This window comes from Lolium rigidum, chromosome 2 (genome assembly GCF_022539505.1).
Source record: "Lolium rigidum isolate FL_2022 chromosome 2, APGP_CSIRO_Lrig_0.1, whole genome shotgun sequence".
In the NCBI taxonomy this organism is placed as follows: Eukaryota; Viridiplantae; Streptophyta; class Magnoliopsida; order Poales; family Poaceae; genus Lolium; species Lolium rigidum.
The window spans coordinates 50,290,594-50,361,383 of record NC_061509.1 but is presented as its reverse complement, the minus strand read 5'-3'; the positions used below and the strand labels follow the sequence as shown (position 1 = coordinate 50,361,383).

Below are 70,790 nucleotides of genomic sequence, written 5' to 3'. Positions count from 1 at the left end.
CTTGTAATCTAGATGTCATTATGCTAGTCAAGTGGATTTTACTTATGTGATCTCCGGAGACTCCTTGTCCCACGTGTGTAAAGGTGACAGTGTGTGCACCGTGTGGGTCTCTTAGGCTATATTTCACAGAATACTTATTCACTGTTATGAATGGCATAGTGAAGTGCTTATTTATATCTCTTTATGATTGCAATGTGTTCTGTATCACAATTTATCTGTGTGCTACTCTAGTGATGTTATTAAAGTAGTTTATTCCTCCTGCACGGTGTAATGGTGACAGTGTGTGCATCATGTAGTACTTGGCGTAGGCTATGATTGTGATCTCTTGTAGATTATGAAGTTAACTATTGCTATGATAGTATTGATGTGATCTATTCCTCCTTTCGTAGTGTGAAGGTGACAGTGTGCATGCTATGTTAGTACTTGGTTTGGTTATGTTGATCTGTTATGCACTCTAAGGTTATTTAAATATGAACATTGAATATTGTGGAACTTGTTAACTCCGGCATTGAGGGTTCGTGTAATCCTACACAGTTAGTGGTGTTCATCATCCAACAAGAGGGTGTAGAGTCTAGCATCTATCTATTTATTCTGTTACGTGATCAATGTTGAGAGTGTCCACTAGTGAAAGTATGATCCCTAGGCCTTGTTCCTAAATACTGCTATCGCTGCTTGTTTACTGTTTTACTGCATCTTTACTTCCTGCAATATTACTACCATCAAGCGCACGCCTGACAAGCACTTTTACGGCGCCGTTACTACTTGCTCATATTCATTCATACCACTTGTATTTCACTATCTCTTCGCCGAACTAGTGCACCTATTAGGTGTGTTGGGGACACAAGAGACTTCTTACTTTGTGGTTGCAGGGTTGCATAAGAGGGATATCTTTGACCTCTTCCTCCCTGAGTTCGATAAACCTTGGGTGATCCACTTAAGGGAAACTTACTTGCTTGTTCTACAAACCTCTCGCTCTTGGAGGCCCAACACTGTCTACAAGAATAGAAGCACCCGTAGACATCAAGCACTTTTCTGGCGCCATTGCCGGGGAGGAAAGGTAAAAGGCACTCATACTCCGGTCCCAGGTAAAGTACTTTTCTGGCGCCATTGTGTGTGTGTGCTCGAAGCTATTTCCTTTAGATCCTGCAATTGCATCTTTTTGTTTCTTGTTTACACTAGTTTGACATAATGGACAACAATGAGCTTCTTATTCTATTTCCTGATTTAAGACATGGATGGTTTGATGCGAAAATTAAAAAACCCATGGAACATATTAGTATGAACACTTTGAATACCATTGTTGCTAATGATATAGAAAGTTCTAAGCTTGGGGAAGCTGGTTCGATGAGCATGATCTTTTTAGTCCCCCAAGCATTGAGGAGAAAATTTACTTTGATGATACTTTGCCTCCTATTTATGATGATTATAATGATAGTAGTCTTTTAGTACCGCCTATTATGGAGGATAAATTTGATTATGATTACAATATGCCTCCTATATTTGATGATGAGAATAATAATGATAGCTACTTTGTTGAATTTGCTCCCACTACAACTAATAAAATTGATTATGCTTATGTGGAGAGTAATGATACTTTTATGCATGTGAATAAGAATGCTTTATGTGATACTTATATTGTTGAGTTTGTTCATGATGCCTCTGAAAATTATTATGAGAGAGGAAAATATGGTTGTAGAAATTTTCATGTTACTAAAACACCTCTCTATATGCTGAAATTTTTGAAGTTCGCTGGTTTTATCTTCCTATGCTTGTTACTTTGCTCTTCATGAACTTGTTTATTTACAAGATTCCTTTTCATAGGAAGTGGGTCAGACTTAAATTTGTTTTGAATTTGTCTCTTGATGCTCTCTTTTGCTTCAACTACTATTTCTTGCGAGTGCATCATTAAAATTGCTGAGCCCATCTTAATGGCTATAAAGAAAGAACTTCTTGGGAGATAACCCATGTGTTTATTTTACTACAGCAATTTTTGTTTTGTTGAGTCTTGGAAGTTGTTTACTACTGTAGCAACCTCTCCTTATCATGTTTTTGTGCTAAGTAAAGTCTCTATGGTAAAGTTGATGCTAGATTTGGATTGCTGCGCAGAAACAACATTGTTGTCTGTCACGAATTCGCGCAGAAGTCTCTGTAAAAAATCAAAAAAATCTGCAAATTTACGTGTGTGGTCCTCAGATATGTACGCAACTTTCATTAGTTTTGAGTTTTTCCGTTTGAGCAAGTTAAGTGCCCCTTCCAGGTTCGTCTTTACGGACTGTTCTGTTTTTGATAGATTCTGCCTTTTATTTCGCATTGCCGCTTTTGTTAAGTTGAATGAGTTTATTTGTTCCATTAACTTTCAGAAGTTTTGTGCAACGTCCAGAAGTGTTAAGAATGATTGTGTCACCTCTGAACATGTGAATTTTTGATTGTGCACTAACCCTCTAATGAGTTTGCTTAAAGTTTGGTGTGGAGGAAGTTTTCAAGGGTCAAGAGAGGAGGATGATATACTATGATCAAGAAGAGTGAAGAGTCTAAGCTTGGGGATGCCCCCGTGGTTCATCCTGCATATTTCAAGAAGACTCAAGCATCTAAGCTTGGGGATGCCCAAGGCATCCCCTTCTTCATCGACAACTTATCAGGTTTCTTCTCTTGAAACTATATTTTTATTCAGTCACATCTTATGTACTTTACTTGGAGCGTCTGTTTGTTTTTGTTTATGTTTGAATAAGTTCATGCTTGTGTGGGAGAGAGACACGCTCCGCTGGTTCATATGAACACATGTGTTCTTAGCTTTTAATGTTCATGGCGAAGGTTGAAACTGCTTCGTTCATTGTTATATGGTTGGAAACAGAAAATGCTGCATGTGGTAATTGGTATAATGTCTTGAATAATTTGACACTTGGCAATTGTTGTGCTCATATAGATCATGTTTAAGTTCTTGCATCATGTACACCCATTAATGAAGAACTACATAGAGCTTGTTAAAATTTGGTTTGCATGATTGTTCTCTAGAGTCTAGATATTTTCTGGTTAAGGTGTTTGAACAACAAGGAAGACGATGTAAAGTCTTATAATGCTTACAATATGTTCATGTGTGAGTCTTGCTGCACCATTTTATACTTGAGTTTGCTTCAAACAACCTTGCTAGCCTAGCCTTGTACTGAGAGGGAATACTTCTCGTGCATCCAAATCCTTGAGCCAAAAACTATGCCATTTGTGTCCATCATACCTACCTACTACATGGTATTTCTCTGCCATTCCAAGCAAATACTTCATGTGCTACCTTTAAACAATTCAAAAGCTATTATCTTTTATTTGTGTCAATGTTTTATAGCTCATGAGGAAGTATGTGGTGTTTATCTTTCGATCTTGTCATTTACTTTTGACGAGACTTTCACAATGGACTAGTGGCTTCATCCGCTTATCCAATAATTTTGCAAAAAGAGTCGGCAATGGGGTTCCCAGCCCCAATTAATTAACTTTCATTAATAATTCTCTTCACATGTTTTGCTCTGATTCATCAGTAAGCAACTTAATTTTGCAAATAGACACTCCTTCATGGTATGAGATTGTTGGAAGGCACCCGAGGATTCGGTTAGCCATGGCTTGAGAAAGCAAAGGTTGGGAGGAGTGTCATCTAAAAAAAATATAAACTAAACTAAAGTACATGTGTAAACAAAGAGATGAGGGATGATCTACCTTGCTGGTAGAGATAACGTCCTTCATGGGAGCCGCTCTTGAAAGTCTGGTTGATAAGGTAGTTAGAGTACCCATTACCATTCGTTGACAACAACAAACACCTCTCAAAACTTTACTTTTATGCTCTCTATATGATTTCAAAACTTAAAAAGCTCTAGCACATGATTTAATCCCTGCTTCCCTCTGCGAAGGGCCTTTCTTTTACTTTATGTTGAGTCGGTTTACCCACTTCTTTCTATCTTAGAAGCAAACACTTGTGTCAAGCTGTGTGCATTGATTCTTACATGTTTACCTATTGCACTTGTTATATTGCTTTATGTTGACAATTATCCATGAGATATACATGTTACAAGTTGAAAGCAATTGCTGAAACTTAATCATCCTTTGTGTTGCTTCAATGCCTTTTACTAAGAATCTATTGCTTTATGAGTAACTCTTATGCAAGACTTATTGATGCTTGTCTTAAAAGTACTATTCATGAAAAGTCTTTGCTTTATGATTCATTTGTTTACTCATGTCATTACCATTGTTTTGATCGCTGCATTCATTATATATGCTTACAATAATGTTGATCAAGATTATGTTGGTAGCATGTCACTTAAGAAATTATCTTTGTTATCGTTTACCTACTCGAGGGCGAGTAGGAACTAAGCTTGGGGATGCTTGATACGTCTCAAACGTATCTATAATTTCTTATGTTCCATGCTTGTTTTATGACAATACCTACACGTTTTGTTCACACTTTATATCGTTTTTATGTGTTTTCCGGAACTAACCTATTGACGAGATGCCGAAGGGCCAGTTGTTGTTTTCTCGTTGTTTTTGGTTTCGAAATCCTAGTAAGGAAATATTCTCGGAATTGGACGAAATCAACGCCCGAGCATCTTAGAATCCCCGGGAGCTTCCGGAACACCCGAGAGCCGCCGGAGAGGGGCCACGGGGGCCCACACATGGTGGCGGCGCGGCCCGAGGAGGGCGCGCCGCCCTAGTGTCCGGTGGCCCCGGACCCTTCCCGACGCTGCCCTTCCGCCTATTTAAGGTCTCCGTCGCGAAAACGCTATCACGTTCGACGAAACCGGAGAAAACCTTCCAGAGCCGCCGCCATCGCGAAGCCAAGATGCGGGGGACAGGAGTCTCTGTTCCGGCACGCCGCCGGGACGGGGAAGTGCCCCCGGAAGGCTTCTCCATGAACACCACCGCCATCTTCATCAACGCTGCTGTCTCCCATGAGGAGGGAGTAGTTCTCCATCGAGGCTCGGGGATGTACCGGTAGCTATGTGGTTAATCTCTCTCCTATGTACTTCAATACAATAATCTCATGAGCTTCCTTACATGATTGAGATTCATATGATGATGCTTGTAATCTAGATGTCATTATGCTAGTCAAGTGGATTTTACTTATGTGATCTCCGGAGACTCCTTGTCCCACGTGTGTAAAGGTGACAGTGTGTGCACCGTGTGGGTCTCTTAGGCTATATTTCACGAGAATACTTATTCGCTATTATGAATGGCATAGTGAAGTGCTTATTTATATCTCTTTATGATTGCAATGTGTTTTGTATCACAATTTATCCGTGTGCTACTCTAGTGATGTTATTAAAGTAGTTTATTCCTCCTGCACGGTGTAATGGTGACGAGTGTGTGCATCATGTAGTACTTGGCGTAGGCTATGATTGTGATCTCTTGTAGATTATGAAGTTAACTATTGCTATGATAGTATTGATGTGATCTATTCCTCCTTTCGTAGTGTGAAGGTGACGAGTGTGCATGCTATGTTAGTACTTGGTTTGGTTATGTTGATCTGTTATGCACTCTAAGGTTATTTAAATATGAACATTGAATATTGTGGAGCTTGTTAACTCCGGCATTGAGGGTTCGTGTAATCCTACACAGTTAGTGGTGTTCATCATCCAACAAGAGGGTGTAGAGTCTAGCATCTATCTATTTATTCTGTTATGTGATCAATGTTGAGAGTGTCCACTAGTGAAAGTATGATCCAATAGGCCTTGTCCCTAAATACTGCTGTCGCTGCTTGTTTACTGTTTTACTGCATCTTTACTTTCTGCAATATTACTACCATCAACTGCACGCCAGCAAGCACTTTTCTGGGCCGTTACTACTGCTCATATTCATTCATACCACTTGTTTTTCAGTATCTCTTCGCCGAACTAGTGCACCTATTAGGTGTGTTGGGGACACAAGAGACTTCTTGCTTTGCGGTTGCAGGGTTGCATGAGAGGGATATCTTTGACCTCTTCCTCCCTGAGTTCGATAAACCTTGGGTGATCCACTTAAGGGAAACTTGCTGCTGTTCTACAAACCTCTGCTCTTGGAGGCCCAACACTGTCTACAAGAATAGAAGCACCCGTAGACATCAGTGACCCAAGTGGTCACGTCCCCGGCGTCGCCGCAATTGAGCATGGCTGGATGCTGTTCGAGCTTCGTGGAGATGGAGCTGGACTAGATCGCGTTCTTCCTCCTAGATCTAGGGTCCTTTGTGCAAAAGCTAGGGACTGTTGTATAATTTCCCATCTTGTCAGGGTCCTTGCTGTATTTTGTACCTCCACCGCTCTGAATTAATGAAGTATCTCGGTCCTTCGGGACCTTACCCGTTCCAAAAAAAAGAGGATCACTCCATTAGTAGAAAACAAGTCTTTTGTTTGGAGCTGTCTAGAGTTTTAGTCCCGGTTCGAATGGGTAGGATACCGAAAAGCTTTAGTCCCGGTTCTTAACGGGATCTCCAGTTTCGATTGGAGACACCAACCAGAATTAAAGGGGCTGCGGCACGCCCCGCCGGTGCGAAAACATTTAGTCACGATTTGTAACACCAACCTGGATTAAAGTTAGATCACATAGAGCGAGGTGAGGGTGTGACATCTAAATAGGATGAGGGAGTACCGTATGGAGGATACTAGCTACTCACTAGCAACAGTGGAGAGGCGCATACTCTTGCTAAAGTGCATGTGGCATATGGTGTTCTAGCCTAATGTTACTTCCATGTGTGGAAAATGGTGAATTATAATTTTATTCTAAATTACTCCTATATCTTTTTATCGCACCACACAACCGCTTAGATTCTTGCTTTTTATTGACAATGAATACCACATATAATTATAACGGTTTTGCTAGAAATTAGGCGCCTGATTTTTGTTAAGTCTAGCCATCTAATTTGTCTCGTGATCCGTGTTGATACGAGAAGTGCAAGTGAGTTTCAATTGGTATTTTTTAGTTGCGCACCAGTTGCAACTCATATTTTCTCGATTCGCACCGGTTGCAACTAATATTTTTTCAGTTGCATATAGGTTGCAACTGAATATTTTGTTGTGCATGGGTTGCAACTAATATTTTCGCAGTTGCGCATATATTGCAACTTGTATTTTCTTTCCGGTTGCGCAATGGCTGCAACTGGTATTTTCTCACTTGCGTACTAGCTGCAACTGATACTTTTTCTCAGTTGCGCATAAGTTGTAACTAATATTTTCTCAGATACATATGTGTTCATATTTTATCAGTTGCATATGGGTTGCAACTTATATTTTCTTAGTTACATATCCAAATTAAATAGCTAAGAAATCAACTTAGACTTAATAAAAATTAGTCGCCTGATATCTAGGTGCTCCCTAATTATAATTGTACTCCCTTCTTTCCAATGAATAAGACGTCTTTGTTTTTCGTGTATGCCAATAAGTACTTCAAATTCATAAAGATTGCTGGTATAAAATTAGAATCATTAGAAAGTGTTTTTTAATACTATTACGTATAATATAAGCAAGATTTTGACGCTCAATTTTTCAGTCAAAGCACGTCTTAAATACGCGTGCGCCTTATTCATTAAAACAGAGGTAGTAGCAAATAATACATGGTAGCGATACGTGAGCTCTAGTCAGCGGTTAAGTCTAAAAGAAAGAAGCAAATATTCAAGGTCTTCTTTCATGGCACAATCTTCTAATTTTCTGAAGGCAGTCAACCGTAGATACATTAATCTTCCGACACCACTATTGACATCGTACGTGAAGAAGATATCATCGACGAACGAACGACCAAAGATGACACATCTTCATTGACACGGAGGCAAAAGAAACTACCAAAACCCTAATTAAGTAGTTTGTTGAAAACACTAATAGTATTATTAAAAATTCTACATTTAGATTAGGTTATCCACTTCGATCCTTATCTAGTGCTACACTTGTCGAATTACGTAGTGGTTTTCTCAAACACTGTGGACCATGATGCTAAACTAAATGCCACCGTACGCGACGGCTTAATGGGCCGTTCAATCTTGATCATCGGCCGGTCGCTTTCTCCTTGCAGTTTACGCTCGATCACGTGCTTGAAACCCCATCGGCATTCAGCTCACGCTCCAGTAGCATGCTCAAATACGACATTGCTCTTCCGATTCACAGTTTGTTCTCTTCTCCCCTGCGACGACGCATGCTCAGCCATAGCTTAATTAGCGTGAGTCCCGAGCTAGAACAGGCCAGGCATGGTCCGCAGGGCTCATGGCGCACCTCGGAAGCCGAGCTCCACGCGTGATGACGCAGGTCGCACTGCTGCCTCGCGCGGATGAGAGAGACGGTGAAAACTGAAAAGAGGTGGCGGTGAAAAGCCTAAAAGGAAGGCCGCGTGTCCCCTGTGAGCCCGGCATACATGTCTGCTACCCATGTCCCCTACGAATCATTTTTCTAGCATTCTCACCGTCTCGAGCTCACAATATTTTGGACCTTCTGAATTAATGAATGGCCGTGTGAATATCGTGCCGAATCAGTCCGCGAAAAATGGATCCTTCCCACTATTAAAATGTGTAAAGTTTTTATTGTGTATTTGAGAAAATCAAAAGAAAGAAATTCATCCAATTGTTGTTCATGTACATCACTTCGTAGTTGAATGATAATCAATTTTATTTTATCTCCAAGATATGACACAAAGTTTTATGAATACTCGTTGTTTGCCTCGACAGGGTGGAGGTCGTCCCCGGTCATCCACCTTCCTCGTGTTCGATCTCTCGTAAATGTGACATATTTTGAAATGAAACACTACAACATAGCCCTCACTGGCACAAAACTTTTGTTTCTACGTTTACAGCATACTCAAAACAACCCTCAAATGCGTAAATAAGAAAAAAAAAAGAACAATAAAGTATTTAAAAACAAGCATGCAACAGAAAAAGTGTTTATGCAACAAATCCCCATCTTTGTCGTAGCCGAACACCTGCACGCGTACGCAACATGGAAGAAAAACATATGCAATGATGCAACAAAGGTTGCAACAAGAATGTACCGTTTGCATCACATACCCAGAGTCATCGCAACATATGATTTGTGTGTTTCCGGCAAATAGAAAACGAGATTCTAGCATGTCGAAAGAATGTATGCAACATTTGGAAATGCTTAAACCACTTCCATTTGTTTGGTGCTACGTCTTTGCTTCGTCTGTTGGCTTGCCAAAATTTGCCTCAACTTGTTCATTTTAGTCTTACCTCAAATCTCAGCAAGTAAAATGTATTTATCATCCTTTTGCGGCTATGATTCAAGCACGAATTTAATATCCAACGGGGTGTTGGGGGGGGGGGGGGAGGGCATTGGCTCTACGGTCAACAAACAATTTAGAAAGAAAAATCACTGCTTCATGTAAATGTTTTATTCATATATAGTTCATAATCGAAGCCGAGACGCTAGCGATTTGCTTACACACCATGGAGTGCCTGAGATTATGTCGAATGCGTGCACTTTCAGCCAAAGAGGCATTTCGTTTCTAAACGGTCTAGGGTGATGAGGCATGTAGCCACGATGTTGTGTGCTTTGTTTGTCAAGTCATCGTGTCACGGTTGAAAGTGAGAGAACCCGAGGGATAGGCAACCTGAAGGCTATGTAGAAGATGAGCATCCATGCGACTGAGGACGAGAGAGAAATGTGGAATGTTTGGTCGTGACTCTATCCCAATACCTCACCCCGGTGTCGACGTTGACAAAACTTGCTTCACAAGCTCTATGCACATAGGTGATGCCGACTCGACCAACCATGCACACCACCAATGTGCCCATAACCTTACTATGTAAGTGTACACACTTGAGATGCTACCACAGGTGACCAGATTGGGCGACCTCGGATTCACTACGTCGCTATCCCATTCTCAGGTGGGGGAGAGGGGCATGAAATCAAGCTTCATTATTAGGTCATTTGTCCACGACATGAGCACCAACCGGAGGTAGAGGATGGTGCCAAGGAAGACAAATGATGACCTAACGAGGGCGCTTGTGATGAGATGATCTAGTGAGGCTTGTTTTGTGGGAGGAGGAGGGCATAAAAGATGCATACAAAGGAGACTAGAGAGAGAGAGCGGGGAGGCGGGATGTCGTGCGAGGGAGGCATGTGGGAGCGAGAGGACCAAGCTGACCAATCACCAAATATATGTTTTAGAAGACACTTATAGTTAGCTACTCCCTCTACCTTTTAAGTACCCATGTTCCTGGTTTAGTCGAAGTCAAACAGTGAAAGGTTTGACCAAATATGTAGTAAAATATGTAGTGTAATACTTTTTCGATAAAGGAGCGTAGCCCCAGCCTCTGCATCAATAGATGCACACGGCTTCTTTTATTAAAATCCAAGTGTCAAGTCTCAGAGTGAGAATACTATAAGTCAATATATTTAGAATCATCATAAAATATATTTCATATGACATACATTTGATGTATAAAAACAGAGTGAGAAGTGCTAGATCAACTCCTAAAAGCTTTCCGAATGGATACATTTGATGGCTATTTTGGACCTAACCTCCAACCATGCATACCATTTCCCATGCATGAATGCACGCATATACCGATGGCCCGGTTCGTTTAACCAACTGGCAATACGTACGAACCCCATAATACACGTGTTTAGTCAATCCAACACTGTTATCGCCGTCGTAGGCACAGAGGAAAATGGCGGTTGCTGATGGTGTACGGACACGCGCAAACTAGCAGCTGGTAGTGTACGTGCCAGTTGGATAAGTTAGTTGCCGTGTGATTCCCTAACTTGGACATCCCAACTAATTTTGGATGGTTAGCTAACTGCAAGATCGTGTCCAGCTAGCATATCGTATAGCAGTGTTGCACATTGTCTCTCTCCCTCCAAGACTGATGAACACAGTTCTGCTCCCACAGATAAATAAATTAATTATATACGTACGTGCTCGGTCGGTTATTCTTGTATTAGTATGATTTTCGCCAAACTTGTACATGTGATCTGTTAGGTTTGCATATGTCTCCAAGTAACCGATCTTCGGTTGAAATCAGAATTTTTTTTTAAAAAAAATCCTTTTCATGTATTCATCGATGTGTGGTAAGAGTAGTGTTATTTTCATGAAAATTCACATGTGAAACCAAGCTCATAGTGCTCGAATAAAAATTAAAAAATAGCAAAAAAATTTAAAACAATCTTGTTTTTTTTAATTGATGCTTTAACTGCAGTCAATATTTTGCAAGGAAATGACATGTCTGTGTGGTCGCGCAAAAATAATCGGTGGGTTTAAAGCATTTAAATTTGTTGTTTACAACACTGAGATATTTTGCATAGAGCATTACATATGTCTTCTGTTGGAGAATTTTCGTGTGCAGTGTTTATTGTACGAAAACTTTAGATGTTTATAATTTTATTTACCATTTTCCTATTTTATTTTTCCATTAGGAGCAAATGACCTGAGGAGCTGAAACACTATGTCCACTTTTCCGTCCATTTTTAGATGTCAAAAGTCTGTCTAAATTCGAATGTATCTAGACATTTTTTTTAAAATAGATACATCCAAATTTATATGAATCACTGGACATCTATTAATGGACGGAGGGAGTACTAAAATTCTACATCGACTTAGGAAGTAATATCGTGCAATTACCAAACTATACTGGCTTCATTTCAAAAGGTGGTGGTACTAGTTCAATCATAAGTGAAACTACAACTTTTCACTAAATTTATGAAAACGATCTCAACATTTGCAATACTAAATCAGCATCGTTAGTTCAATCATGAAATATAATATTGTACGGAGTACTTATTTTGGTATAGCATATATGAATATTTTTTTCTTTAAACTTGATCAAACTGTCCTGAGTAATTTGACTTCATGATACAAAACTAATAATGTGCACTATGTTTCGAGTGAGCACTAATCTATCAACCATGCCTCCCCTTTCAGAAAGAGGAAGAATAAGGTGTGTTATGTATGTTTTTGGTGCAGGGTTAGTATAATTATTAGGTTACTTACAGTAGAGGCCTACCGGCTGCATGGATAATTTAGTCGTAGTGCCATCGACCAGTGTGTATAAAAACCTTGAGTCGAAGACTTCGGTGCTCCTCCCCCCTCCTTTCTTGGGTTATGCACGGGGAGTGAATATCCCTGAAAATTCCATGTGGGGGCGTTAGTATATCCTGCTAGCTTGTTCTTTCTAGCTTAGACAGGAGTAAACAGATAATTAGTCGTAGCTGTCAGTAGCTCCAGTATTATTTTAAGGAGCCGTCTATGCATGGGATGACGTCCAAGGTGGCTTGTTTAGCAGGACTAGCCAGATGTTTGGCCGGTTGACTGGGACAGAGTTTCTTAGCAAAAGAGCAAGTTCAGTGAACATGTAAGTTTTACTGAAACCCCTTCAAAAATCATATTCTAACTGTAATTTACACTTGAATGCTTCAAAAAAAAGTTTCACCGAAGGTTAGTGGAGGTGATGTGCCTCTTGAACTAGATTTCACAAAAGATGTACCAAAAACTTACAACAATGTTTCCAAAACTGACAAGAATATAACAAAACCTTCATTCGCCTTATACTAGCTATAGCTTGTATCTCAAAGCACATGTCCTGCAACAATTGGAAGTGGTTTTCTTCCTGAAATTCGAGGAAGTATTATTTTATTTTTAAAAAGAGGAATAATTTATTTTTCGACAGAAAAAAGAAACAATTTGTTAAACGCTAGAAAAGGACGAAATGGCTCCCGGAAAGACGCAAGCTGAGCGAGGTCGGAGGTCCACTGCGCTTTCTCTCACCTCCGAATCCAGGAGCAGGAGAGAGAGGGAGGTCGCGCAGAAGCGTCTGGTTTTTAACTCCCGACAGGCAGCAGCACACACGACGCACCAACCAGCGACAGCAAACCAAGAAAGCCCAGAGAGCTCAGCTCACAACTCCCACCCCTCTCTCCCTCTCTTTCTCTAGCTCCTCTTTCTCTCTCTAGGGTCCTTGGACTTCGTGCTGCTGCTGCTTCTCGTCAAGCTTGTCGGGACAGAGGCGCCGCCGCCCGCCAAGCCGCAGAGACCGCAGCTCGTTCATAGCTAGCGCCGCCGCCACTGGAGACGGGACGGCAGCGTTGTGCAAGAACCCGGCACGGCCAGCCGGCGACCAGGTCCCATCCGTCATGCGCGGAGGCGACTGAAGCCATATATAGCTTCCGCGTGAAGAAGCAACCATGGCGCAGTCGCCGGCGAGCTCCGCGGCCGCCATCCCGTGCGAAGGTATTTCTTTCATGCTTGCGCGCATTTCCGGTCCCCGTCCGTCGCCGGCGGAACGACAGCTAGAACCCTTTTCCGGCGTTCGGTCGCTCACGCGGCGGTGGGTGGGCGCAGGGGAGCGGAAGGCGCCGGCGATCAACGGGGAGCTCTGGCACGCCTGCGCGGGCCCGCTGGTGTCGCTGCCGCCGGTGGGCAGCCTCGTCGTCTACTTCCCCCAGGGCCACAGCGAGCAGGTGAGTGTTCATAGAGTGCCATTTCTACAGTGCTGTATGCTCCTCATGGTTCTCTTCTTCAGTGACAGTCTTCTCCCGTTTTTTGTGATACTAAAGATTGATTCCTTGCTATATCAAAAAAAAAAAATAGAGTAAAAGTTTGGTTTTTTAATTAATCTTTGGTTTGATCTACCATGGGAGGATTTCTTAAGCTCAAGAGGGTTCTTAGCATGCTCTTCCAAACACTAAAAGTTGCTATCATGGATATATTGCATTTTATATAGTTCTGTACTTGTGATTAGATTGTACTTGCTTGCTAGTTGTTTTCTCAAAGCCAGTAATCCTGGGTTATTGCCAAGGTGGTTGGGAGCTTTGGGCCTACTTCCTTCCTCTCTTTCTGTTGGTTTTCGGTTTGTTGTGTGTTGTACTGTTTTCTTGTTATCAAGTTTGGTATGCGACAAACATCTATAGCTTTGTATTTTTTGCATTTATGGTCCTGATTTCTGTTACACCTTCCACGGATTTTGCACTGAAACAGCTCTCCTCTGAGAAAGATTATCAAATAATGTGCTGTGGTGCTCTCAGTTAATTCTGAAAGGATCATTTCTTAATCTAAAAATCGCCAGAAATAAAAGTATTACTGTAGTAGTTTTTTTGTGTGCATGCGGGGCAGGTTGTGTTGCCCATGATGATGTGTGGAGGAACACTTTGTCACTGTACTTATGCAGAGTTTATCTAAAAGGAGTTCACTCATGAACTTAGCACTTTCTGGATTGCAGAATACTTTTCACTTCATATTTTAAGGAAAACTACAGAAAGTTGGCATATAAAGGGGAGCATGTTTGAATGCTTGTACTTCCTTAATCAGTCCATGAAATAATTCTTATTTTTCAATGCAAAATTAGCAATGTATGATGACTACCCTGACAGCGTACGTGTACAGAAAGCAGCTCGGTCTATTTTGGAAAACACCAACCGCCTGAATTTTTCTATCTATTGCTTCATAAATTTAAAAGCTATTGTTTTATATGGATGAAAATGGTGTATTGCATCTTTCTTTAATAATAACATTTCCTTATCTCTTCAAAAAGAGAAACTTTTCTTTGACTTAATATCTGTTCTGATTCAGGTTGCAGCTTCTATGCAAAAGGATGTGGAAGCACACGTACCAAGCTACCCCAATCTTCCATCAAAGTTGATATGTCTTCTACACAGTGTTACTTTGCAAGTAATCTAAAGCTCGTCCTCCATATTTCATGACATAGTGCGCTTGTGATCACAATTTCTGAAAGATTGCCTCTCTTAATTCTTCAGGCAGACCCAGATACTGATGAGGTATATGCACAGATGACTCTTCAGCCTGTAAATACAGTAAGCATCCAAAAATTGGCAGCTTTCGCAAAATTTCTCTGTATGGTCCAATACCCTAATCCCTGTCTTACTTTGTGTTTATTAGTATGCAAAAGAGGCATTGCAGCTGTCGGAGCTTGCACTAAGGCAAGCCAGGCCACAGATGGAGTTCTTCTGTAAGACGCTCACCGCAAGTGACACAAGCACACATGGAGGCTTCTCTGTGCCTCGCCGTGCCGCAGAGAAGATATTCCCTGCCCTGGTAAGCAGGCATCAGGTTTCCAAGTTTTTCTCCGCAATAAAAATCGTTCACCATTTTTTAACGCACCATTTTGATTTTGGTACTTTGTGCTCTAGGACTTCTCTTTGCAACCTCCGTGTCAAGAAATCCAAGCCAGAGATATACATGACAATGTGTGGACATTCCGTCATATATTTCGAGGTACGGAAGATGTTGTACATTGAGTAGAGCTCTCTTCTGCTGAAAGTATATTGAGTAAAATAAGATTTTTGCTAATACTATCGTGCTTTGTAATAATCAGGCCAGCCCAAAAGACATTTACTTACAACTGGTTGGAGCCTCTTTGTGAGTGGCAAGAAGCTATTTGCTGGTGATTCTGTCATATTTGTTAGGTAAATTCTCATGCTTCCTCCATCTTGTAAAAGTTATCCCGTTGTTCCTAGAATCTCAAACTTCAACTGCAGATAGAGTTGGAAAAGTAAATGCCACAGTTCCTTTTGTTTGACCTTCCAGGGATGAAAAACATCAACTTCTACTGGGAATCAGGCGTGCTAACCGACAACCCACAAACATATCGTCTTCGGTACTTTCAAGCGACAGTATGCACATTGGGGTCCTTGCTGCAGCTGCACATGCCTCTGCCAACACCAGCCCATTTACCATATTTTACAATCCTAGGTGAGTCTCTAAATCTATGGTTTGGTTTCAACATCTACCTAGTAGATTCTATGTCAATTTAGTACTAGCAGCTAAAATTATGTTTTCAACTATGGACTTTCAGGGCCAGTCCTACTGAATTTGTTATCCCATTCGCCAAATACCAGAAGGCAATGTATAGTAATCAGATCTCTTTAGGGATGCGCTTTCGCATGATGTGCGAGACCGAAGAGTTGGGAACAAGACGGTATGCCAAATTGCCCGTACAAACTCTTTATCTTTCAAGTTCCAAGTTTGCTGACAATTCATGCATTTTATTTTCCAATTTCAAGCATAAACGTTTCTATTCATTGGTATGTCACCAGTAGCAAATTAGCTAACTAAATTATCTAATATTTTCAGGTACATGGGTACGATAACAGGAATAAGTGATCTAGACCCAGTGAGATGGAAAAATTCCCAGTGGCGCAGCTTACAGGTTGGATTCACGAACACCGTCCAAATTGATGCCCTTGCACCGTGTTACTCTTTGTCCATTTTGGTTTCCGATTCACTGATTTGATTCTCTATGATAGGTTGGGTGGGACGAGTCGGCAGCAGGTGAAAGGAGGAACAGAGTTTCAATCTGGGAGATTGAACCGCTTGCTGCTCCTTTTTTCATATGCCCCCAGCCATTTTTTGGTGTGAAGCGCCCTAGGCAATTAGGTACGTCGTGTTTAGTATGGTAAATATACAGTGAATTTCTTCAAGTTACTATGATAACTACATGTGTGGGAATGAAGATCTTTACTGCAATGTGATGTGTATAGCCTACTTTGGTTGAATGGAGATTGACTGCTTCTGATACTTTTTTTTATTGAGCATTGTTAGTCTATGCATATGAACTTCACCATAGTTGTATGTGCCATACACTAACTTGACTGCATACTTTAACATGCCATTGGACACAGAGATCAGAACTGCACCAAAGATGCAAGAGCTAAGCTAATCTAGTCGTTGTCTTGCTAACAATGGATTGAACTAAAATGTGTCAGTCACAATCGATGTTACAGTTCTTAAAATTCGAAAATGATATAGGCTTAATTTACATCACATACCGTAGGATTTCTGATGATTTTCATGCTTCATACTCTTTTAAACTGGAATCAACAGATGACGAGTCATTTGAGATGGAAAATCTTTTGAAGAGAGCAATGCCTTGGCTTGGTGAAGACGTGTGCATAAAGGATGCTCAAACCCAGACTGCTACAATACCTGGCCTGAGCTTGGTTCAGTGGATGAACATGAACCGGCAGCAGAGCTCCTCATTGGCTAGCACGGCCATGCAGTCCGAGTACCTGCGATCTGCAAGTAACCCTGCGCTGCAAAATATTGGCGCTGCCGATATTGCAAGGCAGTTATATATGCAGAACCATCTCCTTCAACAGAACAGCATACAGTTTAATCCTCCCAAGCTTCATCAGCAAATGAAACCTATCAATGATTTGTGCAACACATCACTTCCGTTGAATCAACTTGGTGCCATCAGGAATCACCAAGAGCAGAAGCAAGACCAGCAGAGACAACAGCAGTCCAGTAACCAAGTGACCCCCCTGAGCCAGGCTCAAACTAATATTGTCCAGGCTCAAGTAATTCTCCAGAATCAGATGCAGCAGCAGCCACAACAACAACAAAAACAACAATCACCGTCTCCAGCTCAAAACCAGCAAGCGGCCAGTGGCCAACAGCTGTCTCAGTCTCATCAACTACAAGACCATAGTTTGCAACTGCAGCAGCAAAAGCTTTTCCTTCAGCAACAGTTACAGCAGCAGCAGCTAAATAAGTTGCCTGGGCAGCTAGTTAATCTGGGAAGTCAGCAAACACAATTAACTGATCAGGAACTCCACTTGCAGCTGTTACAGAAACTACAACAACAGTCATTGATGTCACAACCCACAGTTACACTCTCACGATTACCACTAATGCAAGAGCAGCAGAATTTTCTTGTAGACATGCAACAGCAGTTGCCGAATTTGCATTCACTTGCCCAGCAACAAGTGATGCCTCAACAGGACTGCAGAACTTCTTCATTGCAGACAACAGAACTGCCCCCTCCCATGCAGCAAGAGAACCAGGAGAAGCCTTTACAGAAACAAGTTGCATCTACATATGTACCAGAAGCTGCCTTTCCGCAAATCTCATCGACCAGTCTGATATCAAAAACTGGAAATACTATGATAGTTCCAGGTGCTGCACGATCTGCACTTACAGATGAAATACCTTCTTGCTCGACATCCCCTTCCACAGCTAATGGCAACCATCTTGTGCAGCCAACCATTGGCAGGAACGAGCATTGCAAGATGAACTCAGATAAGGTGTCACAGTCAACTGCTCAGATGTCGATTCTGACCTCCATTGAAGCTGCAACAGCAACTCCAGTAACGACCAAGGAATTGCCAAAGTTGAATAATAGTGTTAAGCCAAGTGTGATCACCTCAAAATTACCAAATGTTGTGTCTGGTCTTCAAAATTTTATGAGCAATGCGCTGCCAACTGACAACCTGGAAACAGCTTCATCAGCAACTTCTTTATGGCCTTCACAAACAGATGGACTTCTGCATCAAGGTTTCGCCACGTCTAACTTCAATCAGCACCAGATGTTCAAACATGAACTTCCTGATGTAGAAATTCAAGGTGTGGATCCAAGTAGCAGTGGCATGTTTGGGATGAACAATGATAGCCCATTAGGCTTCCCGATGGAAACAGAAGGCTTGTTGGAAAATGCACTAGATTCTGTGAAGTATCGGAATCATTTCTCAACTGATGATGAAAACAACTACCGAATGCCAAAGGAAGCCCGTCAAGAGATGTCGACCTCCATGGTTTCACAGTCATTTGGTCAGTCAGATATGGCATTCAATTCCATTGACTCTGCAATCAATGATGGTGCCTTATTAAACAGAAGTTCTTGGCCCCCTGCCCCACCACCCCAGAGGATGCGTACATTCACTAAGGTTTATACTTTTCTGTTACATATTTATCTTATGGAGTGTCAACAGTACGATTTTCAAGAAGTATCTGTTTTGTGGTTCCTGTACTACCAAATATTAAAGTGCAAGGCGTTACTGGAAAATAAGGGGCACTTCTGACCGAAGGTGCACCGTAGTCCATAAGTTAGGACAAAAATTTGGAATATGCACCACACAGTATTGATCTATCAGTTGTATGTATTGTGAATGAGATGGTCACATATATGCACATATAGTATTAAAAGCTATTGAAGGCAAGACATTTGGAAATTGGAGCCTTGTATGGCCATGCTTAATATGGCGCCAGTCTCTTGAGAATATGCTTTATCTGTTATATGAGTCCCCCCTTTTGTATCTTAGCTTAATCTATGTCTTGCAGGTGTACAAACGTGGAGCTGTAGGCCGGTCTATTGACATCGGTAGGTTCTCCGGATATGGAGAACTGAATCAAGCTTTGGCCCGGATGTTTGGTATAGAGGGGCAACTTGAAGACCGCCAGAGAATAGGTTGGAAGCTAGTCTACACAGATCATGAGGACGATGTTCTACTTCTTGGCGATGACCCATGGGAGTAAGTAGATCTGTCTTTCTACCCGTGCTTACATGAATTTCTGAACTTCCAGGTCTCAAATAGTATCCAAGCAAGTACAGTTTCTCAAAAGGGCAAATATAGAGATGTTTAGATAGGAAACTCAAATAGGGTTAATCCAGGATGCTGATATAATGGAAACATACACATGTGAAAAGAAAAACTGGAAAACAATGTGTTTGCATCAGTGTCATCTTTCCACATGTACAAGTTTGTGTTAGTGGCTTAGTGTATATAGGATATTAACATGAATATTCACATAAATGAAAGATTCTATTGATTGTTTCCCTGATTCCTTTTTATGTGGATGATGCAGAGAGTTTGTGAATTGTGTGAAGTGCATTAGGATCCTGTCCCCTCAAGAAGTGCAAAAGATGAGCTTGGATGGTGATTTGGGGAGCAATGTCCTTCCCAACCAGGCTTGCAGCAGCTCAGAAGGTGGGAACGCTTGGAAGCCTCGTTATGACCAGAACTCTGGAAACCCTTCCATCGGCCCCTTTGACCAATTCGAATGACCTGATTTTGAGGTTCATTCACGTAGAGTTGCCACTAGAAACTGTAGATGTGCCAGCTTATAGCTGTGAGGGGAAATGCTCCTCAGATTAGGTTTTCTTTTGGATATATATGTAGTTTTTAGCAGTTGAAACTAGTAGGGATGACCGGAAGAGAATTGATACTTGCCTAGAGTTAATGAGAGACAGAGGATTAGGCAAATCTGAAGACAGTGTGTTCATTTGACCGACTACTGTTGGGATTGTAGCCCTTGCTGATAAGATCGCCAGTCTCCAAATAGAAACTGCTCGTACCAAAAAGAATACACTGTTTCTTCTTGTCAAACTACTAAAACTGTTTTCTGCATATTACTATGTTCTTTTTCTGAGAAAAGTTGGTTCACATTCCAACAAATGGACATGGACATGTTGCCCTTCCATATCATACTGGAAATGTGATGAGTTTGTTGATGATTGTCAGGATACCCCTTAAGCATGTTGTAGAAATGTAAGACTTTCCCTAAGTCTTATTTGGTTGAAGTCAATGACTGAAGGTCAAGTAACTGATCATTGATCAAGAGAAGGGTTGAAGCTGCCACTGGTAGGTATACACTAGGGGCATAAACAGGCAAAAAAGACTCACACAACTTACCCAAATCAAATTCAAGTTTAATTTGTTTCACATGCAAGGGGCTGAGGCAGCATTGACTGCTGGTCCAGAAAACAGAGGGGTAAAATTACACTCAAAACAGTTCGATTATTTGTTGGGTTAGTGGCGCCATAAAGATCTTATTTACAATTGAGATGAGACCTGGTTGGACAAACAACATACAATCCAGTTGAATTAACCCTTCTGGAACAATGATTTGCGCTTCAATCATCAGTCTTCGATTCGAGCTGTTCCAATTCCTCCTTGAAATCTTGTGTCATTGTGAGATAATCCTTCAAATGCACTTTCTTCCATTCCTAAGGTAAAGCACAAAGTATGGGGGAGTTGTAAGTTAGTTCTAAAATTAAAAGTCAGTGCTTGAATGGATACTAGGAAACATAACCCAGAAAATCAAAGAAACCAGGAAATTTGGCCTATGACATTCCCGGAAAGCATACCACTGGACTACATTGCAGTTCATTGGAGCAACGGTATCAGGACTTGAGTTTTCCCTATGATAACTAACACAAAAAGGCAATGATGCCAGAGTGTGGGCGTTTGGATCCCGTTTTTTGAACAGTTCAAAAAACTGCATTATGAAGATTCAAAAAATTCAGGGAAAAATCTAGATGTAGAAAATAATGTACTCTACCAATCTGAAAACATCTTAACTCGAAATACCAAGTATTCTGGGCTCCACAAAAAAAACAATTTGACATCTAAAGTAGTGAATAGTGCATACTTTCAAACATCCAAATTCTGTCAGACATTGTCATTTTTGTTAATCCTAGAATATAAGGTACTTCAGGGTCCAGATTTCGTATGTATGTACAGTACATAAGTATCTACATCTAGAAGTTTTGTTTAGAATTTTTTGAAACTTTGAAATATTGTATTTAACTTTGAAAAATAAAGGGCTGCATGTAGCCCGAGTTCCGAAGTGATTTTTGAATGATGCCAACACTTCCTATCACACAGGAATTTATGTGTTATGTGCCACTTTGCAACTGTAACTATAGAATGCCATGTTTTTGCATATTCAGAACTTAATGAACACAAGCATGTGCTTTTGTTAGAACTAGTTAATCGGTCATGTTATTTATTCTTCAATAACAAAAAATCCAATTAGAAAAAGTCTTAGGTAGATTAACCGAATGGAGAATGTTCAATAAGTCAATAAACCCATCTACGCAAGATCTTGCTTCCCATGCAATGACCAGATTGTTCTGTGATGAGTTCCATAGTGGCAGTGCGTGCTTGGCTTTCATTCAATACCATAATGCTTAAGATGAGCATGAAGGAAAATACTCACATCAAAATCCCATTCACCATAGAGGTCAGGATCATCCACCTTCCCCCATATGTATGCAAAGGCAAGCATTGTTTCCGATGAATCCTGCAGATCCAAGACAATCTATTAAACACAGGGAACTAAAGCTACCCAAGATACCAGAAAGTAGTCTCTCACGATAAACCAAAAATACTATATGACAGTAGTATCTATGTTCTAGAAGGCAAAAGAAAAAAGTGTATTTCCTTCAGACAAGGGGCTCAGTGATGAAAAGAAACATCAGGATAAGGATAACAAACATTCCATCGGATTTTGCACTTCAATGTCAACCCAGGCACCCCGGCTACGACAGACTGGAGCAGGGAACTTCAGTGATGCAATCATTCTTTAGGGGAATCTGAGCTGAATGGACTTACAGTTAACGAGACGCCAACAGTTTCTCTCACGTACTCCTCATCTTCGAATATATCCAGCACATCGAGCTCGCCATCAGTGATTTCCTTGAACACCTGCAGCACACGCAGAGGAACATATTGGCATTTGCTCTGCACTCGTACTGTTCCATGCTGATTGAAAGTAACAATAGCTCGCGGATTCCAGTAACGCAAACAGAGCATGTCAGGGATTCGTTCTGCATACCCTTCCTGAAACCTGGTTGCCGTCGACGGGCAGAATCGCCGGGTAGACGCGGCCCCTGATGCTGAGCCTCTGGCTGCGAGAAAGGGCGACGCAGGACTCGAATCAGCGTCGGCAAAGTAGAACAACGATGTGGGACGCGGAGGGGGGAGGAAGACCGGGAGGAGCGGAGGCGGCACGCACGTACTGGTTGGGGAGGAGCGCGGGGGAGGACGGCGGGACGCGGCCGAGAAGAACGCGCACGACCTCCTCCGACATCAGGGTGCCGTATACGAACACGCTGTGGGCCGCTGCGGCGGCGGCGGATGCCGGCGGCGGTGGCGACGCCATGGGGGAGAGAGGGAGTGAGGAGTAACCGCCGGAACAAGGATATGACTGGTGGGTCCAAAGGACCGGGTAAACAATTTTTTTCGACATGGTAAACAAATTTTTTTTTGGACATGGTAAACAATTATGGGCCAGTTTTTTTGGCGGCTTCTCCGAGAAGCTGTTCTCCCCCAGCTTCCTGGGGAAGCCGATGATAAAATTTAAGAACTGGACCTATGTTACTACCACAAAAGAAAAAAAAATACACCGGACGCTCTATTGGCTGGTTTCATCGTTCTTGCGCGTTTAATTACTCCGTATTTGTTTTTTTATAAAATAATATATATTAATATTAAAAAATCAATTACATTTAGCCAACAATGAAATGCTAAGATCTAGTCGAGACATTAAGAATGCAAACATTACAAAAAAAAGAGACAAGACTCCGTCGAAGCGACTGGTGATTCCATCAACAACTGGAACAACCGCCACCAAAATAACACCATAACTTCAAAAAAAAAAAGGGTCCTCCAACATCGACACCTCTAAGAAAAAGGAATAATGCACAATCGCGTCGTCGCCCGATCTAACCATAAAGTAAAATCGTGGATTTTCATCTTAGAGAAGTCCGATCAATCTTCAAACAATGCAAGTGTACAACCAATAAATGTCAGATTCGGGGTTCTCACCCTAGAGACCAAAGCTCGATACTCGAAGAGCACCACCAAAATCGAAGGCATCCTATGTTGCTGCAATGCTATAAAATGGCATGCGTGTGGTTTTGATGTGGACTTTGCCATACAAACTGAACCGCGCCATTGCACACCCGAAATACCCGGGCGGGAGCACAATGGCCATGCAAGGCGAGTTTCCCAGACGTCATGGTCAAGATCTACCTCTTGTTACACTTGTCATTATCAAACTCTATATGAGCCATTAAGATGTGATTATTACCTCTAAAGAGTTGTCAAATTCTTTGAACACGCACATCCTTGACATTCACCTCCTCACCGACACCCTTAGAAATTGCAGCAATGAATTTGCCGTGGCGACGTGCCACATGGTGCCGAAGAAAACATGCTGACATGCGGGTGGTGGTCGTCATTAACCTTCCCTAGGCGTGTAGCTATCGGCAATGGCAGTGCCACGCCCTAGGACGCATTCGGCAAAGTTTAGAGGTCGACATCGTGAAGGGTTGGGAGGGCCAAAGTCGGTGTAACCCATCCTAGAGAAACCGTTGTGGCAGCCATTGGGCGGCTGCATAGGCTTTTGAAATTATTCATCGCCAGAATGCATCCCCACGAGGTCGAAGAAGATGGTCATATCACAGACGCAATGGCCCCATAGGCCCTGCCTTGCGCTTCCCCCCCCCCGTTTTTTGCCACGCGTGCTAGCGGTAGGCGGTGCAGCGGGGGCAAGTGGTGGCATGGATCGCGCCTAAAGATGACGTGAGATCGCGACTAGCTGGAGGAGGAAGAGGGACATGCTGGGGAAGGAAGAGGCCGAACGGAGAAGTCCCGCCGCCACCGTTCACCATGGGACAGCCTATGTGGTTTTTTCGAGCCACCAAGCTCGCAATACCGAGTTGCACTCACGAATTATTTTATAAAAGTAAGTCGAGGGCTTCGTCCCTCGGGTCTCTTTTTCTACACAATTATTTTTTTATGATGGTAGAACATTTCATAACATGGAAGCTCCCGAATATCAATCATGACAATTAATATCAAGATATTTGACAATCAATCATGCTTAAAATGGTAATTTATTTTATGTTGACAGGACTAGGCTCTACTACACCTAGTAGTGGGATGTCAAAATACAAAAGCTCATGTAGATCAATACACCACTACCGGCAAGTACACAGAATATGTAAAGCTTGTGGACATACTCCAGGTAACGGAGGCGCGAGATGAGTACTTGCGAAAGAATTCTCTCACGCGGCAACTTTGGGCGTGTTTCTCACAAAACCCATGCCAACGGCTACAATGGAAGGTCAAGCAAGCACCTTGCCCCGCTCATCAAGATCGGCAACATCACTCGGGCAAGGAGGAGCAGAGGCCCGAAGTCTACTATCGGTGTAGCTCGACTAAATACTTCTATCGCTAGTGACGTACACCAAAGGAGATTGTAGCGGCGTACAATTTAACAAAATGTGCTTGAAACAAACTTTCCTTAGATCAGTGTGAGGTGACACCGGTGCCTATGGCAGCGCCCGTGCTCGTTTCCCCGCCTCCACCACTACCTATGGCAGGATCCCATACCCAAGCTCTGCATGAAGTAGATGATCGTCCAAGAGTCATAGCATCGATGTATTTAAGGTATTCATACATACAGAATATAGCAACCACATTCTTAAGTTCTACATTCGAACAAACGACTGGTGACAATTTGTTCTCCAGATTGGCGTGCCAACTAATTCTCTACGTTTGAGCATGAGTCTAAGTTCGAGAACCTCGTATGGTTCAACCGGTCGTCTTGACCTTCTCTTCTACTGCGATGAATATAACACTGCTATCATTAAAAGAAACTCATGGTTCAGTATAAATTCAGATCCCTGTCTGATATTATTTGGTTCCTACCCATTGGTGGTGCAAGTTCCATATGCTCATGTGCATCTGGACAAAAAAAATCAAGCCGGCCAAACATATGCACTCGATCGTTCACAAAGCAAGTACACACCATTGTATATTTGATACATTTGATCTCTCTTTCTCCATCACATGTGTCAGAAAGGAATCTTATTTGGATACCTCGACCACTCTTTCTCGATGACATGTATCAGAATGCTCGCTTGGTAACCAATGATACTTCCTCCTTCCACAAATAAGTGGACATCTAGCTCTAAACTTTGTCCACAAAAGAGTGTACTCACATCTTCTCAATGCACTTTAATTGTTTCTCTCTCATCGCACGGAAATCAAACCCAATAATATTGAGCATGTGTTCTCCTTGTTTTCTACAAGCACTTAGCTCATTGGAGGTGAACTAATTAAAGAGGGGAGATGCATCTTCCAATACATTTTTTACTTCACTTCATAATTTATCTTGAAAACCCCGCACGTGTACTTATTTGTGGACGGAGGGAGTTGAAGCGAAACAGGAAAAACGAGTTTGAGGCCTATCCCGATGTGCCTCATCGGGTAGGGATCTTCACATATATATAGGTATATGATACGGTTACAATAGGTATACTATACGTATACGAGTCTAATTCTAACACCCTCCCTCAATCTCAACTAGGGAAAGATTGAGATTGCGCTTACAATGTTCATACAAAGGTAACGGGAGAGGCTTAGTAAAAATATCAGCAACTTGATCCTTCGATGAGATGAACCGAATCTGCAGTTGCTTCCAAGACACGCGCTCACGGACAAAATGAAAGTCAACTTCAATGTGCTTTGTCCTTGCATGAAAGACTGGATTAGATGACAAATAAGTAGCACCAATGTTGTCACACCAGAGTATCGGAGGCTGAATTTGAGCAACACCAAGCTCCTTTAGTAATGACTGTACCCAAATTAGCTCAGGCGTAGCATTACCAAGAGCCTTGTATTCGGACTACGTACTAGACCGAGAGACAAGTAGGCGCTTGCGAGCACTCCAGGCGATCAAATTACCGCCATAGAAGATAGCATACCCTCCCGTGGATCGCCTGTCATCCATATTGCCAGCCCAGTCTGCATCTGAAAAGGCTGAAAGCAGTGTAGAGGAGGATGACCGAAACAACATGCCAGTATCAACTGTGTAACGAACATAGCGAAGAATACGCTTAACAGCCGACCAATGTGATGTACGAGGCTCATGAAGATACTGACACACCTTGTTCACCACAAAGGATAAATCAGGTCGTTTCATAGTCAGGTACTGAAGACCACCAACAAGACTGCGATACTGAGTAGCCTCCTCAGAAGAGAGCAAATCACCATCAGTACTGCAAAGACGATCAGAAGATGCCATGGGTGTAGGCACAGGAGCGCACTTCAACATGCCAGCACGAGCAAGAAGCTCAAGCGCGTACTTACGCTGTCGAAGGAGAAGGCTGCCAGAGGAAGGTGAGGACGCCTCAATCCCCAAAAAATAATGGAGAACTCCCAGATCCTTGACAGAGAACTCAGAGCGAAGCTGACTGATCAACTTAGGAATAGCAGCAGCTGTAGAACTGAGAACGATGATATCATCAACATAAATTAACATATAGAGTGTAATACCAGAACGCTGAAGAACAAACAACGACGTATCAGTCACAGAAGGAGAGAATCCCAATGACCCAAGCACAGAGCTGAGACGTGCATGCCATGCACGAGGAGCTTGCTTCAGTCCATATAGTGACCTAATGAGCTTGCAGTAGTGATCAGGCTTATCAGGGTCAACAAAACCAGGTGGCTGATGCATATATACCACTTCATCCAAATAACCATTGAGAAAGGCATTCGAATATCAAGGCGACGAAGGTGCCATCTCGTGAGAGAGAGCCATGGCTAGCAATAGGCGAATAGTAGGCGGCTTGACCACAGGACTGAAAGTCTCATCATAGTCTAGACCATAACGCTGCTTGTACCCCTTTGCAACAAGACGCGCCTTGTATCTCTCAATAGAACCATCTGCATGAAGCTTCACCTTGAACACCCATCGAGAGTCAATTAAATTCACACCAGAAACAGGAGGAACCAAGCGCCAAGTCTGATTTGCCTGAAGAGCAGAAAATTCAGTCTCCATAGCATCACGCCAGTGTGAGGTGTGAAGCGCCTCTTTGTAATCACGAGGTTCAAGAGTGTGCTTCAGTGCCGCATGAGCTGTAAGTACACAAGTCCAGGCAACTGTACCATCAGTGCGCTTTTTAGGCTGATGTATACCGTGTCGCCGACGTGTCATAGATCCAGCGGGCGGAGCAGGAGGCGGTGATGTGACCACTGGCGTTGCTGTATCTGTGGAGCAAGTAGAATCTGCATTGGAGCAAAGTGGAGCTGACACGGAAATAACTGAAGAAGAATCGGCCGGCCGACCGGGCGCCGCGGACGAAGGATCTATGTCGAGTGCAGGTTCCGTGACCACTCCTGCGGGTGTTGTATTTGTAGAGCCATGCAGTGGGCTCGTGGACGGAGCGGACACATGCATGTGCTGCTCGTCATGCAACAACAGCTGCTGCTGGGCATGCAGCGAGCCAGCCGGCAGCAAGCCACGCTGCTCAGGAGGAGCTGGGCGGGAGACCGAGCTGGAGACAGGGTTGGCGGGCGCGAAGCTGAGACTGGGCGTGGGCGCGGAGCCCGAGGCGCGAAGCTGAGGGTTGGCGGGTTGACAGCCAGACATGATGCCTCCCGGCTCGGCTTGCACATAGCCCAAGGCAGAGCCTAGCTCAGTTGAAGGAGATGTGCATGGCTGCACGCAGCCCGGGGCACTCCCATGCAGACCATGATCGATGTAAGCGTCCGATGGAGTAAAAACGTCGAGCCGAGTCCCGCGTCCGATACCTGCACCATGGTTAGCAAGCAAAGGCAAGGCATGTGCAACATCCATAAAGCGGTCAGCTGAAAATAAAGAAGACTCCGACACAGGGGGTAGTTCCTGAGAGTTGGGCATGTTGGCAAAGGGAAAAACGTTCTCGTCAAAAATAACGTCCCTAGATATGTAGACACGATTAGACGGAACATGAAAACATTTGTATCCCTTATGAAGAGAGCTATAGCCCGAAACACACACTTCTTCGAACGAAAATCAAGTTTATGATTGTTATAGGGTCGAAGGTGTGGCCAACAAGCACACCCAAACACCTTAAAAAAGGTATAGTCGAGTGTTTCATTAAGAAGTCTCCGAAGAGGTGTTTTCATCGCAATGGTGCGACTAGGAAGCCTGTTAATGAGGAAACAAGCTGTAGAGAAAGCATCATTCCAATAACACAAGGGAACCGATGCATGTGTGATACGTCTCCGACGTATCGATAATTTCTTATGTTCCATGCCACATTATTGATGATATCTACATGTTTTATGCACACTTTATGTCATATTCGTGCATTTTCTGGAACTAACCTATTAACAAGATGCCGAAGAGCCGATTGCTGTTTTCTCGCTGTTTTTGGTTTCGAAATCCTAGTAGCGAAATATCCTCGGAATTGGACGAAATCAACGCCCAGGGTCCTATTTTGCCACGAAGCTTCCAGAAGACCGAAGGAGAGTCGAAGTGGGGCCACGAGGTGGCGACACACCAGGGCGGCGCGGCCCAGGCCCTGGCCGCGCCGACCTATGGTGTGGGCCCCTCGTGCCGCCTCTTTACCTGCCCTTCCGCCTACTTAAAGCCTCCGTCGCGAAACCCCCAGTACCGAGAGCCACGATACGGAAAACCTTATTGAGACGCCGCCGCCGCCAATCCCATCTCGGGGGATTCTGGAGATCTCCTCCGGCACCCTGCCGAAGAGGGGATTCATCTCCCGGAGGACTCTTCACCGCCATGGTCGCCTCCGGAGTGATGAGTGAGTAGTTCACCCCTGGACTATGGGTCCATAGCAGTAGCTAGATGGTTGTCTTCTCCTCATTGTGCTTCATTGTTGGATCTTGTGAGCTGCCTAACATGATCAAGATCATCTATCCGTAATACTATATGTTGTGTTTGTCGGGATCCGATGGATAGAGAATACTATGTTATGTTAATTATCAAGTTATTACCTATGTGTTGTTTAAGATCTTGCATGCTCTCCGTTATTAGTAGAGGCTCGGCCAAGTTTTCGCTATTAACTCCAAGAGGGAGTATTTATGCTCGATAGTGGGTTCATGTCTCCGTGAATCTGGGGAGTGACAGAAACCCCTAAGGTTATGGATGTGTTGTTGCCACTAGGGATAAAACATTGATGCTATGTCCGAGGATGTAGTTATTGATTACATTACGCGCAATACTTAATGCAATTGTCTCGTTGTTTTGCAACTTAATACTCGGAAGGGGTTCGGACGATAACCCGAAGGTGGACTTTTTAGGCATAGATGCATGCTCGGATAGCGGTCTATGTATTTTGTCGTAATGCCCAATTAAATCTCACTATATTTATCATGACATGTATGTGCATTGTTATGCCCTCTCTATTTGTCAATTGCCCGACTGTAATTTGTTCACCCAACATGCTTTTATCTTATGGGAGAGACACCTCTAGTGAACTGTGGACCCCGGTCCTATACTTTACATCGCATACAATCTATCGCAATACTTGTTTTACTGTTTTCTCGCAAACAATCATCTTCCACACAATACGGTTAACCCTTTGTTACAGCAAGCCGGTGAGATTGACAACCTCACTGTTTCGTTGGGGCAAAGTACTTTGGTTGTGTTGTGCAGGTTCCACGTTGGCGCCGGAATCTCTGGTGTTGCGCCGCACTACATCCCGCTGCCATCAACCTTCAACGTGCTTCTTGACTCCTACCGGTTCGATTAAACCTTGGTTTCTTACTGAGGGAAACTTGCCGCTGTGCGCATCACACCTTCCTCTTGGGGTTCCCAACGGACGTGTCAACTACACGCATCAAGCGAATTTCTGGCGCCGTTGCCGGGGAACGAAGAAAAGTTACACCACAAAGATTTCTAACTCCCACGTCAACTACACGCCAGCAGCAAAATTTCTGGCGCCGTTGCCGGGAGATCAAGACACGCTGCAAGGGGAGTCTCCACAATCCAATCTCTTTACTTTGTTTTTGTCTTGCTTTATTTTATTTACTACTTTGTTTGCTGCATTATATCAAAACACAAAAAAAATTAGTTGCTAGTTTTACTTTATTTACTATCTTGTTTGCTATATCAAAAATACAAAAAAATTAGTTACTTGCATTTACTTTATCTATTTTGCTTTATTTACTACTGCTAAAATGGCCACCCCTGAAAATACTAAGTTGTGTGACTTCACAACCACAAATAATAATGATTTCCTATGCACACCTATTGCTCCACCTGCTACTACAGCAGAATTCTTTGAAATTAAACCCGCTTTACTCGAATCTTGTTATGCGAGAGCAATTTTCTCAGTGTTAGTTCCGATGATGCTGCTGCCCATCTTAATAATTTTGTTGAACTATGTGAAATGTAAAAGTATAAGGATGTAGATGGTGATATTATTAAATTGAAATTGTTTCCTTTCTCATTAAGAGGAAGAGCTAAAGATTGGTTGCTATCTCTGCCTAAGAATAGTATTGATTCCTGGACTAAGTGCAAGGATGCTTTTATTGGTAGATATTATCCCCCTGCTAAAATTATATCTTTGAGAAGTAGGATAATGAATTTTAAACAATTGGATAATGAACATGTTGCTCAAGCTTGGGAAAGAATGAAATCTTTGGTAAAAAATTGCCCAACCCATGGACTCACTACTTGGATGATCATCCAAACCTTCTATGCAGGACTAAATTTTTCTTCGCGGAATTTATTGGATTCAGCTGCTGGAGGTACCTTTATGTCCATCACCTTGGGGGCGGCTACAAAGCTCCTTCATAATATGATGATTAATTACTCTGAATGGCACACGGAAAGAGCTCCACAAGGTAAGAAGGTAAATTATGTTGAAGAATCCTCTTCCTTGAATGATAAGATTGATGCTATTATGTCTATGCTTGTTAATGATAGGACTAATGTTGTTCCGTTAGCTTCATTGGTTGCCCAAGAAGAACATGTTGATGTAAACTTCATTAAAAATAATAATTTCAACAATGCTTATCGAAACAATTCTAGTAATAACTATAGGCCATATCCTTATAATAATGGTAACGGTTATGCTAATTCTTATGGGAATTCTTACAACAATAATTGGAACACACCCCCTGGACTTGAAGCTATGCTTAAAGAATTTATTAGTACACAAACTGCCTTTAACAAATCTGTTGAGGAAAAGCTCAATAAAATTGATATTCTCGCTTCTAAGGTTGATAGTCTTGCCTCTAATGTTGATCTTTTGAAATCGAAAGTTATGCCTAATAGGGATATTGAAAATAAAATTGTTACTACAGCAAATGCCATCCAAGTTAGAATTAATGAGAATATAAGATTAATGGCTGAACTGCGTGCTAGGTGGGATAGAGAAGAAAATGAAAAACTAGCTAAAGAGAAAAATGTAGCTAAAGTTTGGACTATTACCACCACTAGCAATGCTAATGATTCACATGTTGCTGCACCTCCTACTATTAATGATAAAATAATTGGTGTTGGCAATGTTTCTACTCCTAGTGCAAAGCGCGCAAAATTACCCGAAACCGCTAAAACTCGCTGAAACTGCCTCGTGATAAAACTGCTAAAAAATTTCCAACCTTGGGGATGATAATCCCATTGCTTTAGATTGTAATGATTTAGATTTTGATGATTGCCACATCTCTGAAGTTATAAAGTTCTTACAAAAACTTGCTAAGAGTCCCAATGCTAGCGCTCGTAAACTTGGCTTTCACAAAACATATTACAAATGCTCTCATAAAAGCTAGAGAAGAGAAACTAAAACTTGAAACTTCTATTCCTAGAAAGCTAGAGGATGGTTGGGAGCCCATCATTAAAATGAGGGTCAATGATTTTGATTGTAATGCTTTATGTGATCTTGGTGCAAGTATTTCGTTATGCCTAAGAAAGTCTATGATATGCTTGACTTGCCACCATTGAAAAATTGTTATCTCGGATGTTAATCTCGCTGATAATGCTAAAAAGAAACCTTTGGGGAGAGTTGATAATGTTCATTTTATGGTTAACAATAACCTTGTCCCCGTTGATTTTGTTGTCTTGGATATTGAATGCAATGCATCTTGCCCCATTATATTGGGAAGACCTTTTCTTCGAACCGTTGGTGCTACTATTGATATGAAGGAAGGTAATATTAAATATCAATTTCCTCTCAAGAAAGGTATGGAACACTTCCCTAGAAAGAGAATGAAGTTACCTTATGATTCTATTATTAGAACAAATTATGATGTTGATGCTTCGTCTCTTGATGTTACTTGATATACACTTTCGCGCCTAGCTGAAAGGCGTTAAAGAAAAGCGCTTATGGGAGACAACCCATGTTTTTACTACAGTATTTTGTTTTATATTTGAGTCTTGGAAGTTTTTTACTACTGTAGCAACCTCTCCTTATCTTAGTTTTATGTTTTGTTGTGCCAAGTAAAGTCTTTGATAGTAAAGTGAATACTAGATTTGGATTACTGCGCAGAAACGGATTTCTTTGCTGTCACGAATCTGGGTCTAATTCTCTGTAGGTAACTCAGAAAATTATGCCAATTTACGTGAGTGATCCTCAGATATGTACGCAACTTTCATTCAATTTGGGCATTTTCATTTGAGCAAGTCTGGTGCCTCAATAAAATCCATCTTTACGGACTGTTCTGTTTTGACAGATTCTGTCTTTTATTTCGCATTGCCTCTTTTGCTATGTTGGATGAATTTCTTTGATCCATTAATGTCCAGTAGCTTTATGCAATATCCAGAAGTGTTAAGAATGATTGTGTCACCTCTGAACATGTTAATTTTTATTGTCCACTAACCCTCTAATGAGTTGTTTCGAGTTTGGTGTGGAGGAAGTTTTCAAGGATCAAGAGAGGAGTATGATACAATATGATCAAGGAGAGTGAAAGCTCTAAGCTTGGGGATGCCCCGGTGGTTCACCCCTGCATATTCTAAGAAGACTCAAGCGTCTAAGCTTGGGGATGCCCAAGGCATCCCCTTCTTCATCGACAACATTATCAGGTTCCTCCCCTGAAACTATATTTTTATTCTGTCACATCTTATGTGCTTTGCTTGGAGCGTCGGTTTGTTTTTGTTTTTGTTTTGTTTGAATAAAATGGATCCTAGCATTCACTGTATGGGAGAGAGACACGCTCCGCTGTAGCATATGGACAAATATGTCCTTAGGCTTTACTCATAGTATTCATGGCGAAGTTTCTTCTTCGTTAAATTGTTATATGGTTGGAATTGGAAAATGCTACATGTAGTAATTCTAAAATGTCTTGGATAATTTGATACTTGGCAATTGTTGTGCTCATGTTTAAGCTCTTGCATCATATACTTTACACCCATTAATGAAGAAACACTTAGAGCTTGCTAATTTGGTTTGCATATTTGGTCTCTCTAAAGTCTAGATAACTTCTAGTATTGAGTTTGAACAACAAGGAAGACGGTGTAGAGTCTTATAATGTTTACAATATGTCTTTTATGTGAGTTTTGCTGCACCGTTCATCCTTGTGTTTGTTTCAAATAAACCTTGCTAGCCTAAACCTTGTATCAAGAGGGAATACTTCTCATGCATCCAAAATCCTTGAGCCAACCACTATGCCATTTGTGTCCACTATACCTACCTACTACATGGTATTTCTCCGCCATTCCAAAGTAAATTTCTTGAGTGCTACCTTTAAAATTCCATCATTCACCTTTGCAATATATAGCTCATGGGACAAATAGCTTAAAAACTATTGTGGTATTGAATATGTACTTATGCATTTTATCTCTTATTAAGTTGCTTGTTGTGCGATAACCATGTTTCGGGGACGCCATCAACTACTCTTTGTTGAATATCATGTGAGTTGCTATGCATGTCCGTCTTGTCTGAAGTAAGAGAGATCTACCACCTTAACGGTTGGAGCATACATATTGTTAGAGAAGAACATTGGGCCGCTAACTAAAGCCATGATTCATGGTGGAAGTTTCAGTTTTGGACATATATCCTCAATCTCATATGAGAACACTAATTATTGCCACATGCTTATGCATTAAAGAGGAGTCCATTATCTGTTGTCCTTGTTGTCCCGGTATGGATGTCTAAGTTGGGAATAATCAAAAGCGAGAAATCCAAAATGCGAGCTTTCTCCTTAGACCTTTGTACAGGCGGCATGGAGGTACCCCATTGTGACACTTGGTTAAAACATGTGTATTGCGATGATCCGGTAGTCCAAGCTAATTAGGACAAGGTGCGGGCACTATTAGTATACTATGCATGAGGCTTGCAACTTGTAGGATATAATTTACATAACTCATATGCTTTATTACTACCGTTGACAAAATTGTTTCATGTTTTCAAAATAAAAGCTCTAGCACAAATATAGCAATCGATGCTTTCCTCTTTGAAGGACCTTTCTTTTTTACTTTTATGTTGAGTCAGTTCACCTATTTCTCTCCACCTCAAGAAGCAAACACTTGTGTGAATTGTGCATTGATTCCTACATACTTGCATATTGCACTTGTTATATTACTCTATGTTGAAAATTATCCATGAGATATACATGTTACAAGTTGAAAGCAACCGCTGAAATTTAATCTTCCTTTGTGTTGCTTCAATACCTTTACTTTGATTTATTGCTTTATGAGTTAACTCTTATGCAAGACTTATTGATGCTTGTCTTGAAGTACTATTCATGAAAAGTCTTTGCTTTATGATTCACTTGTTTACTCATGTTATTACCATTGTTTTGATTGCTGCATTCATTACATATGTTTACAAATAGTATGATCAAGGTTATGATGGCATGTCACTTCGAAATTATCTTTGTTATCGTTTTACCCGCTCGGGACGAGCAGTAACTAAGCTTGGGGATGCTGATACGTCTCCGACGTATCGATAATTTCTTATGTTCCATGCCACATTATTGATGATATATACATGTTTTATGCACACTTTATGTCATATTCGTGCATTTTCTGGAACTAACCTATTAACAAGATGCCGAAGAGCCGCTTGCTGTTTTCTGCTGTTTTTGGTTTCAGAAATCCTAGTAACGAAATATTCTCGGAATTGGACGAAATCAACGCCCAGGGTCCTATTTTTCCACGAAGCCTCCAGAAGACCGAAGGAGAGTCGAAGTGGGGCCACGAGGTGGCCAGACACTAGGGCGGCGCGGCCCAGGCCCTGGCCGCGCCGACCTATGGTGTGGGCCCCTCGTGCCGCCTCTTTACCTGCCCTTCTGCCTACTTAAAGCCTCCGTCGCGAAACCCCCGCACCGAGAGCCACGATACGGAAAACCTTACCGAGACGCCGCCGCCGCCAATCCCATCTCGGGGATTCTCGAGATCTCCTCCGGCACCCCGCCGGAGAGGGGATTCATCTCCCGGAGGACTCTTCACCGCCATGGTCGCCTCCGGAGTGATGAGTGAGTAGTTCACCCTCGGACTATGGGTCCATAGCAGTAGCTAGATGGTTGTCTTCTCCTCATTGTGCTTCATTGTTGGATCTTGTGAGCTGCCTAACATGATCAAGATCATCTATCCGTAATACTATATGTTGTGTTTGTCGGGATCCGATGGATAGAGAATACTATGTTATGTTAATTATCAAGTTATTACCTATGTGTTGTTTAAGATCTTGCATGCTCTCCGTTATTAGTAGAGGCTCTGGCCAAGTTTTCGCTATTAACTCCAAGAGGGAGTATTTATGCTCGATAGTGGGTTCATGTCTCCGTGAACTGGGGAGTGACGAAACCCCTAAGGTTATGGATGTGTTGTTGCCACTAGGGATAAAACATTGATGCTATGTCCGAGGATGTAGTTATTGATTACATTACGCACCATACTTAATGCAATTGTCTCGTTGTTTTGCAACTTAATACCGGAAGGGGCTCGGACGATAACCTCGAAGGTGGACTTTTTAGGCATAGATGCATGCCGGATAGCGGTCTATGTACTTTGTCGTAATGCCCAATTAAATCTCACTATATTTATCATGACATGTATGTGCATTGTTATGCCCTCTCTATTTGTCAATTGCCCGACCGTAATTTGTTCACCCAACATGCTTTTATCTTATGGGAGAGACACCTCTAGTGAACTCGTGGACCCCGGTCCTATTCTTTACATCGCATACAATCTACCGCAATACTTGTTTTATCGTTTTCTCGCAAACAATCATCTTCCACACAATACGGTTAACCCTTTGTTACAGCAAGCCGGTGAGATTGACAACCTCACCGTTTCGTTGGGGCAAAGTACTTTGGTTGTGTTGTGCAGGTTCCACGTTGGCGCCGGAATCTCCGGTGTTGCGCCGCACTACATCCCGCTGCCATCAACCTTCAACGTGCTTCTTGACTCCTACTGGTTCGATTAAACCTTGGTTTCTTACTGAGGGAAACTTGCCGCTGTGCGCATCACACCTTCCTCTTGGGGTTCCCAACGGACGTGTCAACTACACGCATCAATGTGCAAGTAAAGTAAGACCGGTTTCAAACAATGTGACGATGCTTGCGCTCAACGGTACCATTTTGTTGATGTGTGTGAGGACAAGACACACGATGTGAGACACCCAGATTATGAAAGAAGGGATGAAGTTTCTCATACTCCCCACCCCAATCAGTTTGGACATGAATAATTTTGCGATTCAAGAGACGTTCAACATGTTTTTGAAACTGGAGAAACACATCATAGACATCAGATTTATGTTTGAGTACATAGAGCCAAGTAAAACGACTATAAGCATCAACAAAACTCACATAAAAACGATGTCCACTAACAGAGGTTTGAGCAGGACCCCAAACATCAGAATAAATAATCTCTAATGAAAACTGTGTTACACGAGTACACAAGGAAAAGGGCAACTGATGGCTCTTCCCTTGCTGACACGCATCACAAACAGACTCGATTTTATTGGACTCATGTGTAGATGGTAACTCATGACTACGAAGAACATGTTGAACGACTTGTAATGCTGGATGTCCTAGACGATGATGCCACATATCACGCGACACCTTGACACTGGAAAGGGCTTGCTTGATGACAGGTTCTTTAATCTCATAGAGACCTCCACTGCAACGACCTCTAAGGATGGGTGCTCTCGTGTCCAGGTCCTTTACAAAAAGATCATGAGGATGAAGTTCAATGAACACATTATTATCATGGGAAAGTTTACTCATAGATAACAAATTTCGAGTGGCTTTAGGAACATGAAGGACATTATTTAGAGCTAGAGACCTAGAAGACGGAGTGGATAAAATAGCTTGACCAACATTATGAATGTGCATACCTGTGCCATTAGCTGTATGGACCTGATCAGTGCCGTGGTAGGGCTCGCGCGAGGTAAGCTTATCAAGCTCGCTAGTAATGTGGTGAGTGGCACCGAAGTCCGCATACCACGCCGGGTCTACGGACTGTGAAGCACCCTGAGAGCCATGAGAGGCAGACATCGCCATAGCAAGTTGCTTCTCTGTAACGCTCCCATCATTGCCAAGGCCAAGAAAATCACGGTTGAACCTCTTGTAACACCGAGAGGCCACATGGCGCGGAGTCCCACACATCTGACAGACAACAGGAGTACGCCCACCATTCTGCTTGGGCGTGGCTGTAGGTGTGGTCTTGGCGGATGGTGCGGCGGGACGGGGTCCACCACGGCCGGCCCCATAGGCGGCCGGCAGGTGCAACAATGTGTGCAGCAGGATAATGCGAGGAGCCACTCGAGCGACGTTGAGCCAATTTGCGCTGTTCTGTAGCCTGAAGTTGAGAGAACAAGTCGCGAATTGCTATAGGAGTGGTACGATTCGTCACCACTTGGTAGAGGGTATCATAATCCTCATCAAGTCCAGCAAGTAGGTATGAGACAAACTCCGCATCACGCAGGGGCTCACCAATGCTAGTGAGAGAATCTGAGAGAATAGCTTGGTCCTGCTGAGTCCAGTGTTGGTGAGCCGGATTGGGCGCATGATGCATGGCACCGGCATGAGAAACGACAACATGAGGACTAGGGCACGGGAAAGAGCCATCAACATATCCCATGAGCATGTGACTGCGAAGAAGCGGACCAACTTGGGCACGCCAGAATAGATAGTTCTCGCTTGTCAACCTGATGGTGACCGGCGAGGCTATAGTAACAACCGGTGGCAGGCCATGTGCAGGAAACGGTTGATGGTGAAAACCTTGTTGAAATCCCTGCTGAAACGGAGGCACCGGCGGTGTAGCAGCAGGGCCCGACGGCAATGGTGGAGTAGAGCCGTAAGGGGGCAAAGCTAGTGCTGTAGTCGGTCCCGGCGTGCCAAACCCTAAGGAGGGTGGCGCCATGGGCGGAGGCGCGTAGTATCCAGTGTAACCTGCCGAGTAGTACCCGGGGTAACCTGGGAGATGGCCATGTCTGGATCCTTGGCTGAGAGAGGCGGCGACCGATGCAGCATCGGTGTAGAGGGCCGCGTTGAACATCCCCGGCAGGTCTGCATGCGGCGCGGAGGGAACGAGCGCCGGCAAGATCGCGGGCGCGCCCAGAGTCGCGGACGGCAAGGTAACGGGCGCCGGCAGTTGCGCGGCCGGTGCGCCCAGAGTCGCGGACGGCACGATCGCGGGGCGCGCCCGCAGTTGCGGACGGCAAGATCGCGGCTTGCGGCGCGGACGAGGTAGCAGCCGGCGGCGGCGCACCCGATGTAGCGGTGGGATCTGTCACCACCGGAACGGATTCTGCGGAGGAAACCATCACGTACGGCGGAAGAAGATAGCACGGCGCGGAGGACGCCGGCGAGCAGCGGAAGACGACGGGGATAGACCGAGGTTACGACCTTCGCTCTGATACCATGAAGCGAAACAGGAAAAACGAGTTTGAGGCCTATCCCGATGTGCCTCATCGGGTAGGGATCTTCACATATATATAGGTATATGATACGGTTACAATAGGTATACTATACGTATACGAGTCTAATTCTAACAGGAGTATGCTCTAACCATAAATAGTGTTTTCAGATTGAAGAAATATTCTCTTTGTTCCTTTTACTCAATGTTTATTTTTTTAGAAGTTTTACTATGTTGTGCCAATTAGTTAGTTTCTTGTGTTAATTAATCACTTTTATCGAGAGCGCCTTAAAATTTGGGACTGTCTAATCATCATCTAGCTGAAATTGCAATTCGTCATCAGTCAGATTTCCCCTCCAATGGTATTGGTTCCTAGTTCCCTCATTCCTCCGTCCACGCTTCAGTCACGTGGAAAAACAACTACTCTGTATTCATTATTCAGTCTGGTTTTTATCCGGTTTTTTAATCGTGACGGGCCTAGCTCCCGAACTAATCTCCGTGCGTGGCACCCTCGAAGAAATCAAAACATGGGCTAATTTACACACACCACATGTGCATCTAGGTATTTCTAGGCCTTACAAAAGGAAAAGAAAACCAGGGGCTTGTACTTCTCGGCCCGTTCTTTCAAAAAGCAAAATACAAGATCATCCACGCTAAGGAATGATAAAGTGCAGCACTAGCAAACATTCAGAGACTGGGATGAAAGTAAATTGGTAATACCATTGTCAAATTCTCAAAAAACAGTATGGAAACAAGCACAAGTCTCATAACTGAACAAAATAACATCACATGATACTACTTCACACGAATTTCAGGAGCAACACAGAGGATCGACATAGAAGAAGACCGGGACGTAGTGAAGTTAGTCACCAAGGAAATAACAACAGAAGATGAAGCAGAATAATCGGCAGCTTCAAGACGTTCTGTTCTTCGGGAGGAGCAGCAGGTGATGTTGTTGAGAAGGAAGTTGTCGTCACTGAACTGTCGAGGAACATGAGCAGCAAGTCACACCACTCCAGGAATAGAGCTGCAGTGATATGTGTTACGCATTAGAATAAAAAGTAGGTCTAGGTAGAGAATGATACCTTGAGTAAAAAATGGAACCAAATAAACAACATACTAGGGCAATACACCGGCTGCTCCACTCAAATTGCTCCACCTTGACATAACCACTTGCTAAACTGTGATTGACACCAAAAGAGAGCATCTGCATTTTTGGGAATAGTAAGGATTGAGCAAATACGAGGGCGATACACCTGCTGCTCCACTCAAATTAATTGCTCCACCTTAACATAGCCACCTGCTAAACTGTGAATGACACCAAAAGAGAGCATCTGCATTTTTGGGAATACTAAGGATTGAGCAAATATAGAAAGTAAGAATGATATGACTAGGGATAGGGGGACCTGAGATAAATAAAGAAAGAGACATCTTGAAGATGAAGAAATAAGAAACTGAAATAATGAAGATAAGTGAAACAACTGAGAAGAAATACTAAGACTGAAGAAAGAGTCACAAAAACTAAAAGAAGAGTGAAAGGAGAACCAAGAATGAGAACAAATCACAGAGAATGAATTACTGAAGAAAGCGTGGAAAGAGGGAGAAAATGAAGAATGAAGAAATAATGATGTGACTGACAATGAGAGAGAGAAACTGAGATAAATGAAGAAGAAAGAGACATCTTAGAAATAAAAAATAAAATTAAAATACTAGGACTGAGGAAAGAGTAAAAAAACAAGAAAAAAGTGAAAGAAAAACTGAGAAAATGAAAGAGACAGAGAGAATGAAATACTAAGACTGGAGAAAAATCAAAGAACCAAGAAATGAGAAATACTGAAAATTGGAGGCTGAAGAAAGAGAAAGTTGAGACTAAGAAAATAAGATTGAGCAAATTAAACTGAGATAGTGAGAAAAGAGACTAAAATAATGAACAAAGAAAAAAAGAGAAAGACTAACAATAATAAAAGCGGAGATTGAAGGAGAGAAATGAAAACCGAAGAGTAATGATGTGACTGGCGAAAGAGAGAAATTGAGTTAAATAACTGAAAATTGAGTGATATAAACAGAAGTAGCTGCCCCATTTTCACCTAGAGCTTTAGCAGATGCCGTAGCTTTGCTAGACCGTCCACATAGCTATAAAGTTTAGATACAGCTCATACAAATTTTATAACAAAGTGGCACAGAGCGTTCAGAAAATACAAATCCATAAGGAAGTAGCAAGAACGATCATACTGTCATTTGCTCACTCAGTGAGAGGTGCGATAAAAGTAAGCATTCTGGCCTTCAAATTCATGGGCTTCTATGGCCACATGAGGCCACTGCATGTAACCACTTATAGGTAGCAGGAAGAATAGACGTATGGAGAGCAGCAAAGATTGCAAAACACTGTTCAAGTGAAAAAACGGGAGAATAAAAACACAGATTCAACAATGCACCCGTATTCATCTGTACCTAAGATACACCATAAAACACACAAATATTTACACATGTTCTCAACGGCATATAGCAGGCCTGAGAAATTAGTACATAGGTTGAAAAGCCTATCCTACTGAAAGTACATAGCAGAAAAAGGAGAGGACAATAGACCTCCGTGACGTAGGTTAGCTATGGTATAATGAGTGATTATAACAAAAAAAAAATTACCATCTCTCAGTGAAAAATCCAAGCAAAAGCTGCTTGCATAAAAAATGCCAAAAGGAATCTTTGTTTGCACGTGAGATGTTGCTACATGGAAATATAATTCACAGTACAACCAAGCAAACATTTCCTTGATAGATTTGCGGGAAAAAGAATTCACATGGAACCTACGATGCTAAACTACACTTCATCTGCTAGTAGAATGAAAACAAATGAGAACTTTCACATATGCCAAAAAAAAGTAGATTCTATTGGCTTTGATTTACCAAACATTACTTAACATGGATAATCCATATTTTTAGAATGGTAAACGCAGAAGAGTATGATCTAGGATAGGCGAAAACATCCAAATGAGAGCCCAACCACTTGATTCAGTCAAGGGTGTTTCAGGGTAAAAGAAAATTTTGAATTAGCTCATGATCGACTCACTGAAAGATTATAGTTCACAAGCTGTAAAATTAAGGTAGAAATCTGACAACAATGCACAAGGTGTGAACTTCGGGAAGAATATGACCAATTGATTCAGTTAAGAGTATATGGTTAAATATAGTTGTGAATTATCTCATGATCAAGTAACAAACAGTTTAGTACCCACAAGGTGAAACAATTCAGGGTAGAAATACAAACAATACACTGTTTGATCTTGATCAATGCACGAAACTCGCCCATCATAGAAATACTGGACAGAGAAAAACAACAACTGATTAGCCCTAAAAGGGCCATATGCATGATGATCAATCCAGCCATAGAGAGGTAGAGAAGCATGACATAGATAGAATTCAGCGCCCTAGTAGCGGGAGATAGAGCTCGGGCCAACGGAAGTGTCGCAGGAGATAGTCTTTGTTAGCATGCTGGCCGGGGATCAAGGAGAGGTAGAGATGCATAGCGGCGGCCCCCTGACCCTAGCACCTACAAGCTGATCACCTGGCCGAATGCCTGAAGCTAACTATTTTAGACTCCAATCTGAAACAATTTGAGGCCAATTTCTACATGCTCAGGCTGAACCGGACTAATCCACTAAGAGATAAAGTCCAGATTAAACCAAACTACATTAGTGAACCAACCCATTCAAACTAGTTCAAAGCAAACTGTTCACAAGCTTAGATACAAATTATACTGATAGCAATTAAAATGAATATGAACCACACAACACCCCTAGGAATTAATCCAGACGAGCATACGAGGCAAGAAGGGCGCACAAACAGAATCAAGGGCGCCCGCGGCGACTTACACCAAGTGCGGCGAAGAATAGAAAGAGGAGACAAGCACGGATCTGACCGGTCGTTGGCGCCTGCTCCTTCCGCATCCTCGAAAGCAGCTCTGCGCCGCCATGGGAGAACCTCAGCCATCAGCCTCCTCCAGGACCCATCCGCCCTCCTCCGTCCGGTGACCTCCCTCGTAGTACCATTCTAGTTCCGCCGAGGGAGCCCCCAGCAAAGCCCCTCCTGACCTTGTTCTCCCTCTTCATGCCTGGGACATTGTTTGTTGGAGAAATGAAGAAGACGTGATAAAAGAGGCACTGATGAACCCAACACAAGGCAAAAGAAACGGTTCGGGTGAACCAAAAGGACAAGAAAAAACCGCTCATGTAAGTCAGAACAACCCAGGACTGAAGGTAGGAGGCATCAAGATTCGCACCAACTGACTAGGACAGACGGACCAGGATCTGACTTGAGACGAATTGCAATTTCAGCTAGCTGAAAAATAGAAAAAGGTGTAAAATTTTATAGAAGATAAAGGTTAATTACAAGAGTGGTTCTAGATGCAAACAAAGGGAACCAAGAACTAGCTCCAACACAACTCACACGGGCTACTATCTCATCCGTTATCTAGCACTCCTACTCCCACTCCTACTGCTAGCCGTAAGTCCGGAGACACCAACTTACACTCATCAAGAATTGGTCAACAAGAGCAGGTGCGGACCGTTGGCGATTGGTGTTATTGAAACACCCCGTGTTTCCGTTCTTCCAGAGGGCAGACCCAGTCATGCAGACAAAGCCATCGAAACGTTCCCTATCGGAGGCCCCTAACCAGTCCTCCAAGGTGCTCCTCCAAGGTGCTGTCTCTGGTTGGCGTCTCAAAGCCATAGCCATATTTTGATTCTCTACCATGCTGATCGTGCTAGCTACTCTTGTATCCTCCAACTAATCAATTCTTAAACCAAGAAGATAATCATGTATCATGTATGCACGATCGACGCCAGATATATCGGATCAACTACAGATAAAAGAAGGAGATATTATTGAGTTCGACGAACAGAACAGAGCACACGCTTCACACAGCTCTGCAATCGAGTCGATCATTGACTTGCATAGAGTTTAATTTTACCCCAATCGAGGTCAAAATAAAATGTTCAGCGTCAGGGTCGATCATCGCGATCGATACTTCGTTACAGTTTGCTGGTTGGAGGAGCCGGAGCTGCAGGCCCAGCGTCAGTGACGTACTTCTTCAGCTTGTCGCCGGCGTGGTGGAGGTTCTCCGGCACGGGCAGGTTGCAGAGCAGCGTCACCCTGGACTCAGCGATCTGCGTCTTCTTCTCCGGCGACTCAGGGTCCACCTTCCACAGCTTCACCTCCCAGACCTTCAAAATCATTCCACCAACGATCGATTCATGTTATCTTGCAGAGTTCAGTAATCCAACACATACAGGTCTGGAGGTTGCTGAATCACGATAAGTACCTGCGTGGAGCGGCCGATGTGTACTGGGACGGCGCGCGCGTGCACGAGGTCCCCGACGGCGGCGCTGCGGAAGTGGTTGATGCTGAGGTGCACCCCGGCGACGCGGCGGAACCCGGAGGCCATGTGGGCGCCCATGCTGGCCAGGCCCTCGGAGATCATCGCCGACACGCCGCCGTGGAGCACCCGGAAGGGCTGGCAGCACCGCGTCGTGACGGGGAGCCGGCCGGCGAGCAGCGACGGGGACACGGTGTCCAGCTCGAACCCCATCGCGTGCATCACCGGGTCCAGCTCCGCCGTGTCCGGCTTCGTCATGCCTGCCGGCTGAAGCCTGAAGCTCCCTAGCTACCCTTCTTCCTTGATGGATGGACCTGGACGGATGATCAATCGAGGTTGTTGGCGGTGGTAGCTAGCTCGGGAGAATTAAGAACCAGCCACGCAGAGAGCGAGACACGGCGCAATAATTAGGATTAGGACTGTAGTGTATGGTAGTTGGATCATCGTCGTCTATCCATCTAATGTCCTAATCGTCGAATTTGTCATATTATTGCCTTTTGTTGGTTCTCAACTTCTAGTAGTTGGCGTGTGGGGCAATGCAAGGTGCAAGGTGTTCACTGACAAATGGATCTTATCTCCGAGTCTCCACTGTACTACTTTTTTTTTAGGTATCCTACTGTAGTACTATACTCGCCCACTTGCGCGGCTCAGCTCAGCCGCTATACATGGGCTCAGCCACAATGCCGATACAGGATGTTTCATTTCAGAGCGAGCCCGCCTAGCATTCCTGTCCCGCCACCACCTGGCCCTGCGTTTAAATCATCTTCTCCCGGCCCATCAGCCCACAGCCCCACCAAAAGGACAAAGACACTCTCCTACTGTTTTTTTTTTCAAAACGACACTCTCCTAGTGTTTGACAGATAACTTCCACGTTTCACCAGTCAACAAAAAGAAAAGAAGAAAACTTCCAAGTTAATATTTTTATTGCATAGTAACGCACACTTTACCATGCAGTAAAAAATGAGGACTTGTGGCAACACACATACATTCAACTAGTAAAATTAAAATATACGACTTCTAGACTGACTTTAGGTTCTTATTCTTATTAGCTAAATACACTATTTGTTGCTACGAAAAGCAAAACCATATAAGCATGTTGCTTTGGAAACAAAAAGATGTGTAGAGACATTCCGGGATGTTATAGATTGTGAAAGAACATTGCGAGCGTGATGCGCATGGGATCTTCACAACAAATTTGAAGTTATATTTTTGCCTACGAAACTAGCTTTCATCGTGTTTCTTGTTTCCAAACTTTACTGGTTCCTTCTTTTCTTTCTAAACAGAAATCAAGCTACATCTTTCTGTTTTTTCTTGCAATTCGGGAAGGAACTTCCTTTCCTTTTCTGAATAGGAGTTTTCGTTCGCAAGAAGGGATGCACGTGGAAAAGTGGCATGAATGGCTCAAACATGTTAGATCTGATAATGGTGTGTAACAAGTTGTGGAGAACGTAGGGAGAGAAGAAAAATGGGATGGATGATTGTGACTACAAAATACAAATCAATGTAATGATGCGATTTATCCAAATGTGCTCGAAAGGGGGCCAGACAAGACAACCACTAAATTAGAAAAGTGTTGGTTGGGCAAAACATGATTATAAGGCCGAGCGCAATGCCACACACAACCTTAATATCTTAATAATACCTAAAAATAGGCACATCTTGAAAAAGAAGAAAAATGTTACCGACATCCTAGAATGTAAGACATGTTTTAGTCCATTAAAGCAAAATTGTAATTAATAGTTCGTGTACTGAAGTTAGTTGATAAAAGAACACAATCATAACTAAATATTTTTCTATTAACCATGCAAGAGAATTGCATGTATATATGATAGGCAGGAGAAGAAAGATCAAGAGGAGGGTTGGAGTACAACCAAACAAAGTTTACGAGGACAATGTTTCATGCGATGCATACTAGTAGATATTAATAGGATTACTATTAATCCAGGTACTGTCTTAATATTACAATATCAGCTATTTAAATATGGGAAGACGTGTATTTCTAATGATCTCATTTTCCATTCCTGACTATTTGTGTGGACAGATGCATCAACCCTCCTCCTAGTGAACAAATGAGACCATTAAAAATTCGGAAATAATTCAAATTTCAAAATTCTAAAATTATTCAAATTTTACAATTCATTCAAATGTCAAATATATAAAAAAAATAATTTGAAAATATTCGAAAATTATTTTAAACAGAAAAATAAAGCGAGAAAAAAGAAACACAGAAAAAAAGGGAAAAGGAAATATAAAAGAAAAGAAAAAAAGAAAAAACAGGTAAAAAATGCCTAACCGGGCCAGCCCATACCCCGCGCGGGGGTGTGCGGCACGGTGCAGGTGCCGACCTGGTCGGCGTATAGAGAATTAGGGATGGTGATTTTCTCCGTTTGAATTATTTTGGACATCTGACCAACTATTGGGTCTCTGCCATTTCACATGTGAATCAAGCCCATGGTCCAACACCAGCGTGTAACTGCTTCTTTCTTGACTTCTTCTGCCAAAAAGCTTCATCCCTCACTTCCTCTTCTCCAATGGCGCTGCGTCGTCTGCTCCTAAATCCGCAAGTCGGGTGGCGCCCATCCTCGCCCCCGTGTTACCATGGTGAAGTAAATGCCCATGAAAATATATGCACTAGGAATTTAGAAAGTCAATGGATTCAAAACGGACAAAAGGAGGACAAATGGATGAATTAACAAGCGTTGCGCGGCCTATATCTGACCACGAGAATGAAAGAGAAGGTGCGACTCTATCATTTCCTTTGTCACTTGGTGATGCACGGGCAGATGACTAAATTCAGTAGACATATAGCAGCCAGTATTAAAAGTATCGCAGTCCAACCAAACTTGCCCATACAACGTATTTGATAGCTCCACCGATCTGAGCATCATATGATCGTGCGTGATCTGGCGAGATGTCATATACAAGTATAAAGAAATCACCACTTGCATGATTGGTTGGGATCCATGTCTCCTTGTCTGTTTCTCTGGTACCACCATTTCTAAGAGCATCTCCAGTCGCGTCCCCCAAATGAGCAGCGGACAAGAAATGGGGAAAAAAGTCGTCCAGTCGCGTCCCCCAAAGCTAATTAGCGCCTCATTTTGTGTCCGGCGTCCCGGTAGAGACTCTATGCATAGAGTCTCTACAGGGACGCCGGCACAACATGAGGCGTCCACATGCATGCATGCAGCCCTCATCCCCACATGCTTAGTCTCTTTCCCCACACTTTCTCTCACCTACGTTTCCACATGGGGTGGTCCCCTCTATTAAAATGCATGCATCCGGACGTCATGTTGAGGACGCGAGTTGGAAGGGTCTCTTTTTTGTACAGATTTTTGGTCTCTTTTTGTCCGGCGCGGTCCCAAACGTGCCCCAAATCATTTGTGCCGAACGCTTTTTGAGGGACGCGACTGGAGATGCTCTAAAGCTCCCTACAGCTACGCTACAAGATACACGTTATTGTGATTGGATATATATAATTCAGTTTGTTTCTTCTGGAATCTATATTGATCTTTTTAATATTTTTCTGGCGCACCCAATTGGTTTATCTTAGCTTGCTCCTGGCGTGCACCAAGCCAACCACTTCTTCCTACCGTGCCACCATCGCCCTCGACCATCCCTCTAACCTTGGGAGCACGGTTTTCTTCTATAGTGCCAGTCTCTGACCCTTCTAACCCTGCTCTGTAGACCTCTATACTTGTCTCCACCACCGATGCATGTCGCCGTCTCCACTGTCAATGCTTGTCTCTATCACCCCGTATATGCATGTCACCGTCCCCGCCTCATGAGAGCATGGATGATGGATCATGAAGAAGTTGCAGGGATAAGAAAGAATCAAATACTGTGTACATGTTCTTTCTTCTTGAGCAAATATCACAAGCCACGACTAATGGTGTTGGAGTTTCAACAAACCACCCGGAAAAAGAAAAGAGTTTCATCGAACCTTGATTGAAGGAAAAAATGAGTTGTTTTAGGCCATGTGCAATGCAAGGTGCTTAGTGAGGCGTTTATAAAAATAAACTATTTTTTTCTAAGCACAAGGTGCCTAATTAGGCACCTGAATAGTGTAAACAAGCACCCATGTTTAGTTAAAAGACGATTTATTTTGCTAACCATATCTCTAAACACTTTTCATTTTACATGCCCTCGTAGGACATGAATCGGACAATTTAACCAGTTTAAAACCATTTCCAACAGCTTGGACTCACCAATCAAGTGCCATGGGGCGAAGGAGAAAGGAGGCTGTTCTCTTCGTTTTTTTTTCTTTCTCGTGGACCGTACTTAATCCGGATAAAACAAACACTGGCTAGACATATATACTCCCTCCTATCCAAAAATAGGTTGCATATAAGGTTTGGTCAAAGTTAAACTTCGTAAAGTTTAATCATCTATATTGATAAAAAAATATAAATACATATAATAAAAGAATAATATTTTCAAAATTGTTATAAAATATATTTTCATATATATATGTATTTGATATGGTAGATCTTTGTATTATTATCTATATTTCTGATCAAAGTTTGCACAATTTAACTTGCACGGTAAATTATACGCAACATAAAAAAGAGAGTATACAACAAAGTAAAGTTAGCAAGGTGTGACCACCAACCAAGGGTGCATGGGGCGGTTCGGTTAGAGGTATTGCAGTGCTTCCCACTGCCACAGGGTTTAACCCTGGAGTTGTCTAGGCTCGCGGATTAGTACCGTGTGCTATCTAGCTTGTGCACTAGGGGTGTGTGTGTGCGTGTGGTGTGCGTGTGGAGTGTGTTAGTGCATAAGTTCAGATACTACAGCTGTACTAAGTTGAGGAAATCTCAAAAAAAAAAAAAAAAAAAATAGTCAGTCCGCCGAGCAGCTATCCATTACCAGTGCACTAGCTAGCTAACAACGTCTCCGAGCCAATCAATCCGACCAGCCGGCAGCGTCAGTGGGGTTGGTCAAACATGTCCAGCGCCACTGCATCCATCCTCCACAATCTCACTCACACTCCGTGGTCGGAAGCTATACAGCCTGCACTACACGGCTAGCTAGCTGATTGATCCAGCCAGGGGAGCTCATGCGGTGATGCCGATGCCGACGAGCCGCCGGCCACGTCCTGCCGCCGTCCTCAGCTGCTGCTGCTTAGTCTTGGGCTTCCTCCTCCTTCTTCTCCCTGCCTCCCGCGCCTTCCCGCTCTGCACCGACCAAAGTCAGCACACCTACACCACCGCAGCACCGCTGCTCAGCCTCAACGGCGGAGGGGCCACGGCCACCTCCACTTCTCTTGCTCATCTCTTCTTGTTGTTTCTTGCGCAGGGGCGCCGCTGCCACTCAACGGGACGCTCGCCTTCTGCGGCTACGCCGGCGCCAGCTGCTGCGACACCGCCGCCGACGCCGCCCTGCGCAAGCAGTTCGACGCCGCCAACGTCTCCGACGCACCGTGCGCCGCCGTCCTCAAGTCCGTTCTCTGCGCGGTATGTACGCCCGCACTCCATGTGCTCGACGGTTTGCTTCCCTCTGGATAAAAGTTAAGCTCTGGGTGCTTCAGTTACTCACCCCAGTTAGTATAGTACCATCTCGATCGTGAAGCTACAAGTACTGCAAGATCTGGCATCTGGTCTTGCTGATAGTGATAATTGACATGATACTCCTCAACTAATTGACATGATACTTAACTTGGTGGGAGTTAACATATGTTTGTGTAGAGTTACTTTCTTTCGTTTGTGTGTAAACAACATCAGATTCAGATTCGGATGATTTTCTCGAGCAAGATTGCATCTTACATGCATGTGGCCAGTGGCCATGTCATGTGGGTTGGTATACTAAACCCAGTAACTTTATAATTCTGGTAGTAATAAATGGATGAACAGAAACTGTACATGAACAAAGATATAAGCTTTGTGAGACGATCATCGTGTCAGTTAATGCGTTCATGAACCGATCTACCAAATTTAACGATTCCATTACTATTTTTAGAAATGCAACCCATACTCCGCTGAACTGTTCGACGCCGGTCCAAACATCAGACCGATCCCCTTCTTGTGCAATTCTACCTCCTCGGCGACTTCCGCCCAGTCCAAGGAAACAACAACACAGGACTACTGCAAGCTAGTCTGGGAAACCTGCAAGGACGCGACCATACTCAACTCCCCCTTCCAGCCACCGCTGCAAGGAGGCGCGGGGCTACCCAGCTCATCGTCGAAGCTTACCGATGCCTGGCAGTCCGAAAACGACTTCTGCACGTCGTTTGGTGGCGCAGCTACTGACCGATCAGTATGCTTTGGCGGGAACACAGTTTCATTTAACACTACTGAAACTTCGGCCTCTCCGAAAGGGGTATGCCTAGAGAGGATCGACAATGGGTCCATTCCATACCTCAACATGGTTCCTCACCCTGATGGGTCTAACAGAGTCTTCCTGGGCACCCAAGCTGGGAAGATATGGCTGGCCACTGTGCCGGAGCAGGGTTCAGGAGGCACACTGCGGTTCGACGAGGCTGTCCCATTCGTCGATCTGACTGACCAGGTGCATTTTGACTCTGCGTTTGGGCTCATGGGCATGGCATTCCATCCCGACTTTGCGACCAACGGACGCTTCTTTGCCTCCTACAACTGTGACAGGACAAAGTCACCCAGCTGTTCTGGCAGGTGCTCTTGCAACTCTGATGTGGGCTGTGATCCCTCGAAGCTTGGCCTTGATAATGGCGCTCAGCCATGCCAGTATCAGGCTGTTGTGTCGGAGTATTCTGCTAAAGGTTCATCATCGAATGTTTCTGAGGTTTGCTCCTCTGGATACACTCTTCCATTCATGCCCTCATGAGGTCCCTTGAATCTTGTCCATTCACGCTCTTGTTTACGTATTCTTATCAGGTGACGTCTGCTGATCCGTCCGAAGTTAAAAGGATTTTTACCATGGGGTTGCCTTATACATCTCAGCATGGAGGTCAGATACTTTTTGGACCTACTGATGGATACCTCTACTTCATGATGGGGGATGGTGGACAGAAAGGAGACCCTTTTAATTTTGCACAGAACAAAAAGTCACTTTTGGGGAAAATCATGAGGCTTGACATAGACAGTGCACCAGGTAACCCTTAGAGAAGGCCCTTTTGTCATTTGTTAGATTTACTTGAGTTAAAATACTATTTTTATTTTCTTCACTTCCGATCCTTAAGTTTTCATAGAACATCTTTGTATGCTTCTCTTATCTTTTATTATCATAAGGTTCAGTCCTCAAACATCTATGTATATGAGTAGCTCTTAGCCGTTTACTCGTTTTACTAGGAAATTTGCATCTGTACTAGTATAAAATAACATGGTGCACTCAAGTCCTAACTACCCCCTTCAGTGAGATTTCTTTACTGACATATCGTTGTTGGTACAATTGTATTTAGTAACTAAATACTGGACACATTATATCCCTGTCAAAAGAATGGGATAGTCAAATGTAGTACACGTCAGCTTGAGATCGGCGACGATGGCGACGGGGGAGGGCTCACGACAAGCATGACTTATCGTCTTTTGGTTCAGTTGTATTTTGTACATAAACTACTGGCAGCTATTTTCCTGCCTAAAGAACATGCTAGTCAAATCTAGTACACTTGTTCCATAGTAGAACCTATTTATCGAAGTAGTGTTTTACTTCTGTATGTTCTCAATTCATAATTCATCATTTTTCACTCAAGTTATTTAATCTGCGGCATCTGGATTAACCTTCTCTGCTGCCAGCACAACTAATTCTGTCAGTCAGACTGTACCAACCTGTGGAGCATCGTCGTTTATTAAGATTTGATCATTTTGGCCCCCCTAAGTTCTCTGATTTTTATTTCGTTTGTCAGGACCGGGTAAAATCACTAACCAAAGCTTATGGGGTAATTATTCCATTCCAAAAGACAACCCGTTCTCTGATGATAGTGGCTTAGAACCAGAAATTTGGGCATTGGGTGTTAGAAACCCTTGGAGATGCAGCTTTGATTTTGAGAGGCCTTCCTACTTCTACTGTGCAGATGTTGGTCAGGTACATTTCAAAATCATAAGCAGTTCAATATGTGAAGTGTCGTATTTATATATTGCTTAATAACTGTATGTAGTAATGGTATCTCTGCTTCGTTATTTCGATTACTTCGATATCACCATGGGGCTATACTTTACTTCCATGGGATCTAGCTTGATCGCTTACTATATTCTCTGAAAGATTAGCGCATACTGCTTGCACGATATGTGCATTTTAAAACTTTTAATCCTATATTCTCTGAAAGATCAGCCCGTACTGCTCGCACGATATGTGCATATTAAAACTATTAATCATTGATTGTTATATGCCTCTGTATATTGCCCCTGCTATGTAGGATAAATACGAGGAAGTTGATCTGATCTCAAAGGGTGGAAACTACGGGTGGCGTATTTATGAGGGTCCACTGGTTTACGATCCACCATGGACACCTGGAGGAAACACATCACTCAAGTCCACAAACGTCATTCCTCCTATCATGGGATACAACCATTCCGATGTCAATAAAAACATTGGATCTGCGTCAATCATGGGTGGTTATGTCTATCGAGGATCTGCTGACCCCTGCTTGTACGGAAGGTACAAGCGCCGTTGAGGAGCATCGTGGTTGACTTTCTCTAACGCCCCTTGCACTGATTTTGATCTGAAAGATGTCACTGAATTACTATATGAACCATTTCTTGAGGCTGTGTTTACAAGATACATCTGCTAATGTGTTCTTCAGGTACTTGTATGCTGACCTGTACGCATCAGCAATGTGGACCGGCACGGAGACCCCGGAGAGCAGCGGGAACTACACCTCCAGTTTGATCTCCTTCGGCTGCTCCAAGAACTCTCCCATACCCTGTGAGAGCGCTGCTGGGAGCCCTCTCCCGTCGCTTGGCTACATATATTCCTTTGGCGAGGACAACAGCAAGGATGTCTACGTCTTGGCGAGCAAAGGTGTCTACCGAGTTGTTCGGCCCAGCCTCTGCGGCTACACTTGCCCAACAGAGAAACCTGAGACGAACAATGGGAAGGCGCCAGGTGGGGATTCGTCAAGCGCGCCGGGTGCAGGATTGGGCACGCAGATGGGGGCACTTTTGCTGTCTGTTATCATGTCCTTGGTTTTGATAAGATAGGGGACTCTGCTACCTTGGGTCTTGGTATTGCCATAAGATCAGTCCATTTATCTTGGTATGTATTTGTAGCACATTAATGAATCACTCTATGCACTAAGGTAACACGGTATGAACATTTACGTAGTTGGATGTTTACAAGAGGAACAGATGTGGAAAGATAACTGTTCTCCATATATATTCCGAAACTGCATTTATTCCATGAAAAGATGAGATGAGATGAGGCTAACTTTTACTGAAGGACGAAATTTACCCTTTGGTGAAACTGAATTTGCACTGTGGTGCACCTGGGTGAAGCAGGATGATTTGTGTCTTATGAGTAATAAACTGTCTTTTATCGGGGAAAAAAAAGATACAGTAGTACTCCTTGAGTTTGTGTCTTAAGTAGTAGTTTTTACAAGGTAGGGAATTTTTCTTTCTTCTCTCTTTTACGGTCGTTTCCGGACGTAATTTTATGTTCGTTTCCAGACGTAATTTCATCCTGCAGTTTTCCTTAGCTAATCAATGAGAAGTTGGATCTTAAAAAAAAGAGTAGTAGTGGTCATTCTGGATCTTTTTTATATCAATATAGTGGTGATGAATATATGGCGTACAGAGGAGAGTCGGTGTGATAAAACCGAGCTTGTTGTAGTAGACATATGGAAAGTCACTGTGCAAAGACCCTGTAGGACTATCACACTAGAGCAACAACCATCACTAATGATGATAAACATTTTTTTTCGAAAAAGGAAATATATTAATATCAAAAGATACCAATTACACCAAGCCTCTGCAACAACGCAACACCCTAATGGCAGTACAGATGCATATAGCCAAAAAAGAGAAAAGAAAACTAATAAATAAAAGTCCCGCCACAGTATCCCAGATCTAGCAACAGCAATACATCCATCACCAAGACAACACCTGAAATACAGACTCTCCAAAAGCGACGCCTCCAAGAAGGGAACAGTGCACCAGCGCTGTCGTCGCCCGATCAAAGATCTTAGGTTTTCATCATGAAGATAGTTCCCGCTCTCAAAACAATGCCTCCAACAAGGTCATTGCTAGGCACAACCAGTTAAGGCTAGACCTTGGGTTTTCACCATGAAAGGTAGGACTCTGAACTTCACCTGTGCTGCCGCCCCTACTTTCATACCACTGCTGCGAATCCCGGAACACCAAGCAAGTTCCTCAACATCGCGAAGACTTGGACCTTCTTTAGCTAATCCCCCAATCTCGTCTTCATGATATTCTCTGCTTTGACTTCACCATGGACCAAAAATCACTTAATGTCAACTCAGAGCAGAGCTTCACGACGCTCCCTCCGAAACCAAACGATCATAATAAAAGTATGGGTACGCGCGACCGAATACCACCCGAACCTATGAACTCCAGGCAAAAGATGCACTATTCCATTCGCTATCGGAGCCTTCCAGAACTCATCACTCCGGCTACATGAAGAAAGATCGGCATCCGAAATGTCTTCATCTTCGCGAAAGAAGAACCCTAGGACCACCACCATGAAAGCCGGAACGGACGGCCCCCACACTGCCGCCATGACTGGGAACCACGATCCATCTTCCTCTTCCAACTCGGCCGGTAACCACCACCATGAAAGCCGGAACGGACGGCCCCCACACTGCCGCCATGACTGGAACCACGGTCCATAGCCTGGCCGAGCCTCATTGTCGCCACCTCGCGACCATGTACCTTGCCACTGCCGCCCTTCCGCCCCGCCGAGTTCCGCCACACCACCGTGTCCCCCCGCCATGATCTAGGTGATGTAGCCACACTAATGAACACGAAAACCGATTGAATCCCAGGACACACGACTCAACGCGCCCTCTTTAGATAAATACCGTTTAATAATATAGTAATTTTATATCACATATATTGCGTTTTTTGTAAAAACAGTTCATCAAATATGTAAACTTTCTAAAGGAAAAAAGTACATACACAATAGAAACCGAATTCTTCACGAATTCAAGTTGGGGTTTACTTGACTTGCAAGTTTAGACGAATTTTCCAAAAGAAAAATATGGAAACTTGAGACGAACGGCACCGAGTACCTAGTATTTGAAGCCGAATTCGTCACGAATTCACCCCCGCCGCTCGATTGTCTTCACTATAAAATCCGCACGGACGCACGCCTAAATCAGTAAATCATACTCTCGTCGCCGCCCCGTCGCATCGCCGCCATCGACTGGAATCGCATCTGCTCGAGCCCTCCACGCCGGCGCTGAATTCCCGTGCCAGGTGAGTAATCTCGTCCGTCCTCTCCAACCATCGCTCCTTCAGTTCCGTTGTTATTAGTTCGGTTTGAACAGATCCTTCTGTGCTCGACCGATTACTTCCGCTCTGTATTTTGTTTCGTCAATTTACCGATTCTTGCTGCGGACTCGCTATGAGCTAGGGTTGGGTGTCCCTGTGTAAAGTAAATAAATAAATCTTAGTATCGTTAGGCTATGGTATGTCGGTATCAGTTGAGTTCCACTGGTTTGCCTCAGGTATTTGTTTTTCATGGGGAGTATTTTGATCTCCATGGATGCAGCCAGGATACGATTTAACACTCGTAGCATATGCCGTCAGTTTTGATTTATTGCGTGAGGATGATTTCAGACTTCAAATTAAAATAATGTTGTGTACATGTGCTTGCCTAAAGCGCCCTTTATCGAAAAACATGTGCTTGCCATCATGAGCATCGCTTTCACCATTGTGAATTGAGGCAAATGATGTGAATGTTAGGTATCACAAGTTCGCAATCATTTGTCTATTTACCTAAGGATGGGGACATGGTTGTATCAGTTTTGTTTACTGGCCTAGTGGTTCTTACTTAGCTTAGTATCGCTGTTTGAGTGTCTTTTTTGATCGATTAATCAAATCTAAAGAGCTGCACTTATTGTTAATGTTCTTTGCTTGTTGTTCAATGTCACTGTTTCAGCGTTTTCATTGGTCAATTAATCAAATCTAAAGAGTTTCACTTATGATAAATTGCCATTTGCATGTTGCCTGTACAATTTGATAGGGTTACTTGTGGGTTCTGATCTTTGTGCCACTTAATTAGATATGGGATATGTTTTCAGTTATAAGAAGTTGTTATGGTCCAAATGTGAGGATGTTAGTATTTCCTGCTTTGCACAGTAATGAAGTAACTAATGTATGCTGCGAGATCTTAAATGTAGTAGCATACGAGACATATCACCTATGTAATCAACGTGCAGTTGTTCTGTCAAATAGGCTCCATTCCTTCTTTGATGAACATGTTGGTTGTTCTGTGTAGGATTTGCTTCCGCATTGAATCTGTAGTTTGCAGTCTTTGCACAGAACCATGACCATTGGTAAATTTTGTCACTATCTGATTATGTTTGTACTTGACCACACGTGATGTAGCTTGTATGGGATGTTTGGTGCATATATGAATTGATAGTGTAATCCAGTGCCTTCTGTCATGGTGATTTTACGTTTGGCTGAACTGTTTTTTCAATCTTAGCATGTATGAAGAATGCCTAATGATTTATCTTTGGCTTATCTTAATTCAGGTGACAGTTTGTTTGCTGCAATCTGACAAAGTGGAGTTCTTAGAAGTCGAAGCTTCGTTAATGTCTGAACAAGACTCGGTTTACTTGGAATCAGTTGGATTGCTAGGGGAGTATTCTCATACAACGAGGAAAAGGGATAAGCTTATCGTGCCCGTTAGATCTGCCACTGCTCAAAGTCAGCCTAGTTCTTTGCAAGGACGAGCAGCTACTCTTGTTTGTGAATTTGGACACGACTGAAAGCTTGAGACAAGATGGCGCTGCAAAACATTGGTGCTTCCAACAAGGATGATGCCTTCTACAGGTACAAGATGCCTAGAATGTTGACCAAAATAGAAGGCCGTGGGAATGGCATCAAGACGAATATCGTGAACATGGTTGATATAGCAAAAGCGCTTGCCAGACCAGCTTCCTACACAACGAAGTACTTTGGGTGTGAGCTTGGGGCGCAATCTAAGTTTGATGAAAAAACCGGGATCTCCATAGTTAATGGTGCTCATGACACCGGAAAGCTAGCTGATATTCTTGAGAACTTCATCAAGAAGTATGTGCAATGTGCTAACTGTGGCAACCCTGAGACGGAGGTCCTCGTCTCTAAGAAACAGACTATATCTCTGAAGTGCGCTGCCTGTGGCTTCCTCTCAGATGTTGACATGAGGGACAAGCTGACCAATTTCATCTTGAAAAACCCACCGGAAGAGAAGAAGGGAGGCAAAGACAAGAAAGCTATGCGGAGAGCAGAGAAGGAGCGGCTGAAAGAAGGCGCGGCTGCTGATGAGGAGATGAAGAAACTCAAAAAGGATGCGGCAAAGAAGAAAGGCTGTTCGTCGAAGGAGAATACTGTGAAACGTGTCACTACAAGGAAGAAGGCTGGCGGCGGTGGGGGTTCGTCTGAAGAAGAACATTCAACCTCGCCAACTCATAGTGGAGATGCTGCAGATGAAGATGACGACGATGTGCAGTGGCAAACTGATACGTCAGCAGAGGCTGCCAGGAAGCGCATCGCGGAGCAGCTGAGTGCAGCAACTGCCGAAATGGTTGTGCTTTCCACTGAGGAGACTCCTTATGATGAACTGGTTGAGGAGATCAAGTCTAGCTTGGGCAACGCTGCCACTGCAGCTCAGCTCAAGGCTGTGTTGTCCTCCTCAACTCTGCCCGCCAAGGATGTGATGAATGCTCTCTTTAAGGCGCTCTTCCACGGTGCAGGCAAGGGGTTTGCAAATGATGTCAAGAAGAACCGGGAGTACCTTGCTGTCGCTGTGCCCGATGAAGGAGCCCAGATTGTACTGCTCCAGGCTATCGGGTCATTCTGCAGCGAATGCAGTGCCGAGGCCCTGAAGGAGGTGCCTGTAGTCCTGAAGGTCCTCTACGACGGAGACGTCCTCGAGGAAGAAACCATTGTGCAGTGGTACGATGAAGCTGTTGCTGCCGGCGAGTGCTCCAAGGCTGTGGAGAATGCCAGGCGGTTTGTGGAGTGGCTCCAGAGCGCCGAATCTGATGAGGAGTAAAGAGGTTGTACTTTAAGTTGTCTTTTGATTTGATAGTGTTTCAAGTGTCAGTCGATGTCTTTCGGATCAGTATTTGGAGTGTCAAATGTCCGCGTTGATGTCTAAACGGTCGAGTTATTTTCTGCTTCAGTTGAAAACATTATATGTATAGACTGTTGCTTCTGTTGTTTCCCTCTTCAACTATCTTAAGTTGGTTCAGTTATATTTTTGGAATGTTGCATGTTTGTTGCGATTGTTGCATGCCTACAGTTAGTACTTTCAGATGATATTTGTTGCGATATTTGTTGCATGCCAACAGTTGGTACTTTTCAGATGATATTTGTTGCGATATTTGTGAGTACATATGAGCTCGTTTTGCTGTTGATTCAGAAGCAGGTGGGAAAGTCCACCGTTTTTCAGGTCGGTTTCAGAATTTGCAGTTGCCCTTGTTTTCCAAAATTGTGCTTCCATTTACAGTTGCAACAAAGATTACATGTACTTACCTATTTTTTTAGTTTTCTAAATGCAGTAAATAAGTTGCTGAACATTTTAAGCAGAACCGTATCTGGTGATGTCACTTGCCTACCTTGTGCTAGCTCCAAAAAAAAATAGAAATAAGTTGAACATTTTAACTACTGCCTCCTATTCATAATAATTGTCGTGGCTTCAGTTTAAATTTGATAGGAGGGACTACTTTTTATATTTCAACTTTAAAGTAGTTGGTTCAGTTGAATCTGCATCACGCACTCAACATGAGTAACCCATCCAAACCATTAGCTATGGTCAGTAATGGACCGCACCAATTACTAGCAACGTTCAGAACACAGAGTGCTGAGACCTCACGAACTAAATGGTACGATGAGACTCTTGCTGCCGGCATGAACTCCCACGTCCTGAAGACAGCAGGCCGGTCTAGAGTGGCTTCAGGATGCCGAATCCCATTGAGACGCCGTGCTATGCTTCCTTCCTCCTCGTACTAGGATCGTGCTTGGTTCAGAAACTGCAATCTAAACGTGAATGGAATGAGATGACACCGAGAATTTAAATGAAATGGAGAAAAAGCAGAATTTGTCTGGTTCAGCAGACCGTAAAGTGACCAGTTCTTGTACTGAAGGAGACAACTCAGCGAGAAGCGAAAGGCTCACCGCATTGGCAACCTGAACCCAAGGAAAATAGAAGTAACTGAATAAAGAATCACCAACCTGCTAGCAAATTTATAACCAAATCAAATATCCAGACGAACTCGTTAATAAAATCAATCGGAACCAGAATAAATTAGATCCGTAAGCAAAGGAAAGCTAAATCAGATCTTCCAGTGCTGGAAACAGATTGTGCTAGGATTGTTGCTGTGCTCTCGTCTTTGGAGAGGGATCCATTGGCTAGCTGGAGTTTGCTCTTAGAGGCAAAAGGTTTGCTTGCTCTGCTTCCACAAGTGAAAGTTTGTAAGGTGTCTAGGGTGAGTAATAAGGTGGCGCATGATTTAGCGCAATTAGGCAAATGTGAGTGTGGTGTTTTGCATAGGTCTATCCCTTCGTGCGTGCTGGGCTCCCTAATGCATGATTGTAAAAACGTTGTTGCCTATGTCATTTATCGAAAAAAAACAACTTTATGTCAAGAGCTAGTTGAACCATCAAAGATGCACATGGCCAAAAAAAGAAAAGAAAAAGACCCACCGAGGTGATCAGCAGGGCATGCACGTGGTTTTGATGTGGACATCACCACGCAAACAACGAATCCATGTTTGCAAAACTTGTTACGCTTCACATCACCACGCAAACAGCGAATCCGTGTTTACATAACTCATTCTGTCTTCACTACATCCGCTTTCGCATGTGTTCTTTACACCAATATCACCACACGATTGAAACAATCATATATATGCAAATCGAGCCATAGGGATATCGTCTTCCTCCTTTCCACAACCACAAATTGGCAATGTTGAACTCAACATGAGCGTGAAGATCGTTCAATCTTCGAAAAATGTTGACGTAGTTGCCTTCGGCAACACCATGGTAAACACGACGATTAGTTTTCCGTAATCAACATGCCTAAGGTGCCGACGAAAGAGGATCTTGTGTCCCCAATGTCTGGCAACCATCAGCGACACCGGTGGCGCCACACCCGAGGCTGGCAAAGACACCAAGGCACCGGGCGAACTCGAGCACAACCAAAACAGTTGCGAGTCGGCAGCTAAATGCCTCAGACCGGACAACAAGTCCATGGGCCGAGGGGGGTGCACAACACACTGCCTACCATGGATGCCTCAGACAACCTTTTTCATACGTGTCTGCCACAACGAGTTTGATTCGCTTGGCACTAGAGCAGGTGCAGCAGGAAGGACGACGTGCCACACCAGATGATGCGGTCGCGCGGCACGGGCCACTCCTGAACCCACGCCTCCTGATGGTAACCTGAACTTGGCCAGGAGTAGAACCATATGAAGAACGGATGGTTAAAGGAGACTCGACGCTAGGGATAAAAAGGAAAGAGAGAACATCCTCCTTCATTGGTCTGTGACCTGTCTGTTTTGAACCATTTTCACCCCAAATTGGGCGGGATTTTTGGTGAAACGGACAACGTTTGGCTCCTCCACATTCGCCTCTTTTCCGCTCTTGGCCATTCTTCCTCGCACACCCTCTCTCCCCACCCAGATGCCTATATCTCCCCATGCCACTGCCACCACCATTCCTTGCCACTTCCGCCACACCCCGTCACAGCTAGCCACAAGAGGTCGAGCCCCGGGGCCATCATGTTTATCCACCTCTTGTTGACGTCGGAGGAGTTTGGGCCCCTGCAACCAACCACCCCGTGTCATTGGCGCCATCCGGTGTCATTGCCACAACCACCGATAGTCCGAGGAGCCTCAAGGTGACAACTATGCTTTCGGGTCTAGCCAGGACAACTTTCCTTCATCGGTTGTAGCTAGGTTCATCCAGTTCAACGAGCTATGTCGCCTAAAAGGTGTTCGGCCATTTTCCCGACCAAGTTGTGAGGTGCAAATTTATCGTACATTGACAATTAGCTAGTGACATATATGTTAATTTTTTTATGCATAGATCGTGGTGAATAGCTCTGATGGTTGTTTTTTTTACCATCAATACACATCCAATTTACAGTATTTGGTATGGATTATCGAATTTTGTAATTTGAATTTGAATTATTATGTGAATTATGTCATCTAAATTATTGTATAACCTTCATGTGAAAGTTATCTATCAACAATGTTTTAAAATGGATGAAATAGAAAGGGTAAAAAAAAGATATGTTTCTGTAAGAATGGATCAATCATGTCCGTTAGATCTCAATTGGAGGGCTGAGAATGGTGACTTTGCTTCAGTGACTTTATTTTCAGTCACTGAAGCTGCGTCCGAGCAAATCCCCATTTCCCCAGAAGAGTCAGAAGCGAGGTATCGATCCCGTCCCCCAGCAAAACCCTAGCCGGCATCCGCCGCCGCATCCGCCATGGACGCCGCCGGCGCCGTTGGTGGAGAAGCATTCATAAACTACGCCGTCGAAATCGCCGAGTTCCTCAACTCTCTGTTACCAGGGGGCCCGTTGGCGAAGGCCCGCATTGATTTCATCGTCTCCCACCTCATCTCCCTCCTCCCTCCGCCCTCCGTCCCCGCGCCCGATGACGACGGCTCCTCCGACTCCGACGACGACCACTTCTCCCTCTCCTCCTCCAGCTCCTCCGACGCCGGGGTCGACTTGCCCGCTGTCGTTATGGCGCCGCCAGTTGACGGCCTGGACCACATCGGCCGCCTCCCGGACGACCTGCTCTCCAACATCATCTCCCGCCTCCCCACCAACGAAGCCGCGCGCACCATGGTCCTGTCGACGCGCTGGCGCTTGGTGTGGGCGGCGACGCCGCTCCTCGTCGACGACGCCCACCTCAGAGCCACCAACGAGTCCCGCGAGATGTGCGCCGTGCGCGCCGTCTCGCGCTGCGTGGCCGCTCACCCGGGCCCCGTCCGCGCCGTGCGCATCACCCGCACCTCCTTCGACGAGCAGGAGTACGCGCTCCAGCGCCTGGTCGCCAGCCTCGCCGCCAAGAACGTGCAGGACCTCATCCTCTTCAACCGCCCCGTGCCGTTCGCCATGCCGCTCCCCGGCGACATCCTCAGCTGCGCCTCCCTCACCCGCCTCTACGTCGGCCTCTGGCGCTGGCCCTTCCCGGACACTACCGCCCACCCGCCGGCCTTCCCCAACCTCCACGAGCTCGGCCTTTTCCACACCATCATCGAGGACAAGGAAGTCGACGCCTTGCTCGCGCAATGCCCCAAGCTGAACATCCTCTCCTACGCCATGGCGTGCAACTTCCCTTCACACCTCCGCGTCAAGTCCTCCAGCCTCCGTGTTGTGGTGGAATGGAGATGCAGCTTCGATGATGTCGTCATCGATGATGCCCCCTGCCTGGAGCGCCTGCTCTTTGATAGTACTGGAGACCTACCCATCAAGATTGTGCACGCGCCCAGGCTGGAGGTCCTCGGGTTCTTGGACCTCCAGCTCCACACGCTTGAGATCGGCGGCTTTGCCATCAGGGTAACTGGGTCTTGTAACTTCTGTGTTCGGCACTTAGCATTCATTACTTGGTTGTTCAACCAAATAATTTTCCCACTGTTTAATTTGCCTCAATGGCAGGCTGGGATGAATGTGAGACCTTGTGCCATGCTTCCAAGTGTGAAGATACTTGCTGTCCAGGTACGGTTTTGGAATGACGCGGAGGCCAAGATGCTGCCCACTCTGCTCAGATGTTTTCCTCGCCTCGAGAAACTTCACATCATGGTAGTATTTGTGTCAAATTATATCTTCTCATCTGAATAATTGTTTGTCGATTGTAATTCGAGAAGATAATATGGATTTCAGCTTATTCCAGTGCTTGTTGCTCATTCCTTTATATTCCAGAATCCGGACCATAACATAGATATCAGTTGATTCAGCACTTCTAACTGTACTTGGGTGCAATTTGGGGATTAATATACACTGACTGTAGTTATTTTGCTTGGAAGCTTGTTTGTTGCTCATTCCATTATATTCCAGAATCCGGACTCATAGCATAGATATGATTTCTAGTACTTCTAACTGTACTTGGGTGCAATTTTGGGACTTCTATACGCTGACTAAGTTTTTTGCTCAACTGCAGTCCATTTGGTCCAAGTCACCTGATGTTGGGGATGATATGGATTTCTGGGAGTCCCTGACCACCTGCAGCTGCCTTGAATCTCATCTGAAGACGTTCCTCCTCCACGGATTTCAGGGCAGGAAACACGAGGCGGCATTCATCCGTTACATTTTTAAGAATGGTAAGGTGCTTGAGTCCCATGGCATTGTATATGGTGACAGTGATGATGTGGTAGTGAAGGGATCAGATGGAAGCAGCTCCAGTGATGATGTGGTAGCGGAGGAAGGTCCAATGTCAGGTTCTGTTGGCGAGGGCAATGCGCCGTCAGGTGGAAGCAGTGCCAGTGATGTTGCGGAAGTGGAAAAACGGCCAATGTCAGGCACCGTTGTTGGCGAGGGCAATGCGCCATCAGGTGGAAGCAGTGGCAAGTATGTTTCTGCTCACCTTGCCTCCCCTTGCTGGAGCTTTCAGAAAGCCATTGACTTGTCAGTGGAGGATCCCTTCTATGTGCTGGGGCCTGTCGTTGCTCTGCTCAATGTTGTTGACGATGAGACGGCGTGCTAGACTGTGATGGTGCCTATGCTGTAGGAATTTTACTCGGCAGATTTATATTGTGTTGCTAAGGATATATGGTAGTTATTTGTTACTCCTACTTGATAGTTTTGTTGTGAACTAAGAAGGTAGACTAAGCCCATGAGGGTCTGGAAGCTAGTTTGAGTAGCACGTGGCAGTCTGAGCTTTGTATTTGGGAGACTTATAGGATTCTAAGTAGTGGAAGTAACTTATTGCATGGTGTTTGGGCCTTCTTTTTTTTGCTTGTAGAAGTACCTACCAATGCACAACCTATCTATGCCAAACAAATCTCTATTGCATCTTGATTTGTTCTTTTGCTGCTAAGTTTATAAATTTCCTAGTTCCTTGAGGGCGATCTGGGTTACACATTTTACTGATCATTTCTTGTTTGTTGCTGCACTTCTTTGTAAACAATAGCGGACCATCGTAAACAAGCAAAATTGTCTTGTTTGACCTGTTTTCGTTACAACATCTGGTTCTACTTATTAATGAGCCTTGAGCGTAAGAGCCCCTGACCAAAAATCTGGTCCGACTTGATAACAGTATGCTAATATCCTCTTGTAAGCCGTATCTCTTTTCTGAAGGATAGGTCTAGAAGCTATGGAAAGCAAAGTGCCATGCATAGTTATGTTTGCGTGAGATCAATTTTTGGGGAGTAATCTTTCACTATTGTTTGCATCATTGCGTTGTCAGTAACTCGCTATGTTAGCAATATGTATGTCCTGTCTGTTATTGACTCACATCATCATTTTTAACAAGGAAGATGTGGTGGACCTGGTTGTCGACCAAACATATACGTAGTAGCATAAGGAGCAGAGATTTGACCAAACATATCCATAGTAGCATAAGGAGCAGAGATTTTCTCCCAAAACAAACGAAGAAAGAACTGTTGTTTGTTGGCACATTATTCGATTTAGCACACTACAGAACTAGCACAATTGTCGCGGTGCTTACCCGGAGGACTTTTGTTTCCCCTCGAGTTATTGGTTGGTTCTGTGTTGGGTCAATTAAAAACATCATGTATGGTCTGGTGCATCTGTTGTGTCCGTTTTCTATACCTTTTTCATATCGGGGTAGAATTTGTAGTTGCCCTTCTTTTCCTGAATTATGCTCGCGCTTACAGTTTTATGAAAGATACCATGTTCTTAATTTTTACTCAGTCGCTAACTGTAGTGAATAAGGTGCTGCACATTTTAAGGGGACATGATGAGTGTTGTGTGGTGCTGTGGCTATTGTAGCCCGTGTAAGATCCATAAAGAAGAAGAAAAAACTCCCTCCAACCCTAAATATTTGTTGTAAGTTCAATAAATCTAAACAGATATTAGCCTATATTTAATTAAATCTGCGACAAGTGTTTAAGGCTGGAGGGAATAGGACTTTTTAATCGCACTACTAGTAATCAAAGACAACAATACAGCTTGGAAGTGGGAAATGACGAAAGTACTCCCTCCATTTCATAAAAATTGTCTTAGATTTCTAAAAAGTTGGATATATATGTATATGTACATACTCCCTCCGGTCCTAAATAAAAGCCATATAATTTCTGTCAAAAAAAAAAATTAAGAAACACATATTTAGGAAAAATTACACCATGTTTGGCTAGGGTTAACCGTAAGTAATTGTCGTGAGCTAATAGAGGACTTTGCATAAGATAAGTAAACCTAATCAAATCTCCAAAAATATTGTCCATACAAGTAGGGCAACGCAATAAACCTTATATTCTGGAATTTTTCTCAAAAAACTATATGGCTTATATATAGGAACGGAGGGAGTACTATTTAGTGTATAGATAAATCTAGGATAACTTTCATAGGAGGGAGGAGTATTTTTTTTTCAAAGTTAGTTGAGCTGAACATGCATTACACACCCTGGATATGGGTAACCCATCCAAACCAATAGCTATGGAGTACTGGACCGCACCAGTTACCATCGAGGATTTCTGCAGCAAGTTCACCCTGCTCTTCCAGAATTCCCTCTACGATGAGCACATTCTCGACGAAGAAACCAATTGGTACAATGAGAGAGTTGTTGCCGGCAAGAACTCCCAGGTCCTGACCTTTTTAGATCGGCAAAGCCTGTCGTGGAGTGGGTTTGGAGCGCTGAATCACGATGCAAATCTGATTTTACATCAGTTTATTGAGCACTAGCTTAGTTTTCAGTCTACTGAGAACTAACAATTCTATTAAATTAAACTATGGTGTAAGCTTGGCTATATACCCGCACGATTAAAGCGTGTTCCTACCTGTTGGATCATCTTTGAAGCTGACCTTTAGCCATAGATCGACCCAGTGGGTAAGTTTTTAGTTACCTGGTCATCTGATGTGCTTTGCCCTAGCGTCTGCTCTCTCCTCCTCTCTTTTGATCCACGTCGTCACCGTTGTTGTTTCTGCTTCGGACGATAGCCAAGAGCGAGCGCTTTCTTATTTTTTGTAGCCACCGCTGTCAGGATCCTACCTTTGACGAGAAGCTAGCTAAGGGAAACTGGACAAGTAATGTAAATAATTGATGAGAATTCTAGATCTAGCTAGATAAATAGGAAACTCAGAAAGGGAAAGGTACAGCGAAACATGACAAACAAAATTAGGTTTTCTTTCTCGTGCCACACAACCTCCATCTCCCGAGCTTATATATATAGCTGCCAGAGCCGCGAATACAATTGTGGTTAATACAGTATATTGCACCATTAAACGCCAAATTTAAATTATTATATTGAATAAGTGCCCAAACCACAACTTGGCATCAACGCTTCTGAGCAGTTGGATATCCCATGTATCCCTCCAGAAGATCCTTTGATCAGCTAATGTGACTCAATGTGTTGTCTTCTCCAGGATTCTAACACTACCGACCGGTGGAGACAAGACTTTGAGGCTTGAACTATCAAAATGTTACTTTTCTGAACTTTGCATCCTCCAAAGTGGCCTCCAAAGTGGCCTCATTAGTTGTCAGATTTTCCTAGTGCACCAACCATTGAGGAACAGCTACGTCATAATTTGCTGCAAGACGGGGAACTTGCCAGCGTTCAGGAACAACCAAGGGGTAAGTTTTGCTTTTACCTTCTGAATTAGTAGAGGAAGGTCGTTCGGATTGGAAACTCCTGCCAGGCCGAGATGTATCACGCACTAGTAGAAAAACGAGTAAAGGATTTCACCTTTAGTACCGGTTTCCTTACAAACCGGTACTAAAGGCTACATTAGTACCGGTTTATCTGTCCAGGCCGTCGAGAAACATTAATACCGGTTCGTTAAGCATCTATCATATCGGTTCGTGTTACGAACCGGTACGAAAGGGTTTCGCGCCAAATCTGAGGCGAAGGTTGGGCCAGCGATGCACCTTTAGTACCGGTTCATATGAAGAACCGGTACTAAAGGGTCCCTGGCCTATTTCTTCACCCGAGCCACCCCTGCAGCTCCATTTTTCCTTCTCCTCTCACATTTCGAAATATTTTCCTCCTCTCACGTTCCAACAAATCATCATTTTTCTTCACCATTTTGTCAAGATTGATGGCACCCATCTATCCAAGGGTTAGCTATATCATCCTTTCTTCCGATGTTCCTAATTTAGCTCATTTCTTTGCTAGTTTAACTCGTATTATTTTTCTAGTACTAGCAAGGTGTTCGATGAAATGCCTAAGTTAGGGATTTCATTCTTTTTATATGCAATTTGAGCTTAAATTAAAGTATGATTTGTTGGTTTTAGTATCGTCCCCATCCTCACCTCCGTCGATCGCCGGCGTCGTCCCCTAGCCGGCACCACCTTGGTGAGCCTCTTCTTTTTTATAAAAAACTTAGTTTTATGTGATGAACTTGAATATTAATTAATTTGGTCACTCATATATTCATGATGTTGTGTAATTAATGATTTTTTATATGCTTATATAATGCAGATGAATCGACAATGGATGTACGGTGACCGATGCCATCCCGAGTTCATTACTGGCATGCATTATTTTCTCAACGTGGCTGAGACAAACAGGCGGTTGAATGGTTTCATTTGTTGTCCATGTAGTTCATGTAAGAATACGAATGATTACACTACCTCAAAAACCCTTCACATCCACCTGCTTGAGAACAGTTTCATGCCCGGCTATAATTGTTGGACCAAGCACGACGAAAGAGGGGTTATAATGGAAGACAATGAAGAAGAGGAGGATGATCACAACTATCATATGTTCACTGAAGACGATGATAGTAGAATGGGGGGAGACGAAGCTGAAGAAGAGCCCATTTTTGATGAGCCCGATGACAATTTGGGTCGGGCCGTTCTTGATGCGAAGATAAATTGCGGAAGTGAAAAGGAGAGGTTGAAGTTGGAGAAAATATTAGAGGATCACGACAAACTGTTGTACCCAAATTGCAAAGATGGCCAGAAAAAGCTGGGTACCACACTGAAATTGCTACAATGGAAGGCAGAGAATGGTACTTCTGACATGGGATTTGAAAAGTTGATGAAAATAATAAAAAAGATGCTTCCAGGGGAGAACGTATTGCCCTCTAGTACGTAGGAAGCAAAGAAGGTTATATGTCCTCTAGGATTAGAGGTGCAGAAGATACATGAATGCATCAATGACTACATCCTCTACCGCGAGGAGTACAAGAATTTGAATGCATGCCCGGTATGTGGTGCATTGCGGTATAAGATCAGGCAAGATGACCCTGGTGATGTTGGGGGCGAGTCGTGCCCCATGAAGAGGGTTCCTGCCAAGGTGATGTGGTATGCTCCTATAATACCACAATTGAAATGTTTGTTCCAAAATAAAGAACATGCCAAGTTGTTGCGATGGCACAAAGAGGATCGTAAGAAAGATGTGATGCTGAGACACCCTGCTGACGGGTCGCAGTGGAGAAAAAATCGAGAGTTCAAGTCATTTTCAGATGACGCAAGGAACTTAAGATTTGGTCTAAATATAGATGGCTTTAATCCTTTCGGGGAGCAGAGCTCCAGTCATAGCACCTGGCCAGTGACTCTATGTATCTATAACCTTCCTCCTTGGTTGTGCATGAAGCGAAAGTTCATTATGATGCCAGTGTTCATCCAAGGTCCGAGGCAACCCGACAACGACATTGATGTGTACCTAAGGCCATTGGTTGAACAAATTTTACTGTTGTGGCGTGAAGAAGGTGTGCCTGTGTGGGATGAGAACAAAAAAAAGAAATTTAACCTACGAGCGTTGTTGTTTGTAACCATCAATGATTGGTCTGCTCTTAGTAACATTTCAGGACAGTCAGACATGTGATACAATGCATGCACACACTGTTTAGGTGAGACTGACAGTATATATTTGGGAAACATGAATGTGTACCTGGGGTATCATCGATTTCTTCCAAAACAACATCACGTAAGAAAGAGAGGAAAACATTTCAGAGGTGAGCAGCGGCGGGCCTAGGATTTGAAGCCCGGGTATTCAAAAAATCCAAGTCTAATTTTTTACACTTTAAAAGAAATTATTTTTTTTTACCGGGACTTCACATTTAGGCTAATGGCATCGAAGCAGAGATTGGTTCCGTTGGGACACAGAGAGAGATGATGTGAGCTAGCTTTTATCTTTGGTTGAATGCTTGAAAAGAATCTAGTTTTTCATACCTGCATGGATGCATTCAACAGTATAGACTACATGCATATAAATGCTTTGGAAAAAATAAAGGGTATTCAACTGAATACCCTTGACTTGAGCTAGGCCTGCCCCTGGAGGTGAGGCAGATAACCGAACGAAGCCTACCCGCCCTACTGGGGATGTTATATATGATATGGCCAAGGATTTAAAAGTGATCTTTGGAAAGGGTCCTGGCGGACAATCTGTTTCGCATGATGTTGACGGACACGTACCCATGTGGAAGAAGATGTCTATATTTTGGGAGCTACCCTATTGGAAAATCCTAGAGGTTCACTCTGCAATCGACGTGATGCATGTGATGAAAAATCTTTGCCTGAACCTGCTAAACTTCTTGGGCGTGTATGGGAAGACAAAAGATACACCGGATGCACGGCAAGACCAACAATGTATCCACGAAGGAAACAACCTGAATCCAGAGAAGTATCAAGGTACCGCCAGCTACGCTTTTACCAACGAAGAGAAGGAGATCTTTTTTGAAGTCCTGAGAAGCATCAAGGTCCCGTCTGCCTTCTCATCGAATATAAAGGGAACAATAAACATGTCAGAGAAAAATTTTCAAAATCTAAAGTTTCATGACTGTCACGTGATTATGACACAATTACTTCCGGTTGCATTGAGGGAGCTTCTGCCGGAAAATATTCGAGTACCCATTGTGAAGCTATGTGCGTTCCTCAATGCAATTTCTGAGAAGGTGATCAATCCATTAACTCTACAAAATTTACAGAAGAATGTGGTGCAATGTCTAGTCAGCTTCGAGTTGGTGTTACCACCAGCCTTCTTCAATATTATGACGCATCTCCTCGTTCACCTGGTCAAAGAGATTGGCGTTCTCGGTCCTGTATTTCTACACAACATGTTCCCCTTTGAGAGATTCATGGGAGTCTTAAAGAAATATGTTCATAACCATGCTAGGCCAGAAGGAAGCATCTCCAAGGGCTA

The 70,790-nt window shown here is 43.5% G+C and overlaps 6 protein-coding genes across 6 annotated transcripts; 4 read left to right on the top strand and 2 right to left on the bottom strand.

Annotated features, from left to right (window-relative positions):
• The first annotated feature begins 13,127 nt into the window (after positions 1–13,127).
• Positions 13,128–19,980, top strand: LOC124689714 (auxin response factor 5-like). The gene is made up of 13 exons (XM_047223198.1): positions 13,128–13,403; positions 14,512–14,610; positions 14,697–14,753; positions 14,839–14,994; positions 15,090–15,174; positions 15,275–15,365; positions 15,487–15,651; positions 15,755–15,877; positions 16,033–16,108; positions 16,206–16,335; positions 16,783–18,623; positions 19,018–19,208; positions 19,543–19,980. The coding sequence occupies exons 1-13, from the start codon at positions 13,128–13,130 to the stop codon at positions 19,739–19,741; spliced, it is 3,489 nt and encodes a 1,162-aa protein (XP_047079154.1). The 3' UTR covers positions 19,742–19,980.
• Positions 19,981–20,338: 358 nt separating this feature from the next.
• LOC124691736 (AIG2-like protein D) lies at positions 20,339–22,658 on the bottom strand. Its single transcript, XM_047225009.1, has 5 exons — positions 22,481–22,658; positions 22,297–22,369; positions 22,074–22,166; positions 21,679–21,762; positions 20,339–20,683 (listed from the first exon to the last, which is right to left on the bottom strand). Exons 1-5 carry the CDS (start codon positions 22,621–22,623, stop codon positions 20,591–20,593), a joined length of 486 nt encoding a protein of 161 aa, XP_047080965.1. The 5' UTR covers positions 22,624–22,658; the 3' UTR covers positions 20,339–20,590.
• Positions 22,659–43,772: 21,114 nt separating this feature from the next.
• LOC124686414 (1,4-dihydroxy-2-naphthoyl-CoA thioesterase 1-like) lies at positions 43,773–44,956 on the bottom strand. The gene is made up of 2 exons (XM_047220361.1): positions 44,383–44,956; positions 43,773–44,284 (listed from the first exon to the last, which is right to left on the bottom strand). The coding sequence occupies exons 1-2, from the start codon at positions 44,692–44,694 to the stop codon at positions 44,093–44,095; spliced, it is 504 nt and encodes a 167-aa protein (XP_047076317.1). The 5' UTR covers positions 44,695–44,956; the 3' UTR covers positions 43,773–44,092.
• Positions 44,957–49,405: 4,449 nt separating this feature from the next.
• On the top strand, positions 49,406–53,783 carry LOC124691735 (HIPL1 protein-like). The gene is made up of 7 exons (XM_047225008.1): positions 49,406–49,624; positions 49,732–49,889; positions 50,392–51,192; positions 51,285–51,501; positions 52,253–52,431; positions 52,763–53,004; positions 53,150–53,783. Exons 1-7 carry the CDS (start codon positions 49,501–49,503, stop codon positions 53,544–53,546), a joined length of 2,118 nt encoding a protein of 705 aa, XP_047080964.1. The 5' UTR covers positions 49,406–49,500; the 3' UTR covers positions 53,547–53,783.
• A 1,920-nt stretch (positions 53,784–55,703) lies between these two features.
• On the top strand, positions 55,704–58,679 carry LOC124686413 (eukaryotic translation initiation factor 5-like). Its single transcript, XM_047220360.1, has 2 exons — positions 55,704–55,778; positions 57,062–58,679. The coding sequence occupies exon 2, from the start codon at positions 57,313–57,315 to the stop codon at positions 58,564–58,566; it is 1,254 nt and encodes a 417-aa protein (XP_047076316.1). The 5' UTR covers positions 55,704–55,778; positions 57,062–57,312; the 3' UTR covers positions 58,567–58,679.
• Positions 58,680–62,007: 3,328 nt separating this feature from the next.
• Positions 62,008–64,457, top strand: LOC124686412 (F-box/FBD/LRR-repeat protein At1g13570-like). Its single transcript, XM_047220359.1, has 3 exons — positions 62,008–63,087; positions 63,187–63,330; positions 63,689–64,457. The coding sequence occupies exons 1-3, from the start codon at positions 62,008–62,010 to the stop codon at positions 64,229–64,231; spliced, it is 1,767 nt and encodes a 588-aa protein (XP_047076315.1). The 3' UTR covers positions 64,232–64,457.
• Positions 64,458–70,790: the final 6,333 nt, after the last annotated feature.

Coding starts and splice junctions, on each gene's coding strand:
- LOC124686412 (XM_047220359.1), top strand. CDS start 62,008: ATGGACGCCGCCGGCGCCGTTGGTGGAGAAGCATTCATAAACTACGCC. Junction 63,088..63,186: donor TCGGCGGCTTTGCCATCAGG/GTAACTGGGTCT, acceptor CCTCAATGGCAG/GCTGGGATGAATGTGAGACC. Junction 63,331..63,688: donor TCGAGAAACTTCACATCATG/GTAGTATTTGTG, acceptor GCTCAACTGCAG/TCCATTTGGTCCAAGTCACC.
- LOC124686413 (XM_047220360.1), top strand. CDS start 57,313: ATGGCGCTGCAAAACATTGGTGCTTCCAACAAGGATGATGCCTTCTAC.
- LOC124686414 (XM_047220361.1), bottom strand. CDS start 44,694: ATGACGAAGCCGGACACGGCGGAGCTGGACCCGGTGATGCACGCGATG. Junction 44,285..44,382: donor ACATCGGCCGCTCCACGCAG/GTACTTATCGTG, acceptor ATGATTTTGAAG/GTCTGGGAGGTGAAGCTGTG.
- LOC124691735 (XM_047225008.1), top strand. CDS start 49,501: ATGCCGATGCCGACGAGCCGCCGGCCACGTCCTGCCGCCGTCCTCAGC. Junction 52,432..52,762: donor ACTGTGCAGATGTTGGTCAG/GTACATTTCAAA, acceptor CCTGCTATGTAG/GATAAATACGAGGAAGTTGA. Junction 53,005..53,149: donor GACCCCTGCTTGTACGGAAG/GTACAAGCGCCG, acceptor TGTGTTCTTCAG/GTACTTGTATGCTGACCTGT.
- LOC124689714 (XM_047223198.1), top strand. CDS start 13,128: ATGGCGCAGTCGCCGGCGAGCTCCGCGGCCGCCATCCCGTGCGAAGGT. Junction 14,754..14,838: donor CTCTTCAGCCTGTAAATACA/GTAAGCATCCAA, acceptor TGTGTTTATTAG/TATGCAAAAGAGGCATTGCA. Junction 18,624..19,017: donor GGATGCGTACATTCACTAAG/GTTTATACTTTT, acceptor TATGTCTTGCAG/GTGTACAAACGTGGAGCTGT.
- LOC124691736 (XM_047225009.1), bottom strand. CDS start 22,623: ATGGCGTCGCCACCGCCGCCGGCATCCGCCGCCGCCGCAGCGGCCCAC. Junction 22,167..22,296: donor GCAACCAGGTTTCAGGAAGG/GTATGCAGAACG, acceptor CGTGTGCTGCAG/GTGTTCAAGGAAATCACTGA. Junction 20,684..21,678: donor ATGGTGAATGGGATTTTGAT/GTGAGTATTTTC, acceptor GCTTTACCTTAG/GAATGGAAGAAAGTGCATTT.